This window comes from Zootoca vivipara, chromosome 16 (genome assembly GCF_963506605.1).
Source record: "Zootoca vivipara chromosome 16, rZooViv1.1, whole genome shotgun sequence".
NCBI lineage: Eukaryota > Metazoa > Chordata > Lepidosauria > Squamata > Lacertidae > Zootoca > Zootoca vivipara.
Genome location: NC_083291.1, coordinates 42,743,995 through 42,815,427, shown reverse-complemented (window position 1 = coordinate 42,815,427; position 71,433 = coordinate 42,743,995). Strand labels below are relative to the sequence as shown.

General features: G+C 48.6%; 1 protein-coding gene across 1 annotated transcript; it reads right to left on the bottom strand.

Moving 5' to 3' along the window:
* Nucleotides 1-39,779: 39,779 nt before the first annotated feature.
* On the bottom strand, nucleotides 39,780-57,827 carry LOC118077842 (intercellular adhesion molecule 5). The gene is made up of 7 exons (XM_035101571.2): nucleotides 57,425-57,827; nucleotides 49,407-49,670; nucleotides 47,293-47,613; nucleotides 46,285-46,563; nucleotides 44,021-44,296; nucleotides 42,043-42,285; nucleotides 39,780-41,081 (listed from the first exon to the last, which is right to left on the bottom strand). The coding sequence occupies exons 1-7, from the start codon at nucleotides 57,489-57,491 to the stop codon at nucleotides 40,894-40,896; spliced, it is 1,638 nt and encodes a 545-aa protein (XP_034957462.1). The 5' UTR covers nucleotides 57,492-57,827; the 3' UTR covers nucleotides 39,780-40,893.
* Between the last annotated feature and the right edge of the window lie 13,606 nt (nucleotides 57,828-71,433).

Genomic DNA, 71,433 nt, shown 5'->3' with positions numbered 1-71,433 from the left:
AGGGAGCATTGAAGGCAGCTAAAGAGGAGACTAAGAAGGTCCAGGACGACCGGCTACAACTTGCGGAACAGGTGAGAGAGCTCCAGGAAAAAGAGCAGCATTTAAGGGCGGTGGCGGTAGACCTCCAAAACAAGCTGGATGCAGAGAAAAACAAGGCGGGAGGGGCTCCCCAAGTCCAAGTGCTGCCAGGAAGGAGAGCAGGGACCCTTGTAAGCAAGTTCAATGGAGACCCGAAGGAGTTTCAGGGCTTTGAGACTGAGATCGTGTATGCTCTTGAGCTGCACCAGAATGAGTTCCCCGATGATGAGCACAGAGTAGCGTTTATTGTGGAACATCTCACCGGAGCAGCCAGGGAGTGGCTAAGACCATTAATCGCAACCAAGAATCCTTGCATGAAAAATGTCCAACAATTTCTAGAAGGTTTGAGGACGATGTATTCGTCCGATAGTCATTTGGACCAGACTAAGGAGGAACTGCATAATTTACGCCAAGGAAATATGACAGTTCGCGCATATTGGGCGAAATTCACCATGCTGGTGCACAGACTGGGGTGGGTTTTGGATTCGCCTCCCATGCAAGCTGCGTTTTTGTCACAGTGGCCGGAGTGGACTACTTCAGAGTAACGACGCTACGCAGCTCTGCATTTTATTCTTTTATTGGTGCTGCGTATTTACAGTGCTCAAGTCATTGCTATTTACACGGAGCGATGTTGTCAGTCGGTTTCAGAACCTCCTAATGGCTTTTGGCGCGTCTTTCTCCAACACAAAAGCTTTGGCAGACCCATCCTCTTGCCCCTCCTCTTCCTGCGTAATTCTGGAGTTGGAGGGATGGGTCTTCCCCCCTTGCTTGCCCCTTCCTGTCCCACCTGGGACCCTGGCTCCTCTACCTTGCCTGAGCCTCGGACACGACTTCCTGCTTCCCCACTGGAATCGGAACTCTCCCTGCTTTCCCCTTTGCTCGGGGACGGGCTTGAACTCAGGAGGGGAGGGACTTCGCGATATCCCCTGTCCCTCACATCCACCCCCCTCCCAAGCTCTCCTTCACCCCTCCCCAGGCCCCCCCCATGTGTCGGTGACGACTGGAAGCCTAAGAACTCAGTGCTCTCCGAGCCCGTTGGCGTGAATACCTCCCCCCAGTCCTGCGAGCCCCCCCCTTCCGCCTGGGCGGACGGGAATCCCAAAAGGTCCGTGGCGTCAGAGCTGGTGGGGGTAAAAACGTTCTGCCAATCTGCTCCTTCCTCTGACTGGGTGGATCTCGGTGACACCCATACCTCATCCTCTGGTTCCTCAAACTCCGCTTCCCAGCGCCATGGTGAGCTGCTCTCCCGTGCCTCCTCCTCCTCCCCCTCCCTTTCCATGTGCCAGGGCTTGGGTCTGTGGGGAAAGAGGGCGTGAAATTCTTCCACCAAGAATTCCTCCTGTATCTGAGTGGCTGGGACCCATTCATTCTGGGACGGTGGAGCATCCTCCCATGCCATGAGGTACTCCAGTCCCCCCACCCCCCACCTTGAATCCAGGATGGCCGTGGCCTCATTGAGTTGCTCCCTGCCTTCCCTCTCCCCCCCTCCCTCGGGGGTTTGTTCGCTGTCTCGGAGCCTGCTGCTTTCCCTGTACGGCGACAGCAGCGATCTATGAAACACTGGATGCACCCTCATGTCCTCTGGCAGTGCCAGCCTGTATGCCACCGGGTTTACCTGTTGCGTGACCGTGAAGGGGCCCAGCCTTTTGGGTGCCAGCTTTTTGCACCTCCCTCTGGTGGGAAGGCCCTCCGAGGACAACCACACCTTGTCCCCCACCCTGATGACCTCCCCTTGTCGCCTGTGGCGATCTGCCCCCTTTTTGTACGCTTCCTTGGCCCTCTCCAAGTGTTCTCTGAGCTGCTGGTGCACCGTCTCCAGTTCCTCAGCCCAATCCTCAGCCTGTGGGCCCTCCTCCTCCTCCTCCTCCCTCTCCCTCTCTGGGAAAGATCTGAGGTCGCGCCCGTAATTGGCCTTAAAGGGCGACACCCCTGTGGAGACGTGCACTGCATTGTTGTAGGCAAATTCTGCTAGTGGCAAGCGATCCACCCAGTCCGTTTGCCGCTGGCTGACGTAGCATCTCAGGTACTGCTGCAGAATGGCGTTGACCCTCTCCGCTTGTCCGTTGGTCTGCGGGTGTCTAGCCGTCGACAAGCTGACCTCCACCTGCAGGAGGTTCATGAGCCGCCGCCAGAACCTGGAAACAAATTGGCGGCCACGATCCGAAATAACCCTTAAAGGTAATCCATGCAGTCTGAAAATGTGATCAACAAACAGTTTGGCTGTCTCTTCTGCCGAGACTGCCCTGGCACACGGTATAAAGTGACACATTTTGGACATAAGGTCCACCACCACCAACACTGCAGTCTTACCCCTGGACGAAGGCAGATCTGTGATGAAGTCCATGGACACCACTTCCCACGGCCTGTGTGGTGTGGCTAAGGGCTCCAGCAACCCTGGTGGCGCTGCTCTGACCACCTTCGCCCGCTGGCAGGTGGTACAGCCCCTTACATAGTCTCGAACATCTTCCCGCACCCCTGGCCACCAGAAGTGTCTCATGACTAGGTGAGCGGTTTTGTCCCTTCCAAAATGCCCCGCTGTAGGGTTGTCGTGCATCTGCTTGAGGACCGTACGTCGAAGCTGGGTGGTGGGTAGGTACAGCGCACCCTTGTAGAAAAGCAGCCCTCTGCGTTCTGCAAAGTCTTTTGCCTGCTCCCTCCCCCCTCTCAGTTCTCTGAAGATGCGGTTGGCAAATTCATCCGCTGCCGTCAGTGCTGTGAGTTCTGCCTCGCTCACCACAGCTGCTCCGCAGGACCATGCCGACGGGGGGAAAATGTGCCTTGGGGCTGGTGGCGCCTCCTCCTCCATGTACTCTGGCTTGCGGGAGAGGGCATCCGCCCTGACATTCTGCTCCCCCGGGATGTAGTGGATGGAGAAGTTGAAGTTCGAGAAGAACTCTGCCCACCGTATCTGCCGCTGGTTGAGCACCCTGGCAGTTCTCCAGAACTCCAGGTTCTTGTGGTCTGTGCACACCTGGATGGGGTGCTTCGCGCCCACCAGGAAGTGTCGCCAGTGCTGGAACGCAGCGTAGATCGCAAGAAGTTCCCTATCAAACACTGTGTAGTTGCGTTCAGGCTGTGTCAGCTTCCTGGAGAAGAAGGCACAGGGTCTCCACTCCCTGTTGGCGTCCAGTTGCAACAAAATTGCGCCCACAGCTTTTTCAGAAGCATCTGTCTCAATGCGTAGGGGCGCGTCCTGCACCACATGGAACAGGTTTTGGTCTGAGGCGAACACTCTCTTGAGGCTTTCGAACGCTGCTTGCGCCTCCGGTGTCCACTTGAACTTCTGCTTGCCTCTCAGGCAGTCCGTGATGGGAGCCGTAACGCGAGAGAAGTTCTTGATGAACTTCCTGTAGAAGTTAGCGAAGCCTAGTAGGCGTTGGGCATCTTTGCGCGTCCTGGGGCTGTGCCAGTCCAGGATGGCCTGCACCTTGTCCTTGTCCATCGCCAGCCCCTTGTCTGACAGCTTGTATCCCAGGAAGTCCACCTCTTTGGTGTGAAACTTGCACTTCTCCAGCTTCACATACAGGTGGTGCTCCTTCAGGCGTTGCAACACCTCTCTGACATCTTTCACATGCTGCACTGGGTCATTCGAGTAGATAAGGATGTCATCTAGGAAGACCAAGCATTTCCTGAAGAGGAGGGACCCCAGGACGTGGTGCATGAAGGCCTGGAAGCATGCTGAGCCCCCTTGCAAACCGAAGGGCATCACCAGATATTCAAAAGAGCCCAGAGGCGTGAACATCGTGGTTTTCCATTCATCTCCTTCCCGGATCCTGATCAAGTTGTACGCCCCCCTTAGGTCCAGCTTGGTGAAAATCTTGCCCCTGCGTGCCGCTGTCAGGAGATCATCCACTCTGGGCATGGGGAAAGCCACGGGCTCTGTCACCGAATTCAGCCGTCTAAAGTCCACCACAAGACGGCGCTGTTGCGTGTCTTTCTTGTCCACCCAGAAGACCGGGCTGCCCCCTGCTGCCTTGCTTTCCCTTATGAACCCCCGCTTGAGGTTCTTGTCGATGAAAGCGCGCAGATCCTCCAGCTCCTGGTCTGACATGGCGTACAGCTTGGCTGGGGGTATCGTCGCCCCTGGCACCAGGTTGATCTGGCAGTCAAAAGGCCTGTGCGGGGGTAGGTGGTCGGACTCCGCTTCGCTGAAGACCTCCTGCAGGTCCCAGTACTGCTTGGGTATTGCCTCACCCCCTTTGATATGCATGGTGGCCACCGTGGCTATCGGAGGCCCCTCCCCTGGTTGGTGCTGCATGCAATGTTCCAGACAAAAGTCTGACCCAAACGTGATGCACCTCTGGTGCCAACTGATGGAGGGGTCGTGGCGCGCCAGCCAGCTCATGCCCAAGACGATGGGGGGGTCTGAGATGGTGGTGACGTTGAACGCCAGTGTCTCTGAGTGCCTTCCCACCGTCATTCTCATGGGGGGGGTTTGATGTGTGATGGCCCCTCCCAGCAGCTCCCTGCCGTCAATGGTTGCTACGTGCAGAGGAAAATCCAACTGCAAAAGCTGGATTTGGTGCTCTTCTGCAAAGCTTCTCGAGAAGAAGTTGGCGGACGCCCCACTGTCAATTAAGGCGAGGACCGTCAGGGGATAGCCATTTGGGAGCGTTAGCGTCACTTCTAGAACCACTCCTGCTCTGGGAGGGGTGGGCTGGCTCTGCACCTCTCTGTGCGGGTGGGCGGGCTGGGGCTGTTGTCTGCTGACTGTGCCTGGCTGCTGCCCCTTGTCTCCTGCAGCCAGGCTTTCCCGTTTCCCTGCTGTGGTGCTGCGTCAGTGGGGGAGGGCACCACCGTTCCCGCCTTTCCTTGCCACTCCCTGCGATGTGGGCAGTCTCTGACGAGATGCTGGGGTGAGTTGCAGAGAAAGCAATTCCCGCCCCTTCCCTCCTTGCGTCTTGGCGCCGCTGGGGTTTGAAAAGCCCGCGCGCGCGCGCTATCAATCTGCATGGGCTCCTGGTCCTGGCTGGCTCCAGGCGTGGCCTGAAAGGGTTGTTGAGGGAGTGGCTTCTCCTGCGACCGTGGGAACCAAGCCCGCTTTGCGCGCGTCGCTTGCTTGTCGTTCCACCGGGATTCCTGCCTCACCCCCACCGCCAGAGCTGCTTTGCTCAGCTGATCCATAGTACTGGGCTTTGGACCTCTCGAGAGTTCATCCTTCACCTCCTCGCTCAAACCCAAGTAAAACGCAGCTTGCATGGGAGGCGAATCCAAAACCCACCCCAGTCTGTGCACCAGCATGGTGAATTTCGCCCAATATGCGCGAACTGTCATATTTCCTTGGCGTAAATTATGCAGTTCCTCCTTAGTCTGGTCCAAATGACTATCGGACGAATACATCGTCCTCAAACCTTCTAGAAATTGTTGGACATTTTTCATGCAAGGATTCTTGGTTGCGATTAATGGTCTTAGCCACTCCCTGGCTGCTCCGGTGAGATGTTCCACAATAAACGCTACTCTGTGCTCATCATCGGGGAACTCATTCTGGTGCAGCTCAAGAGCATACACGATCTCAGTCTCAAAGCCCTGAAACTCCTTCGGGTCTCCATTGAACTTGCTTACAAGGGTCCCTGCTCTCCTTCCTGGCAGCACTTGGACTTGGGGAGCCCCTCCCGCCTTGTTTTTCTCTGCATCCAGCTTGTTTTGGAGGTCTACCGCCACCGCCCTTAAATGCTGCTCTTTTTCCTGGAGCTCTCTCACCTGTTCCGCAAGTTGTAGCCGGTCGTCCTGGACCTTCTTAGTCTCCTCTTTAGCTGCCTTCAATTCTCCCTGCGCCTGCAGCGACAGCTGTTGCAGTTCTAGCTGGGCTTGCTCAGCGATCTGCCGCCACTTCTCCGCCTCGGACACGCTCATCCCGGCAACTCCGAAGTAGCCCAAAAATGATTAGGAGGTTGCTGTCACAGTGGCCGGAGTGGACTACTTCAGAGTAACGACGCTACGCAGCTCTGCATTTTATTCTTTTATTGGTGCTGCGTATTTACAGTGCTCAAGTCATTGCTATTTACACGGAGCGATGTTGTCAGTCGGTTTCAGAACCTCCTAATGGCTTTTGGCGCGTCTTTCTCCAACACAAAAGCTTTGGCAGACCCATCCTCTTGCCCCTCCTCTTCCTGCGTAATTCTGGAGTTGGAGGGATGGGTCTTCCCCCCTTGCTTGCCCCTTCCTGTCCCACCTGGGACCCTGGCTCCTCTACCTTGCCTGAGCCTCGGACACGACTTCCTGCTTCCCCACTGGAATCGGAACTCTCCCTGCTTTCCCCTTTGCTCGGGGACGGGCTTGAACTCAGGAGGGGAGGGACTTCGCGATATCCCCTGTCCCTCACAGTTTTACTTGGGTTTGAGCGAGGAGGTGAAGGATGAACTCTCGAGAGGTCCAAAGCCCAGTACTATGGATCAGCTGAGCAAAGCAGCTCTGGCGGTGGGGGTGAGGCAGGAATCCCGGTGGAACGACAAGCAAGCGACGCGCGCAAAGCGGGCTTGGTTCCCACGGTCGCAGGAGAAGCCACTCCCTCAACAACCCTTTCAGGCCACGCCTGGAGCCAGCCAGGACCAGGAGCCCATGCAGATTGATAGCGCGCGCGCGCGGGCTTTTCAAAACCCAGCGGCGCCAAGACGCAAGGAGGGAAGGGGCGGGAATTGCTTTCTCTGCAACTCACCCCAGCATCTCGTCAGAGACTGCCCACATCGCAGGGAGTGGCAAGGAAAGGCGGGAACGGTGGTGCCCTCCCCCACTGACGCAGCACCACAGCAGGGAAACGGGAAAGCCTGGCTGCAGGAGACAAGGGGCAGCAGCCAGGCACAGTCAGCAGACAACAGCCCCAGCCCGCCCACCCGCACAGAGAGGTGCAGAGCCAGCCCACCCCTCCCAGAGCAGGAGTGGTTCTAGAAGTGACGCTAACGCTCCCAAATGGCTATCCCCTGACGGTCCTCGCCTTAATTGACAGTGGGGCGTCCGCCAACTTCTTCTCGAGAAGCTTTGCAGAAGAGCACCAAATCCAGCTTTTGCAGTTGGATTTTCCTCTGCACGTAGCAACCATTGACGGCAGGGAGCTGCTGGGCGGGGCCATCACACATCAAACCCCCCCCATGAGAATGACGGTGGGAAGGCACTCAGAGACACTGGCGTTCAACGTCACCACCATCTCAGACCCCCCCATCGTCTTGGGCATGAGCTGGCTGGCGCGCCACGACCCCTCCATCAGTTGGCACCAGAGGTGCATCACGTTTGGGTCAGACTTTTGTCTGGAACATTGCATGCAGCACCAACCAGGGGAGGGGCCTCCGATAGCCACGGTGGCCACCATGCATATCAAAGGGGGTGAGGCAATACCCAAGCAGTACTGGGACCTGCAGGAGGTCTTCAGCGAAGCGGAGTCCGACCACCTACCCCCGCACAGGCCTTTTGACTGCCAGATCAACCTGGTGCCAGGGGCGACGATACCCCCAGCCAAGCTGTACGCCATGTCAGACCAGGAGCTCGAGGATCTGCGCGCTTTCATCGACAAGAACCTCAAGCGGGGGTTCATAAGGGAAAGCAAGGCAGCAGGGGGCAGCCCGGTCTTCTGGGTGGACAAGAAAGACACGCAACAGCGCCGTCTTGTGGTGGACTTTAGACGGCTGAATTCGGTGACAGAGCCCGTGGCTTTCCCCATGCCCAGAGTGGATGATCTCCTGACAGCGGCACGCAGGGGCAAGATTTTCACCAAGCTGGACCTAAGGGGGGCGTACAACTTGATCAGGATCCGGGAAGGAGATGAATGGAAAACCACGATGTTCACGCCTCTGGGCTCTTTTGAATATCTGGTGATGCCCTTCGGTTTGCAAGGGGGCTCAGCATGCTTCCAGGCCTTCATGCACCACGTCCTGGGGTCCCTCCTCTTCAGGAAATGCTTGGTCTTCCTAGATGACATCCTTATCTACTCGAATGACCCAGTGCAGCATGTGAAAGATGTCAGAGAGGTGTTGCAACGCCTGAAGGAGAACCACCTGTATGTGAAGCTGGAGAAGTGCAAGTTTCACACCAAAGAGGTGGACTTCCTGGGCTACAAGCTGTCAGACAAGGGGCTGGCGATGGACAAGGACAAGGTGCAGGCCATCCTGGACTGGCACAGCCCCAGGACGCGCAAAGATGCCCAACGCCTACTAGGCTTCGCTAACTTCTACAGGAAGTTCATCAAGAACTTCTCTCGCGTTACGGCTCCCATCACGGACTGCCTGAGAGGCAAGCAGAAGTTCAAGTGGACACCAGAGGCGCAAGCAGCGTTCGAAAGCCTCAAGAGAGTGTTCGCCTCAGACCAAAACCTGTTCCATGTGGTGCAGGACGCGCCCCTACGCATTGAGACAGATGCTTCTGAAAAAGCTGTGGGCGCAATTTTGTTGCAACTGGACGCCAACAGGGAGTGGAGACCCTGTGCCTTCTTCTCCAGGAAGCTGACACAGCCTGAACGCAACTACACAGTGTTTGATAGGGAACTTCTTGCGATCTACGCTGCGTTCCAGCACTGGCGACACTTCCTGGTGGGCGCGAAGCACCCCATCCAGGTGTGCACAGACCACAAGAACCTGGAGTTCTGGAGAACTGCCAGGGTGCTCAACCAGCGGCAGATACGGTGGGCAGAGTTCTTCTCGAACTTCAACTTCTCCATCCACTACATCCCGGGGGAGCAGAATGTCAGGGCGGATGCCCTCTCCCGCAAGCCGGAGTACATGGAGGAGGAGGCGCCACCAGCCCCAAGGCACATTTTCCCCCCGTCGGCATGGTCCTGCGGAGCAGCTGTGGTGAGCGAGGCAGAACTCACAGCACTGACGGCAGCGGATGAATTTGCCAACCGCATCTTCAGAGAACTGAGAGGGGGGAGGGAGCAGGCAAAAGACTTTGCAGAACGCAGAGGGCTGCTTTTCTACAAGGGTGCGCTGTACCTACCCACCACCCAGCTTCGACGTACGGTCCTCAAGCAGATGCACGACAACCCTACAGCGGGGCATTTTGGAAGGGACAAAACCGCTCACCTAGTCATGAGACACTTCTGGTGGCCAGGGGTGCGGGAAGATGTTCGAGACTATGTAAGGGGCTGTACCACCTGCCAGCGGGCGAAGGTGGTCAGAGCAGCGCCACCAGGGTTGCTGGAGCCCTTAGCCACACCACACAGGCCGTGGGAAGTGGTGTCCATGGACTTCATCACAGATCTGCCTTCGTCCAGGGGTAAGACTGCAGTGTTGGTGGTGGTGGACCTTATGTCCAAAATGTGTCACTTTATACCGTGCGCCAGGGCAGTCTCGGCAGAAGAGACAGCCAAACTGTTTGTTGATCACATTTTCAGACTGCATGGATTACCTTTAAGGGTTGTTTCGGATCGTGGCCGCCAATTTGTTTCCAGGTTCTGGCGGCGGCTCATGAACCTCCTGCAGGTGGAGGTCAGCTTGTCGACGGCTAGACACCCGCAGACCAACGGACAAGCGGAGAGGGTCAACGCCATTCTGCAGCAGTACCTGAGATGCTACGTCAGCCAGCGGCAAACGGACTGGGTGGATCGCTTGCCACTAGCAGAATTTGCCTACAACAATGCAGTGCACGTCTCCACAGGGGTGTCGCCCTTTAAGGCCAATTACGGGCGCGACCTCAGATCTTTCCCAGAGAGGGAGAGGGAGGAGGAGGAGGAGGAGGGCCCACAGGCTGAGGATTGGGCAGAGGAACTGGAGACGGTGCACCAGCAGCTCAGAGAACACTTGGAGAGGGCCAAGGAAGCGTACAAAAAGGGGGCAGATCGCCACAGGCGACAAGGGGAGGTCATCAGGGTGGGGGACAAGGTGTGGTTGTCCTCGGAGGGCCTTCCCACCAGAGGGAGGTGCAAAAAGCTGGCACCCAAAAGGCTGGGCCCCTTCACGGTCACGCAACAGGTAAACCCGGTGGCATACAGGCTGGCACTGCCAGAGGACATGAGGGTGCATCCAGTGTTTCATAGATCGCTGCTGTCGCCGTACAGGGAAAGCAGCAGGCTCCGAGACAGCGAACAAACCCCCGAGGGAGGGGGGGAGAGGGAAGGCAGGGAGCAACTCAATGAGGCCACGGCCATCCTGGATTCAAGGTGGGGGGTGGGGGGACTGGAGTACCTCATGGCATGGGAGGATGCTCCACCGTCCCAGAATGAATGGGTCCCAGCCACTCAGATACAGGAGGAATTCTTGGTGGAAGAATTTCACGCCCTCTTTCCCCACAGACCCAAGCCCTGGCACATGGAAAGGGAGGGGGAGGAGGAGGAGGCACGGGAGAGCAGCTCACCATGGCGCTGGGAAGCGGAGTTTGAGGAACCAGAGGATGAGGTATGGGTGTCACCGAGATCCACCCAGTCAGAGGAAGGAGCAGATTGGCAGAACGTTTTTACCCCCACCAGCTCTGACGCCACGGACTTTTTGGGATTCCCGTCCGCCCAGGCGGAAGGGGGGGGCTCGCAGGACTGGGGGGAGGTATTCACACCAACGGGCTCGGAGAGCACTGAGTTCTTAGGCTTCCAGTCGTCACCGACACATGGGGGGGGCCTGGGGAGGGGTGAAGGAGAGCTTGGGAGGGGGGTGGATGTGAGGGACAGGGGATATCGCGAAGTCCCTCCCCTCCTGAGTTCAAGCCCGTCCCCGAGCAAAGGGGAAAGCAGGGAGAGTTCCGATTCCAGTGGGGAAGCAGGAAGTCGTGTCCGAGGCTCAGGCAAGGTAGAGGAGCCAGGGTCCCAGGTGGGACAGGAAGGGGCAAGCAAGGGGGGAAGACCCATCCCTCCAACTCCAGAATTACGCAGGAAGAGGAGGGGCAAGAGGATGGGTCTGCCAAAGCTTTTGTGTTGGAGAAAGACGCGCCAAAAGCCATTAGGAGGTTCTGAAACCGACTGACAACATCGCTCCGTGTAAATAGCAATGACTTGAGCACTGTAAATACGCAGCACCAATAAAAGAATAAAATGCAGAGCTGCGTAGCGTCGTTACTCTGAAGTAGTCCACTCCGGCCACTGTGACACGACCTGTCCAAATTTTCTCCAATTTTTGCTTTGTGAGAATCTATCACTCTCCGCCTCCAGCATGAAGCTTCACTCCAGGGTAACGCTGGTGCTCAAAATGGCCCCCGCGACTACCACCCTTCTCCTCTAGCGCTCTTATTGGGGCTTACCGGCGAGTAGGGGAATCGCGAAACGGGGCGCCGCTGAGCTCTTCGTTCCCAGAACGCTCTATCTGGGACTCTTACGGGGCGCCGCGTTGCTTTCACAGCCCTCCCCCCCGCCTCGAGGAGCCGGGTTGCCTCGGAGCTCAAGGCAAACCCCGCCGGACGGCACTGGCGATAGACCGGAAGTCAGAGAGTGTTAGGATTCTTGTCCCATGCTTGCAGTCATGGGATTGTTTTTCTCACATGGCAGTTATGTTTTTGTTCTACATAGTGGGAAGTGACGGAGACAGGATGTTTACTGATTCTTATCCAATCCCGCCGCCTCAGGCCTACCTCACCCCACCACCTGAGGCCTAAGCCACTCCACAGTCGCCGACCAACCCCTCCAAGCCCGCCGCCTCAGGCCTACCCCGCCCCACCGCCGCAGGCCTAACCCATTCTACAGCCTCCACCCACCCCATGGATTCCACCCCCGCTGATCCCAACCTCTCCCGGCACCCTCCACCGTCAATCCTACCACCCCCAGAGACCAGGCCACCTCCTCAACATCCCTAGGCCTCTCCACAGTCCCCGACCACCCCTCCAATCCCGCCACCTCAGTCCTACCCCGCCCCATCGCCACAGCCCTAACCCGCTCTGCAGCCTCCACCCACCCCACGGATTCCGCCCCTGCCGATTCCGAAACCCTCCGTCGCCGATCCCGCCACCCCTAGGGACCAGGCCACCTCCTTAACATCCCTAGCCCTCCCCACAGTCCCCGACCACATCTCCAATCCCTCCATCTCAGGCCTACCCCACCCCGTCGCCTCAGCCCTAACCCTCTCTGCAGCCTCCGCCCACCCCACAAAGATTCCACCATCAAGAAGGAGCAGACTAACCTGGACCACCCAAGGAACCTCACCTCTCCTCAACCCGCCACCCTCCCACCCCCCAAATACCAGGATCACCCAGGGAACCACACCTCCTCTGGGTGGGGGTTACCGGGAAGAGGGAGGTGGGGGATTCACAGGGATAAGCCGACGGGGGGGGGGCAACATAATAGATCATAGATGGGGACAGGGTGGGGGCGATCACAGGGATTAGCCACAGCAACGCGTGGCAGGGCCAGCTACCGTGTTTCTCATAAAATAAGACGTGCCTATAAAATAAGCCATGGCACGATTTTCTCAAAGCAATAAAATATAAGGCATAAGGCATCCCCCAAAATAAGACATGCTGGGGTACCGGTACCATACCGTGCTGGGAGCAGGTCCGGATGGCACTTCCGTAAGGAACAGGAAAAGGAAGGTGCCTGTCCTTGCCGGAAGCAGATGCACAACATGCGCCACGTGGAGCTCAGACGGAGCGGGAGCCGGCAGAAGCTGCAGCACGCCCCGTGCCAAGCCCCGACCCTGCGGAACACACAGTGCGCGCCGCGCCAAGTCCCAACCCAGTGGGACCCAGCAAGGGCAGCAGCGCACACTGCACACACAGGCACTGAACGGCACACGTGGGAAAAGGACTTCCGGGGGTTATTGACTTTGGAAGTCGAAACCTTCGGAAGTCGAAGCGTTCGGATGTCAAGGTATGACTGTATTCTGTTTCCTCCATCTAGTTTCCCCTTTTCCATTGTATCTTAATCTACATTATACTGTTGAATTTACAACAATCCTGCTAGCCTTTTCACTTGCTTACAATTGTTTCCCTGATACTCCACAAACACTTTCCATTCATCTTCATACACTCGTCCTTCTTGTTCTCCTGCCCTGCTGGTTAGGGCTGCTAGCTCTGCGCATTCCATCATTTTCCAGCTGCCACTCATCCTTTGGAGCCTCTCCCACCTTTAACCTTTTACAGTTGAAGATTGGCAATAATTTATTCAGTGTTGCTGAGAATATTGTATTGAAGATACCTGTGGTGGGACAGGAAACCATTCAATAAACAATCATACATATTAATTTTGTTTACTTTAAGCAGAGGCTTGACAGCCATCTGTCAGGAATGCTTTGATGGAGTTTCCTGCTTGCCAGGGGGTTGAACTGGATGGCCCTTGTGGTCTCTTCCAACTCTAGGATTCTATGATTCATAGATCTCAGGGTGGTTCACAACATAGAATTACAATATAAAATCACATTAATGGGATGTGCCAATTTTCATGATATGGCTCTGAGTATGTACACATTTGGAAATGTGCAACAAGCATCTGAGGAGGATATTTTGAAACTGCAGGTGGGGAACAGATTAAGCATCTTTATCAGAAATGGCTCTCCTGAAGTTGATTTTCACTTAAAACAAAAAGCCTCAAACAGCATTTGTGTTTCTGTTACTTGAGTTTGCAGCTAATATGTAGTTAGGCAATTACTAATATTTTAAAGTTTTCTAAAATCGAAGGAACCCAAACGCTAAGATTTTCCAAGTCAGGGAGGTCTCCAGCCTTGGATAATATTATTTTATATTATTTCTCTCTCTCTTTTCTTACCTCTAGCAAGTCTATAATCTTTCTTAGATTTGGCAACAAGAATAGCACACAGTATTCAAAACAGGGATGACCACAAATGAATAAGAGAGAGAGTTTATGATATATTTATTTCATTCTAATAATTTCATTATAATTTCTACATTTTTTCCCCTTTCCCCCCTTTTCCCTTTGTTATTTTTAATAAGCTTTGTAACCTGGCCCCAAGCATTTTGCTATTTCATTCATTTTCTCCTGTAACTGTTTAAAGCAGAAATAAAAAAAATCCTTCCAGTAGCACCATAGAGACCAACTAAGTTTGTCATAAGTATGAGCTTTCATGTCATAGGTATGAGCTTTTCGTGTGTCAGATACTAAAGAAGTGTGTATCTAAATAAGTATCCAAAGAATCTAAAGTATCTAAAGATGTGTGCATGCACACGAAAGTTGAGCAAACTCTAAGTAGCGTCTCTAAGGTGCTACTGGAAGGATTTTTAAATTTTTGTTTTGACTACCGGTACAAAGGTGCTTATTCCTGGAGTGAACATGCAGTTCTACTCAAGAGTAAGCAACTAAGCGAAATAAAGCCATGGAACGCTTATTTGCCTTCTATCTATGCATTGTGATACTCCAACAATGTGTTCTGCTTCAATTTGACTCATTTTACAAAGGTGCTTATTCCTGGAGTGAATATGCAGTTCTACTCAAGAGTAAGCAACTAAGCGAAATAAAGCCATGGAACGCTTATTTGCCTTCTATCTATGCATTCTGACACTCCAACAATGTGTTCTGCTTCAATTTGACTCATTTTACAAAGGTGCTTATTCCTGGAGTGAACATGCAGTTCTACTCAAGAGTAAGCAACTAAGCGAAATAAAGCCATGGAACGCTTATTTGCCTTCTATCTATGCATTCTGACACTCCAACAATGTGTTCTGCTTCAATTTGACTCATTTTACAAAGGTGCTTATTCCTGGAGTGAACATGCAGTTCTACTCAAGAGTAAGCAACTAAGCGAAATAAAGCCATGGAACGCTTATTTGCCTTCTATCTATGCATTCTGACACTCCAACAATGTGTTCTGCTTCAATTTGACTCATTTTACAAAGGTGCTTATTCCTGGAGTGAACATGCAGTTCTACTCAAGAGTAAGCAACTAAGCGAAATAAAGCCATGGAACGCTTATTTGCCTTCTATCTATGCATTCTGACACTCCAACAATGTGTTCTGCTTCAATTTGACTCATTTTACAAAGGTGCTTATTCCTGGAGTGAACATGCAGTTCTACTCAAGAGTAAGCAACTAAGCGAAATAAAGCCATGGAACGCTTATTTGCCTTCTATCTATTCATTGTGACACTCCAACAATGTGTTCTGCTTTAATTTGACTCATTTTACAAAGGTGCTTATTCCTAGAGTGAACATGCAGTTCTACTCAAGAGTAAGCAACTAAGCGAAATAAAGCCATGGAACGCTTATTTGCCTTCTATCTATGCATTCTGACACTCCAATGTGTTCTGCTTCAATTTGACTCATTTTACAAAGGTGCTTATTCCTGGAGTGAATATGCAGTTCTACTCAAGAGTAAGCAACTAAGCGAAATAAAGCCATGGAACGCTTATTTGCCTTCTATCTATGCATTCTGACACTCCAACAATGTGTTCTGCTTCAATTTGACTCATTTTACAAAGGTGCTTATTCCTGGAGTGAGTATGCAGTTCTACTCAAGAGTAAGCAACTAAGCGAAATAAAGCCATGGAACGCTTATTTGCCTTCTATCTATGCATTCTGACACTCCAGCAATGTGTTCTGCTTCAATTTGACTCATTTTACAAAGGTGCTTATTCCTGGAGTGAATATGCAGTTCTACTCAAGAGTAAGCAACTAAGCGAAATAAAGCCATGGAACGCTTATTTGCCTTCTATCTATGCATTCTGACACTCCAACAATGTGTTCTGCTTCAATTTGACTCATTTTACAAAGGTGCTTATTCCTAGAGTGAACATGCAGTTCTACTCAAGAGTAAGCAACTAAGCGAAATAAAGCCATGGAACGCTTATTTGCCTTCTATCTATGCATTCTGACACTCCAACAATGTGTTCTGCTTCAATGTGTTCTGCTTCACTAAATGACTAAAGAGCGACAACAATGTACAGACAAAAGCATAATGGCGTCCTTTCTCTCCAGCTCCGAGAGAACAGACAGGCACAAGTAAAAGTGAAAGTACATTAGAGAAGAAGAAATAAGACTGTCTTCCATTTCGCACACTCTTCCCAGACAGGCATGTGATTTACAACAATCTCATCTGCAGCATCGGAGGAGTGAAATTGCTAACACTGAGTAGGGGGGGAGTGGGCCCATATTTCTGACTAAAGGGACAGGACATCCCAAAGTTCTTTGCAGCCATGTGTGCATGCCATGGGGCATGCTTGCATTATGTGCACAAACTGAAGGGCATCAGCATGCCCCATAGCATGCTTGAATAATGTCAGCATGCTCGCAGCGGTGGGTGCTGACATCATGAATACATGCCATGGGGCATGTGTGCATGGTGTGCTGACATTGCATGGCCTTGAGCCTCCTTAACTGTGGGGACAATGGGGGGGGGGAGTAAGGGCTTGTCCACAGTTCCTCTTGTTCCACTGCTTTCTCCTGGGGAAAACCACTCTTTAGCACTCAATCAGAGCAAATGGCAATTCAAGTTTTCTCCAGATTCCAATTTAGTACTAAAGGACGGGTTTTCCCTGAGAAAGGAGCAGGGCAAAGGGAAAACTGCTCAGACCCGTGCCTGGAAAGCATAGGTCAAGCAGAAAACTGTAACCCATAAGAGAGGAACAGACAAAAGACAGAAAAGGGTATTCCAGGGATGGGCGAACTTGGGGAGAGTGTAGCAGGCCAGGAGATCACTAGAGGCCCAACTGTCCTTTGTGGCTAGGAGCGCCTTTTACCAGCTGTCTGGTTCGCCAAGTACAGCCATTCCTAGACAGGGGAAGTCTGTTCACTATTGCACACGTTTGTAACCCTGAGGCTAGATTGCTGACATGCACTCTATGTGGGGTTGCCCTGGACCTAGTTCAGCAGCTCCAGGTGGTGCTGAACACTGTGGCCAGATGGCTGGTGGGAGCTTCTGGTTGAGAACATGTGACACCACTGCTGCCACTGGCTGCCTATCTGATACCAAGTCATGTTCAAGGTTATTGGGTTCAGGATACCTCAGGACCATCTGCAGGAGTGTCTCTAGTCATTCCCTGCGCTGGTGAGGCTCATATGACAACAATGAGAAACCAAGCCTTTTATCTCATCCACCCGGTCCTATGGAACTCTGTACCAATCATGGCTCCAATACTTTGGCCACCTCATGAGAAGAGAAGAATCCTTGGAAAAGACCCTGATGTTGGGAAAGATTGAGGGCACTAGGAGAAGGGGACGTCAGAGGACAAGATGGTTGGACAGTGTTCTCGAAGCTACGAACATGAGTTTGACCAAACTGCGGGAGGCAGTGCAAGACAGGAGTGCCTGGCGTGCTATGGTCCATGGGGTCACAAAGAGTCGGACACGACTAAATGACTAAACAACAACCAATCATAGAGGCTGAGGGGTGGGCAAAGAATCTGCAGCAGCCTTGTGCACACGCTGCACGACATGCTGATTTTAATTGTGCAGCCTGCCAGCGTGCTCACTCCACTCACACACCCTGTAGCATGCGCATGATGTGCTGACATCACTCGTGCATGTCATGTGGCACCAGCCCCTTCAATTGTTGTGGCAAGGTGGCATCCTTGCTGCCAATAGAGATTCAACAGGTGCCTTCTGTGCCAACTTTTAAGCAGCTGTTGAAAACCAGACCTATGCAGGCAATTAAGAGTACGTCTCCCACTTTAGTCTATTAATGTTTGTTTTTAATTCCTTTTTGCTTTCAACTTATTGTTAACTGCTTTTTATATAGCCTCTCCTGGTATGCCCCACGGAGGACCTTAAGGTCCACAAACAACAATATTCTGGAGATCCCGAGCCATAAGATGGCTAGATTGGCCTCTACTAGAGCCAGGGCCTTTTCAGTACTGGCCCCAACTTGGTGGAACGCTCTTTCCCAGGAAACCAGGGCCCTGCGGGATTTGTCATCTTTCCGCAGGGCCTGCAAGACAGAGCTGTTCCGCCTGGCCTTTGGGTTAGACTCAGCTTGACCCCTGTGTTTTTCCTCCCTCATGGCTTGGATTTATGGAATACTTGAATTGAGGCTGCACTTAATTGTTTTTATGTTTTATTGTAATTCTGTTGTAATATTGTAATTATTATTATTATTACCGGTATTATTATTATTATTATTATTACGTTTAAGATTCATTGAATTGTATAGCTGAAAGGGACCCACAAGCTCCAGCCTCTGAAATATTGTTATGATGCAGTGCTATATAAATATATTTAGAAATAAATTACAATAAGTATCAAGGTTCCAAACCATATAGAACCTAAAAGTTAACAGCAGCACTTTAAATACTTCCAGATGGTCACTAAATCAAATGTCTACAGTGGTACCTCGGTTGACGAACTTAATTCGTTCCGGAAGTCCATTCTTAAACCAAAGTGTTCTTAAACCAAGGCACACTTTTCCTACTGAGGCCTCCTGCCACCGGTGCCCTTCTACTGTTCAGCTTTGTTTGGCTTCCGGGGCAAAGTTTGCCAGCCGGAACACCTACTTCCAGTTTTGCGGAGTTCATTGCCCAAATAGTTCAATAACAGGACTGTTCGTAGACCAAGGTACCTCTGTACTGGAAATTAGGTTTGTGCAATTAATAGACTTACCTACCTCTCTTTGGGTCCAGACCAAAGAGAGTCACAGAAAATTTGTTTTGGTGTTTTGGGGTGGGTGAATCAATTTTCACTTTCTGCTACTCCCCTTTCAGTGCCCACTGCTTTCACATTGCTTTTGTTTCCAGCCATGCTCATAAATATTTCTGGTGTGCTTCTGAATGGAGCATAGCCTTATAGGTTTTCTCCCTTTTGACGCCTCAGATTTGCACAAAACCAGCTAATTGCACAAATTACCATATTTTTCCATGTATATATTTTTTCAAGTTTAAAATTGGGGGTCATCTTATACATGGATAGAGCATATGGGGGATTTCTTTATTTGGAGTCCCAAAAAATAGGGGTCATGTTATACACGGAAAAATATGATACATGAAAAATGGTGTGCCAGAAATTGCCTGATTGTACACTTTTGTATATTTGCTGGGTGGGTTTTTATTTAACCCACCATGGTGCCCATGCAGCCATCTGTGTGCATGCCCCACATCTGTATTTCATAGCATAGCAGAACCAACACATTAGAAGGCAGGGACAAACACAAAAGGGAATGGCTACTGCTATGGATGGGAAAGACCTAAGCTGCTCCTCATACACTGTATGTGTGGCTGTGGACTGGGGGGGGGGAATCAACCTCTAAACAATGCCCCAAAGTGGACAAGCCCCTATAAACAACCCACAGGCATATCAGAATAAATGCTCATTGCAGTACACCTTGACTTCCCAGCAAATCAGAATGAATATCAATAACCACTAAATAAGCTTTGTGCAAGCAAATCATTGCAAATGCTGAATAAAAGCTCCTCTGGAGGAGCCTTTTGAAATGGGATTGAGCTGAGTGTACAGTCCCAGTTTTGGAGCACCAACCTGGAAATGGTGTGAGGATCACGGCACACCACAGAAAGTCTATGCAGAGCTTCCAGGGTCTCATTACTGTTAAGAAAGAGAGAAAAGCAGAGTTTTAGCATCCAAAAGAATTCTTTTAAAAAACCTTCTCTCCAACCAACCATTAAAAGGAATCCAAGGTTTTTCCCCTTGGCTTACTTCTTCTGGTTTAGAACCATTGCCCAATGCCCCATTGATGAGTTTGTAAAGTTGTCATCAACACCTACCCAAATGCTTACATGAAATAATGTCAAGAAATATCAATATATAACCAGCAATTTTCTCATCAGGGGCATATGCAGCGGCATTGGGTCCATTGTGTCGAGTACTGTCAATTCTGTTTTCAAACATCCTCTCAGTGGACATCTGTCAGTATCTAGTTTTTCTAGTTTTTTTGCACTCCAAGTTGATTTCTTTTTCTTTTTCAGCAGGCTTGTAATGTTTAAAGTTTTGTTGCTGCTGCTTTCTGTTTTCCTTGAGTGCTCACTGGAAGGACAGATCCTGAAGCTGAGGCTCCAATACTTTGGCCACCTCATGAGAAGAGAAGGCTCCTTGGAAAAGACCCTGATGTTGGGTAAGATTGAGGGCACAAGGAGAAGGGGACAACAGAGGTTGAGATGGTTGGACAGTGTTCTCGAAGCTACCAACATGACTCTGACCAAACTGCGGGAGGCAGTGGAAGACAGGAGTGCCTGGCGTGCTATGGTCCATGGAGTCGGACATGACTGAATGACTAAACAACAACAAAAGGTAAAGGGATCCCTGGCCCAGCCGTGACCGACTCTGGGGTTGGGGCGCTCATCTCACTCTATTGGCCGAGGGAGCCGGCGTTTGTCCATAGACAGTTTCCAGGTCATGTGGCCAGCATGACAAAGCTGCTTCTGGCGAACCAGAGCAGCACACGGAATCACCGTTTACCTTCCTGCCGGAGCAGTACTTATTTATCTACTTGCACTTTGACATGCTTTTGAACTGCTAGGTTGGCAGGAGCTGGGACCGAGCAATGGGAGCTCACCCCGTCGCAGGGATTCAAACCACAGACCTTCTGATCGACAAGCCCTAGGCTCTGTGGTTTAACCCACAGCACCACCCGCGTCCCCTTCTTTTATATTACTGCAGGCAAAGAGCATATTTAAACTTCCTTTAGATTACTGCAGTTTAAATATGCTCTTTTGCCTCTTTGACACCTATTTTTCCCTTTGCATTTTCATGGTGTAAAGCTACCCTGAATACCCTTTGAGCAGCAGAGCAGGGCATTACTTACTTACTTACTTACTTACTTACGGTACTTGCAATGCCAGCGTGGGCATGTTTAATCATAGAAGTAGGTCCCACTAAGTTAAAAGGGACCTTCTCCTTCGTGTGATTGCAGCCATACTTACTCTTAACTTAATTCATTTCTTTCATTTTGACTTATTGCTGTCTTTTTAATTGATTTTAATTTTTTAATCAGTTTTGTAACCTTTTTCAATGAGGTAGCATTTAAACATAGCAGATAAACAATTGAATTTACTCTGCCTTTCTATTAAGTAGCAACGCAAATCTGAAGAAGTGTGCATGCACACGAAAGCTCATACCTATGACAAACTTAGTTGGTCTCTAAGGTGCTGCTGGAAGGATTTTTTTATTTTTGTTTTGACTGCATCAGACCAACACAGCTACCTACCTGTAACCCATAGATTTACTTCTTTTCCTTCACCATGTTCCTCTCCTCCCCTTGCTCTGTGAAACTCAGGGATATACATGAGGTTGTTCCATTTTATTCTCAACAACTGCCATGTCAGGTTGGCCAGGCTGAAAGAATGATGGGCCAAACAAGATCCCCCAAGCAGCTTCTGTCAAAGGCAGCAGTTTGGCTTCCATTATCCACCCCCACCTCTGGCTAGCTAGAAGAGGAAATCCCAGGGTTTGTGCACTTTCCCCAGTTCCCAAGAAGTGACACGGAGGAGGCTGGCTCACTTACCTGCAGGGATAGTGACAAAAGTGGCTGGAAGAGTAAAGAGCACCCAAGCAAGACAAATGGCACGCCGGGCAGTTGGTGTTCTCTCCTTGCTGTGAGACTGCAGGATGAGCTATATGAAGATAAAGAGAGCAAGCTACATGCAGGAAAGATAAGAAGGCTTCCGCTGGGGGTGGGCTAAGGGCACTGCCATATATCCTTTCTGCTAGAGGAAGATAAGCCAGCAAAACTCAAGAGTGCCTAGAAAGAACATTCTGGAGGAGCAGGTGGTGGATTTCTGCTTTGCATCACCAACAGATCACCTTGGGCACAGCCTAGCCAAAGCTAAGTCGCTTTTAGTAAGAGGAAGAGTTGGGGGAGGAGGCGAATCTACCAATTTTGTTTTATCTCAGTTTCTCATTTCCCCCGCCTTCTGTTCAATTCTCCACATTTTGCATTTGTGATTATGTTTTTAAAAAGGATTCCTTATTAACAATTGTGACCATTTTAATGAAAATTTATTGTAATACTGTATACGCATTTTTGTATTCAAATTTGACTAATGTTTTCACTTTCCTCTAATGCTTTTCAACCAGTGCACCGTGGCACCCTGAATGATGGTCAGGGGTGCAGTGGGCAGCACCGGCCTCCGTGCCTCCTGCCTTCCCTCCCTCCTCTGATGCCCTCTCATGTCTCTGCCTCCAGAGATTTGTGCAGCTGTTTGTTGTAGCAGCCCTGGCCTTGGAGAAAGTAAGCATGCGAGTGAGGATTTCCAAGGAGAGAGGAGAGGAGGCTGATGGAACCCTCCACAAGGGAGGGTGTCCAAAAGAGGGGTGAGGGGCTGACAGCTCAGCAGGCAAGGGGCAACATCATTGAGCCCATGAGACTCAGAGCATGTTTCCCTACAGGGGAGCTGGAGATAGAATGCAGTTGGTCAAGGTTAACTCATAAAAGTTGCTCTAGTACATGCAAAAGTTCCTCTAGTACATGCAATTTGCATACATTATTTGGCTAGAACGGCACCACAAGAGTCAGAGAAGTGTGAATTTTCTAAGGCTAGCTGTGTTTCAGTTTGCATCTTTTTCCAGAAAGTGTAAATTGCGTAGGTTTGCATTAACATCCAAACCAAATCACTTTTCTCCCCATCCCTAACAGTTCAGCATGTGCTGAAGACAGAAGTTCTGGATGAACACAGTGGGATTTACTTCTGAATAAACAGGCACAGGATTGTGCCTTGTATAGAATCACTGAATTGTAGAACTGGAAGGGGCCCCAATATTCATTCATTCATTCATTCATTGCATTTATACCCCACCTTTCTTCCTCCAATGAGCTCAAGGTGGCGTACATGATTCTCACACTGCTCACTGAATCCCCACAATAACCCTGTGAGGTAGATTAGGCTGAGAGGCAGTGACTGGGCTGAGGTCACACCAAATGAGCTTCATGAGAAAACCTGACAGAAATTAGATAATGAATGTTTAAATATTAATCAGGTTTTGGTTTATATCACCAGTGAATGTATATATCCTAAAACTTTAAGGGAGAATTTTCTGAAGAAAGAAATTTAACGTTGTAGCTTAAGCCAAGACGAGATGTAACGTATGAATTGTAAGTATTGTTTTTTTGTACTTGTCTGTTTATATATCAATTAGAAATTCTGTTCAAATATTAAAAAGGTTTGGTTTATATCACCAGTGCATGTGTACAAATATATCAAAACCCTGAGAGAGAATTTACTGAAGAAGCCCGAAACTCTTCATGGGCGAAACAAGTGTCTAACTCTTGTGTGCAATACCATTGACACTTTACCTTCCTTGATATCTACAGGAGCCTGGCTTAAGGAATTCTAAAGACTGAAATTTCCTCTTGGACAAAATTTGTACGTGTTGCCTGTTTGTGGCTTCTGTAACAGTTTTTGTACATCTTTCTCTCTATTTTTGGATCATTAACACTATATTTAGAACGTGGACTAGTGTGGTAGTTTTGTGCTGCTTATTTCATATCGGTTTAAAACTGCAGAAGGCAGTGAAGGCACTTCGGGAGACGCCCTTTGCTGCTCGCCAGCAGGTGCCGCCCATTCACAGACCTTCAGGCTAAAAGAAGGCGGTTTTGAAATGCCCCCGTTTATTTCCAAGGAGAGAAAATCCAGCTGCTCCGGCTTGAAGTTTGAGCCTCCAAAGGGCTTGACTGTGACTGAATGCAGCCTCTTCCTAACGCGATCGTGACATTCTTTGCAGGGGAAAGAGCAAAAAAAAAAGTAGCGTTGGGAGATAAATGGGGTGGCCATGACCGCTACTGGGGAGCGGACAAGGATTTTACTGCACACCTGAAAAGCACAAACATTGTGACTGAGATTGGGGACCTCAAGCAGGGGAGGGGGCTCTCTGGAGGGACCCTGCTGCCCCCTGGAGACCCCCCCCCGGGTCCCAGGGCCACATTTTATAAATCTGTCGCCTGGGACTACACACCATTCTGGGGGTCCCATCAGCTTCCCAGAGCACAGGTTGGGGAGGCGTAGGGGGCAGGCCTTGCACTGGCTTCCAGGAGTGGAAGTGTTTTCCAAATGTGTGATTCGGGGGGGGGGAATAGCCTTGGGTGCAAATGGGGGGGCGGGGGTGGAAGCATAATGGAAGAAGAGAATAAATGTTTGAAAAACCCATTCAGAGATGTTGTGTAATGGCGCTTGGTGGCAGGCCAGGTGTGGTTGCAGGACGGCAGCAAGGCCTCCCCTGGACCTGGAGGGGTTTCCCCTGGCTTGGGTGATAGCTAATTGTGGTGATTTAAGAATGCTGCTGACAGAAATAGAGCCAAACATGAATAGCAGTGTTGTGACGTGAGGTTCGTGGTTTCAGCTCTCTTGACATAACATGCTGGAGACAGTTCTCTAGTAACACTTCTTTATTAAAGTAAACAAGACTGAGCTCTGAGGGCAGGAAGGCTACATTTATAGGGACAGGGGACTAGCTAGAAAGGGATACATTTTGGAGGGAACAATATCAGGCAATCACAGTGCTGCCTTTTGGAGGGAACCAATAAGACAGAGGATCCAAATACAGCAGCTTAAATGAACCAATGGTAGCTGTACCCTCTGGAACCAAAAGGCAGTTACTTTATCCTAATGCAAATACAGGCAATTGTACAGAGATAAAATCCTTTGACTCAATACACAACAGCAGTGCACTAGGTTAATCCTTCTCATTAGGATTATTTTTAATGTGATTCATAATTTTTATTTTAATGTTATCCTTCATTATCTTAATTTTCTGTGTGTAATGTGAATGTTACTATGGTTGATTTTAATTTTTTTTTAAATTATAATTTCAAGCTTCAAGGTGTCTTACAACATCTTTCTTTACTATGTTGTAGGGCATAGGTAGGTATAGAAACACATAAAAGAATGCAAATTTGTCACTGCCTTTTTCTGTTTGTTCACTTAAAGAAGGTAGATTTCCAGGGGGATAGTGAGTATAATTTATTTTTTCCTGAAAAGGGGGCAGTAGGCTAAATAGGATTGGGAACCTCTGGGGTGGTTGAATATGGCCCACATATTTGATCTTGCCTTATTCTCTTGTTTGTAACCTGCGTTAACTGTTTCAAATATTTTACCTTTGATTGGCTGAAACTCACCATGGGTCCTCCTGGTGAAGGATGGGTAAGAAATAGTAGTAGTAATAATTGATAATAATGGCTGCCTGGGGGCAGGTAGGTAGGGAGGGTGAGGTGAGCGGTGGCACGTCTGGCTTGCATCTTTTGAGCTGGCGGGGGCCTTTAGCAGGAAGTGCCCAGCCAGACGGATTGGCCTCTGAGGGAACTTGGAAGGGAGCTCCTCTCACTCATCTGAAATGCATGCCCAGAATGCCTGTTATGGACTGCATGGTTTGCACTTGGCTGCCTGCCTGAGGAAGTGGCTTTTGCCACGTTCTCTTTCCCATGCACAACACGCCTGTCTTAATCAACCACATTTCTACTTAGGTTAACTTTCACAGAGATGCAAAATGAAGCGGATATTGCATATTAAAAATGTCACAGTGGCCGGAGTGGACTACTTCAGAGTAACGACGCTACGCAGCTCTGCATTTTATTCTTTTATTGGTGCTGCGTATTTACAGTGCTCAAGTCATTGCTATTTACACGGAGCGATGTTGTCAGTCGGTTTCAGAACCTCCTAATGGCTTTTGGCGCGTCTTTCTCCAACACAAAAGCTTTGGCAGACCCATCCTCTTGCCCCTCCTCTTCCTGCGTAATTCTGGAGTTGGGGGGATGGGTCTTCCCCCCTTACTTGCCCCTTCCTGTCCCACCTGGGACCCTGGCTCCTCTACCTTGCCTGAGCCTCGGACACGACTTCCTGCTTCCCCACTGGAATCGGAACTCTCCCTGCTTTCCCCTTTGCTCGGGGACGGGCTTGAACTCAGGAGGGGAGGGACTTCGCGATATCCCCTGTCCCTCACATCCACCCCCCTCCCAAGCTCTCCTTCACCCCTCCCCAGGCCCCCCCCCATGTGTCGGTGACGACTGGAAGCCTAAAAACTCGGTGCTCTCCGAGCCCGTTGGTGTGAACACCTCCCCCCAGTCCTGCGAGCCCCCCCCTTCCGCCTGGGAGGACGGGAATCCCAAAAAGTCCGTGGCGTCAGAGCTGGTGGGGGTAAAAATGTTTTGCCAATCTGCTCCTTCCTCTGACTGGGTGGATCTTGGCGACACCCATACCTCATCCTCTGGTTCCTCAAACTCCGCTTCCCAGCGCCATGGTGAGCTGTTCTCCCGTGCCTCCTCCTCCTCCCCCTCCCTTTCCATGTGCCAGGGCTTGGGTCTGTGGGGAAAGAGGGCGTGAAATTCTTCCACCAAGAATTCCTCCTGTATCTGAGTGGCGGGAACCCATTCATTCTGGGACGGTGGAGCATCCTCCCATGCCATGAGGTACTCCAGGCCCCCCACCCCCCACCTTGAATCCAGGATGGCCGTGGCCTCATTGAGTTGCTCCCTGCTTTCCCTCTCCCCCCCTCCCTCGGGGGTTTGTTCGCTGTCTCGGAGCCTGCTGCTTTCCCTGTACGGCGACAGCAGCGATCTATGAAACACTGGATGCACCCTCATGTCCTCTGGCAGTGCCAGCCTGTATGCCACCGGGTTGACCTGTTGCGTGACCGTGAAGGGGCCCAGCCATTTGGGTGCCAGCTTTTTGCACCTCCCTCTGGTGGGAAGGCCCTCCGAGGACAACCACACCTTGTCCCCCACCCTGATGACCTCCCCTTGTCGCCTGTGGCGATCTGCCCCCTTTTTGTACGCTTCCTTGGCCCTCTCCAAGTGTTCTCTGAGCTGCTGGTGCACCGTCTCCAGTTCCTCTGCCCAATCCTCAGCCTGTGGGCCCTCCTCCTCCTCCTCCCTCTCCCTCTCTGGGAAAGATCTGAGGTCGCGCCCGTAATTGGCCTTAAAGGGCGACACCCCTGTGGAGACGTGCACTGCATTGTTGTAGGCAAATTCTGCTAGTGGCAAGCGATCCACCCAGTCCGTTTGCCGCTGGCTGACGTAGCATCTCAGGTACTGCTGCAGAATGGCGTTGACCCTCTCCGCTTGTCCGTTGGTCTGCGGGTGTCTAGCCGTCGACAAGCTGACCTCCACCTGCAGGAGGTTCATGAGCCGCCGCCAGAACCTGGAAACAAATTGGCGGCCACGATCCGAAATAACCCTTAAAGGTAATCCATGCAGTCTGAAAATGTGATCCACAAACAGTTTGGCTGTCTCTTCTGCCGAGACTGCCCTGGCACACGGTATAAAGTGACACATTTTGGACATGAGGTCCACCACCACCAACACTGCAGTCTTACCCCTGGACGAAGGCAGATCTGTGATGAAGTCCATGGACACCACTTCCCACGGTCTGTGTGGTGTGGCTAAGGGCTCCAGCAACCCTGGTGGCGCTGCTCTGACCACCTTCGCCCGCTGGCAGGTGGTACAGCCCCTTACATAGTCTCGAACATCTTCCCTCACCCCTGGCCACCAGAAGTGTCTCATGACTAGGTGAGTGGTCTTGTCCCTTCCAAAATGCCCCGCTGTAGGGTTGTCGTGCATCTGCTTGAGGACCGTACGTCGAAGCTGGGTGGTGGGTAGGTACAGCGCGCCCTTGTAGAAAAGCAGCCCTCTGCGTTCTGCAAAGTCTTTTGCCTGCTCCCTCCCCCCTCTCAGTTCTCTGAAGATGCGGTTGGCAAATTCATCCGCTGCCGTCAGTGCTGTGAGTTCTGCCTCGCTCACCACTGCTGCTCCGCAGGACCACGCCGACGGGGGGAAAATGTGCCTTGGGGCTGGTGGCGCCTCCTCCTCCATGTACTCTGGCTTGCGGGAGAGGGCATCCGCCCTGACATTCTGCTCTCCTGGGATGTAGTGTATGGAGAAGTTGAAGTTCGAGAAGAACTCCGCCCACCGTATCTGCCGCTGGTTGAGCACCCTGGCAGTTCTCCAGAACTCCAGGTTCTTGTGGTCTGTGCACACCTGGATGGGGTGCTTGGCGCCCACCAGGAAGTGTCTCCAGTGCTGGAACGCCGCGTGGATCGCAAGAAGTTCCCGATCAAAAACTGTGTAGTTTCGCTCGGGCTGGGTCAACTTCCTGGAGAAGAAGGCACAGGGTCTCCACTCTCTGTTGGCGTCCAGTTGCAACAAAATGGCGCCCACAGCCTTATCAGAAGCATCTGTTTCAATGCGTAGGGGCGCGTCCTGAACCACGTGGAACAGGTTCTGGTCTGAGGCGAACACCCTCTTGAGGCTTTCGAACGCTGCTTGCGCCTCTGGTGTCCACCTGAACTTCTGCTTGCCTCTCAGGCAGTCAGTGATGGGAGCCGTAACTCGAGAGAAGTTCTTGATGAACTTCCTGTAGAAGTTGGCAAAGCCTAGTAGGCGTTGGGCATCTTTGCGCGTCCTGGGGCTGTGCCAGTCCAGGATGGTCTGCACCTTGTCCTTGTCCATTGCCAGCCCCTTGTCTGACAGCTTGTAGCCCAGGAAGTCCACCTCCTTGGTGTGAAACTTGCACTTCTCCAGCTTCACATACAGGTGGTTCTCCTTCAGGCGCTGTAACACCTCCCTGACGTCCTTCACGTGTTGCACTGGGTCGTTGGAGTAAATAAGGATGTCATCCAGAAAGACCAAGCATTTCCGGAAGAGTAGGGACCCCAGGACGTGGTGCATGAAGGCCTGGAAGCATGCTGAGCCCCCTTGCAACCCGAAGGGCATCACCAGATATTCAAAAGAGCCCAGAGGCGTGAACATCGTGGTTTTCCACTCATCGCCTTCCCGGATCCTGATCAAGTTGTATGCCCCCCTCAGGTCTAGCTTGGTGAAAATCTTGCCCCTGCGTGCCGCTGTCAGGAGATCATCCACTCTGGGCATGGGGAAAGCCACTGGCTCTGTCACCGAATTCAGCCGTCTAAAATCCACCACAAGACGGCGCTGTTGCGTGTCTTTCTTGTCCACCCAGAAGACCGGGCTGCCCCCTGCTGCCTTGCTTTCTCTGATGAACCCCCGCTTGAGGTTCTTGTCGATAAAAGCGCGCAGATCCTCCAGTTCCTGGTCTGACATGGCGTACAGCTTGGCTGGGGGTATAGTTGCCCCAGGCACCAGGTTGATCTGGCAGTCAAAAGGCCTGTGTGGGGGCAGGTGGTCGGACTCCGCTTCACTGAAGACCTCCTGCAGGTCCCAGTATGGTTTGGGTATCGCCTCACCCCCTTTGACGTGCATGGTGGCCACCGTGGCTATCGGAGGCCCCTCCCCTGGTTGGTGCTGCATGCAATGTTCCAGGCAAAAGTCCGATCCAAAAGTGATGCATCTCTGATGCCAACTTATGGAGGGGTCGTGGCGCGCCAGCCAGCTCATGCCCAAAACGATTGGGGGGTCTGAGATGGTGGTGACGTTGAATGCCAGTGTCTCTGAGTGCCTTCCAACCGTCATTCTCATGGGGGGGGGTTTGATGAGTGATGGCCCCTCCCAGCAGCTCTCTGCCGTCAATGGTTGCCACGTGCAGAGGAAAATCCAGCTGCAGAAGCTGGATCTGGTGCTCTTCTGCAAAGTTCCTCGAGAAGAAGTTCGCTGACGCCCCACTGTCAATTAAGGCGAGGACTGTCAGGGGATAGCCATTAGGGAGCGTGAGCGTCACTTCTAGAACCACTCCTGCTCTGGGAGGGGTGGGCTGGCTCTGCTCCTCTCTGTGCGGGTGGGTGGGCTGGGGCTGTTGTCTGCTGACTGTGCCTGGCTGCCGCCCCTTGTCTCCTGCAGCCAGGCTTTCCCGTTTCCCTGCTGTGGTGCTGCGTCCGTGGGGGAGGGCACAACCGTTCCCGCCTTTCCTTGCCACTCCCTGCGATGTGGGCAGTCTCTGACGAGATGCTGGGGGGAGTTGCAGAGAAAGCAATTCCCACCCCTTCCCTCCTTGCGTCTTGGCGCCGCTGGGGTTTGAAAAGCCCGCGCGCGCGCGCTATCAATCTGCATGGGTTCCTGGTCCTGACTGGCCCCAGGCGTGGCTTGAAAGGGTTGTTGAGGGAGTGGCTTCTCCTGCGACCGTGGGAACCAAGCCCGCTTTGCGCGCGTTGCTTGCTTGTCGCTCCATCTGGATTCCTGCCTCACCCCCACCGCCAGAGCCGCTTTGCTCAGTTGATCCATATTACTGGGCTTTGGACCTCTCGAGAGCTCATCCTTCACCTCCTCATGCAACCCCCAGTAAAACGCCGCTTGCATTGGGGCAGACTCCAGATCCCACCCCAATCTGTGCACCAGCATGGTGAATTTCGCCCAATACGCGCGAACTGTCATATTTCCTTGGCGTAAATTATGAAGTTCCTCCTTAGTCTGGTCCATATGACTATCGGACGAATACATCGTTTTCAAACCTTCTAGAAAGAGTTTGACATTCTTCATGCAAGGATTCCTTGTTGCAATTAACGGTCTTAGCCACTCCCTGGCCGCCCCTGTAAGGTGCTCCACAATAAACGCTACTCTGTGCTCATCATCAGGGAACTCATCGTGGTGCAGCTCAAGAGCATACACAATCTCAGTCTCAAAGCCCTGAAACTCCTTCGGGTCTCCATTGAACTTGCTTACTAGGGTCCCAGCTCTCCTTCCTGGCAGCACTTGGACTTGGGGTGCCCCTCCCGCCTTGTTTTTCTCTGCATCCAGCTTGTTTTGGAGGTCTACCGCCACCGCCCTTAAATGCTGCTCTTTTTCCTGGAGCTCTCTCACCTGTTCCGCAAGTTGTAGCCGGTCGTCCTGGACCTTCTTAGTCTCCTCTTTAGCTGCCTTCAATTCTCCCTGCGCCTGCAGCGACAGCTGTTGCAGTTCTAGCTGGGCTTGCTCAGCGATCTGCCGCCACTTCTCCGCCTCTGACACGCTCATCCCGGCAACTCCAAAGTAGCCCAAAAATGATTAGGAGGTTGCTGTCACAGTGGCCGGAGTGGACTACTTCAGAGTAACGACGCTACGCAGCTCTGCATTTTATTCTTTTATTGGTGCTGCGTATTTACAGTGCTCAAGTCATTGCTATTTACACGGAGCGATGTTGTCAGTCGGTTTCAGAACCTCCTAATGGCTTTTGGCGCGTCTTTCTCCAACACAAAAGCTTTGGCAGACCCATCCTCTTGCCCCTCCTCTTCCTGCGTAATTCTGGAGTTGGGGGGATGGGTCTTCCCCCCTTACTTGCCCCTTCCTGTCCCACCTGGGACCCTGGCTCCTCTACCTTGCCTGAGCCTCGGACACGACTTCCTGCTTCCCCACTGGAATCGGAACTCTCCCTGCTTTCCCCTTTGCTCGGGGACGGGCTTGAACTCAGGAGGGGAGGGACTTCGCGATATCCCCTGTCCCTCACAAAAAACATTACACTTTTGTATATTGTACTCATTGTTGTAAAGGTAAAGGGTGCAGGTGGCGCTGTGGTCTAAACCACTGAGTCTCTTAGGCTTGCTGATCGGAAGGTTGGCGGTTCGAATCCCCGTGATGGGGTGAGCTCCCGTTGCTCTGTCCCAACTCCTGCCAACCTAGCAGTTCAAAAGCACGTCAAAGTGCAAGTGTCAGCATAGGGTCAACAAGTGAACACTCACAGCTGACTGATTTGGACGGTGGCCCAGAATTGGGGAATGCAGAGGGGGAGCAGAGTGAACAGTTTAGAGTGATATCAGGAAACAGCTCTCCCGAAGCTCTTAATAATCCACTCGACGTGAAGCAGAGACGGAGGGCTGGATTACAAGAAAGGGGGAGTAAATAAAACTTCTCTTCAACGTTGAAACGTGTGGGCGTCTTGAGGTCGAGACTTAACAGCATGACTCATCTCTTCATTATCTACTGCTGCTGAAACAAGCCAACTGATTAAAGGAAAGAATGGAGGATGAGATGCAGAGGCAGGCGGCACTGCAACAGCCGGTTGTGGAGCAAGGAGCAGCAGCACCCCCACCAATTATGGACCCTACACAGATTCTTTGGGCAGAGAATCAAGTACTGAAAATGAGATTAGCACGACTGGAAGGAAGGACGGAAGAACAGGCAAAACAGCTCTCTGATTTATCCGGTAGGCAAATGACAAGAAATTTGATACCCCTTCCTCCACGATTCAGTGGGGACAGTGCAGAGTATGATTCCTTTCGGGCTGCCTGTTTGTATTACTTAAGACTTAAAGGGGAAGAATACAGAGATGATGAGGCCAGAATTGCTACAGTGCTGGGGCTTTTAGAAGGGGTGGCAAGGCAATGGATTACCCCTTATATGATGGCCGCTGATCCAGTCCTTAAGAGCTTACCGGCATTTTTGAAACTCATGGACAGTACATTTAAGAACCCAGCCCAACAGGATGAGTTGGAGCAAGAATTTTTGAGTCTCAGACAAGGGAAAGGAAGTGTAGCTCAGTACTGGTCTAGTTTTGTGATGTATGCCAGACAATTGGGCTGGGAAGGAAAGGCCTTGGTAGGCTTGTTCAAGGCGGGGCTATCTGAGGAAATTCGTGATGAGTTGGCGAAGATGCCCAGATTCAACACCTTAGAAGAGCTGGGACAAGCCGCATTGCAACTAGGCCTGAGGTTCCAGTCGCGGAACAAGATGCGAAGAGGCTTAGGGAGATCAGAGAGTCCCAGAAGCTTTGTGCCATTGGAGACTAAGGGTTCACTGGCTCAGGATGAAGAAGAGCCCATGCAATTGGGTGCTCTCAGAGGGGGCAGAGTAACTGGCATTACACAGGCTGAGAGGGAGAGAAGGCGAAGAGAGAGATTGTGTTTCAATTGTGGCGCAGCTAATCACATGGCCCGGCAGTGTACTGTGGGAAGGCCACGAGGCACAATATCTGGGACGGATATAACAGCACCAGAAGAATGTAGAGAGCTGCTGTCGGGAAAAGAGAAGCCCCAACCCGTTCTGGAGGCCTCAGGTTGGGACGAGAGGAAGCAGCAGGGCCTCCACCAGGACCGGTCATACCAGTAATCACTGTGCGTGCGATGCTGCGACTCCCAGATGGAAAGAGTGAGCGTGTGGAGATTCTTATAGATTCTGGAGCCTCCACAGATTTTATTGATGTAGACTTGGTGAGTAGGCTGGGAATAGAAACACAGTCATTGGAAGAGCCTTTAGAAGTTCGAACTATTGATGGCAGATCGCTGCTATCTGGTTGTGTATCGGAGGCCACTATGCCCATCGGGTTAGAGTTGCCAGGCCATCGGGAAGTTATTGCGTTTCATATCACAAGATTGTCATCCTATCCCATAGTTCTGGGGATGAGCTGGCTGGCGTGACATGATCCATTGATCTCCTGGGGTCAGAGATCCATGACCTTCTCATCCGTATACTGCAGATTAAACTGCTTGGGAGTCAGGTCGGAGAGTAGTAGTGAGGCCAATGAAACAATGGTCTCAGGGCCTCTGACGGGGAAGGAGACGCAGATACCGCCTCAGTATAAGTCCTTCAGAGATGTCTTCTGTGAGAAGGAAGCGGATCGGCTGCCACCACACCGACCATACGATTGTAAGATAGATCTACTGCCAGGAGCAGAAATACCAACCAGCCATTTGTATTCAATGTCCGAGGTAGAGTTAGCTGACTTACGGGAGTTCCTGAGGAAAAACTTGGAGAGGGGGTTTATAAGACCAACAAAAGCTCCAGGAGGAGCTCCTGTCTTCTTTGTAAGCAAAAAGGGGACTTCTGAGAGGAGGCTAGTCGTGGATTACCGACGGACCAACCAGAGCATGATTCCTTCCATTGCCAAGAATTGGGGATCTGCTGGAGAGGTTGAGAACGGCAAAGATTTTTACAAAACTAGACTTGAGAGGGGCTTATAATTTGATAAGAGTCAGAGAGGGAGATGAATGGAAGACGGCCTTCAACACCAGGTATGGAACATTTGAGTATCTTGTGATGCCGTTTGGATTGCAGTCAGGCACGGCCACCTTTCAGGCATTTATCAACTATGTGCTATCAGATATTATTGACAACTCGGTAGTATCCTACTTGGATGACCTCTTGATTTATTCGGAGAGTCCAGAAGAGCATATACAACATGTGAGGGAGGTGTTACAGAGACTGAGGGAACATCGACTGTACGCCAAATTAGAAAAATGCCAATTTCATGTGACGGAGGTAGAGTTCTTGGGTTATAGGATCACCCCAGAGGGGGTGCACATGGATCCAGAGAATGTGCAGATGGTGTTGTCATGGCAGAGCCCTAAGTCTCGAAAGGACGTGCAGAGATTCTTGGGATTTGCTAATTATTACAGGCGATTTATACATCAGTATTCAGGAATCACGGTGCCAATAACAGAGTGTCTGAAGGGTAAAAAGGAATTCCGATGGACCGAAGAAGCCCAGAAAGCCTTCGAGAGGTTGAAGAGCATGTTTGTAGAGGAAAGGTATCTGGCTCACCCGGATCCTTACAAGCCGATGGTGGTGGAGACAGATGCGTCGGATAAGGCGCTTGGGGCAGTGTTACTACAAGCAGATGAAAAGGGGGAACTGAGACCGTGCGCTTTTCATTCAAGGAAACTAAACTCGTCTGAACAAAATTACACCATATGGGAAAGAGAGCCATTAAAGAGGCCTTGCAGGTATGGCGACATTTTCTAGAAGGAGCTCAACATCAGGTGGAGGTGCGTACTGATCATAAGAACTTACAGTACTGGCAAACGGCACGTCATTTGAACCAACGTCAAATCAGGTGGGCACAGTTTTTTGCCAGGTTCAACTTCAGGATAAAGTACGTGACAAGTGCGCAGAATCAGGGAGCGGATGCCTTGTCCCGTAAGCCAGAATATTTTGGAGCTGAGACAGGAGGGGAGCAAAGATTAATTCTTAAACCTGAGCAACTGCAGCTTGCAGCGGGGACGGTAGTGGAACGGTCTGAGTTTCAGCAGCAGACGCGGAAAGATGTGTTCGCTCGAGAAAAGAGAAAAGCCATACAGAAGGGGGAGGCCCAGGCAGAAGGTTTTTCAGAGCGAGGAGGGTTGTTGTACAAGGGGGAAGCTCTCTATGTGCCAGAAGGTGAGCTTCGGGCAAAGGTGCTAAGACAATGCCATGACTGCCCAACGGCAGGCCACTTTGGGCAATGGAAGACAGAACGCTTAGTGTCCAGAGAATTCTGGTGGCCGCGTATGCAGGAGGAAGTCAAAGAATACATCAGAGCCTGTGAGGTTTGCCAACGGGCAAAGAGGCCGCGTGAGACCCCAGCGGGTCTGCTTCAACCATTACCTACACCACAGGGGCCATGGGAAGTTATTTCCATGGACTTCATTACGGACTTACCTGCTTCACAGAGACAGACAGTAATTTGGGTGGTGGTAGACTTGTTTTCTAAGATGGCGCATTTTGTGCCTTGCAAGAAGCTGCCGTTGGCTCAGGAAACAGCTCAACTCTTTGTGGAGCATGTGTTCAAGTTGCACGGATTACCGCGGAAGGTGGTGTCAGATCGGGGAACGCAGTTCACCTCCCAGTTTTGGAGGCGGTTGATGCAACTATTGAAGGTGGAGGTGTGTCTTTCGTCGGCCCGCCACCCGCAGACAAATGGTGAGTCTGAGCGGACGAACGCCACCTTACAGCAATATTTACGATGTTATGTTAATTATCAACAAGATGACTGGGTCGAGAAATTAGCGTTGGCCGAGTTTGCATATAATAACGCGGTGCATACATCAACAAGACAGACGCCGTTTTTCGCATGTCAAGGGAGAAACCCAAGGGGATTTCCGGGGCAGGGTGATAGTTTGGCTGTGCCCGTAGCTGAACAGTTTGCGGAAGAGATGGAAGCATTGCACAGTATTCTGCGGGACCAGCTAGAAAAGGTGAAGGCCTAATACAAGGCAGAAGCAGATAAACATCGACAACTGGGCAAGCAGATACGGGTGGGCGATCTAGTCTGGTTGTCCACAAAAGACTGGCCAAGTAAGGGACGTTGTCGAAAACTACAACCTCAGCGGGTAGGACCGTTTGAAGTGCTGGAGCAAATCAACCCTGTGTCCTACAAGTTGCGACTACCAGCATCAATGAAGATGTATCCTGTTTTCCACCGGTCGTTACTATCGCCGGTAACGCCTAAACATCGGTATCAGGAGAGACGAGAGCCACCACCGTTACCAATCTGGGTGGAAGGTGAACCAGAGTACGAGGTGGCCGAGCTCCTAGACTCTCGCAGAAGGGGTAGAGGGTTGCAGTATCTAGTGGCTTGGAAAGGATATGGTCAGGAGGAGAACTCGTGGGAAAACGCGAGTAATATACATGCGTCCAGGCTGCAGAGGGAGTTTCACCGCAGATATCCCAATAAACCCAAACCCCTAGATTGGGTGGAAGAGCAAGCAGAGGGGGTACTAGAAACGAATGATGAACTTGATTGGGAGGAAGAGGTGGAGGAGCCACAACCGGGTTGTAGTTATTGGGAAGATGAGGATGAGGAATGGTGGGAAGTAACCCAGAGAGTGCCAACGACGAGAGTGGGGGAACCTGAAGGACGGGAGGAGGACCCTAGAGAGGGGGATGATGTCAGCATAGGGTCCACAAGTGAACACTCATAGCTGACTGATTTGGACGGTGGCCCAGAATTGGGGAATGCAGAGGGGGAGCAGAGTGAACAGTTTAGAGAGATATCAGGAAACAGCTCTCCCGAAGCTCTTAATAATCCACTCGGCGTGAAGCAGAGACGGAGGGCTGGATTACAAGAAAGGGGGAGGCTGACGTCACTTAATAGAAGGAAGAAGGTGTGGTTCCCACAGAGGGATAAAGGGAGGTGGAACAACGCCGAAGACTCAGATGAGTCATCAGACTAGTCGTAAGTCAGTGAGAGCCGTGGCTTGAGACTGTAGCTTGTATTTTGTTATTGTAAATAAAACTTCTCTTCAACGTTGAAACGTGTGGGCGTCTTGAGGTCGAGACTTAACAGCAAGTAGATAAATAGGTACCACTCCAAGTGGGAAGGTAAACGGTGTTTCCATGTGCTCTGCCTTCCATCACGGTGTTCTGTTGCACCAGAAGCAGTTTAATCCTTCTGGCCACATGACCCAGAAACGTGGTCAAATGCTGGCTCCCTCGGCCTGAAGCGAGATGAGCGCCGCACCCCATAGTTGCCTTTGACTGGACTTAACCGTCCAGTATTGCCTAGCTACTCTGTTCTCAGCAATCTCAGACATTGGTCCAGTTCATAGAATCCAGCTATGCACTTAGGGAAATGTGATGCAGAGACATAGCATGTATTTCAATTTGTACAGTCTCTTGTCTCCCAAGCTTGTTCCATTTGTGAGGGGTGGTGGTGGTGGAAATCACTTCAATAATAATTTTAAAAAAGAAAAAATTATATTTGCCCATCTGGCTGGGTTTCCTCAGCCACTCTTGGCAGCTTACAGCACATTAAAAAATCGTAAAACATTAGGCATAAAAAATTTCCCAATACAGGGTTGCCTTCAGATGTTTTCTAAAAGTCAGATAGATGTTTATTTACTCGAATAATAATAATAATAATTTTAATACAGCCAGAAGATGGAATGCTCACATCTGAAGGCAATCTGGTTTCAGGATTTTTCAACTCCTTTTCAGGGGCAGCAGGAGCAAGTGTAAGACCTTGGGCAGGATTCAAGTGATGAGTCCCATCAGCAAAAGTCCTAGGCAAGGCCTTCCACACGCATAACAGGGCTTCTAAATCTAAATGACCTGTAGAAAAGACTACGAACTGAAAACAGAGACACTGTATGTACTTAACGTAACCCAAGAAAAGGTTTAATAAAACAAATTTTAAAATAACAACAGGGCTTCCCCCTCCCTTTCCATGTCTCCCCATTTATTAATTTTATTTACTTATTTCATAAAATGTATATACTGCTTGACTGTAGGAAACCTGAAAGCGGTTTACAAAAAAAGATAGAACAATAAAATTATCTCTAAAAAATTTTTACAACCATAATTTAAAACATACAGAAGGTTAAAACCACAGTAAAATAGACTAAAACAAATTTAAACTCCTACAAGCTTTTAGAACATCTGGGTAGGCTTGTCTAAATAAGAACATCTTCAGCAGGTGCTGAAAGGAATACAGTGAAGGAGCCTGAGAGCAAGTGGCTGAGAGTTCCAGTGTTGGTGCTGCCAAACTAAAAAATCAAGTGTTTACAGATGTGGGTCGTGTGCAGCCTCTGTTCTTCTGCCAGTAGAATTGGTCAAGGGGTCATATGTAGGGCAAGGTGATTTCAGATGTAAACTGATCCCAAGTTGTTAAGGACTTAATATGCTAATAGTAACACCTTGAACTTGGCCTGGTAGTGAGTAGGCAACCAGTGCAGATCTCTGAGCAGAGGTGTTCCATGCTGACGAGGCGTCTCTTCTGTCAGCAATTGTGCTGCAGCATCCTGCACTATCTTGCAGCTTCCAGACCAAGGGCCAGCGAAGCCCCACATGCAGCATTGCAGCAATCCAGCCTTGAAATACACATGAAGCTGCTTTAGACTTCTAAGACACAATGAAAGTTGGCATGTCAGTGCCTCCCAGGTTTTCTTTTAATGACAGGTGGTTGGACTAGATGATGCTCAGGGTTCCTTCCAACTCTTCAATTACATGATTCTACGATTTATTTGCAGTGATAAACCTCTAAAAATTTTAAAAAAATAAAAAAATTCCTTCAGTAGCACCTTAAAGACCAACTAAGTTTTTATTTTGGTATGAGCTTTCGTGTGCATGCACACTTCTTCAGATACCAACACAGCTACCTACCTGTAACTAGCTCTAAAAATTTGTTATTGTGCTTTTAATTCTGTTGGGAGCCGTCCAGAGTGGAGTAATTATTATTATTAAAAATCTCTAATGTCTAAGGTATTTTTAAATATCTCTAATTTAATTTTAAATATCTCTAAATTAATTAAATATCTCTAATTTAAAAAATCTCTAATGTCTAAGGTATGGAAAGTCTACAGAATAATAATAGTGAAATATCCTTGAATTTTAAATTCAGAGCATTCCCATTTTTATATAGGGTTGCATGATAACACTGACAGAGCAGCTAAGGAAGCAGAATCACAGCATCTGCCGCCTGCCTCTCAGAAGACACCTTGTCCCACATACTGCTAGCAGCCTGCAGTTCTTCCTGGTAACAGAGACTCACCGTGCTGCAGTGAAAGTTTCATTCATTCAGGAGATGGCATGAACAGAATTTAGCAAACAATTTTATTCTCTAGGCAATAAGAGAAGAACATAAAAATAAATTCCATGAGAAGGTTTTGATGCAAGAAAATTAACCTGCAGTCCCTTCAATTCAGTTGCTGTTTGGGTGCTCAGCCTCCAGAATAGCTGCTCAAAGATTTTTGAAACAGTGGGGGAATTCTCCTGTACAGTCATACCTCGGGTTACAGACGCTTCAGGTTGTGCGTTTTCGGGTTGCTCACCGCACCGAACCCGGAAGTACCAGAAGGGGTTACTTCCAGGTTTCTGCGCTCACGCATGCGCAAAAGCACTGAATTGTGACCCGTGCGTGCGCAGACATGGCGCTGTGGGTTGCGAACGCTGCAGGTTGCAAACATGCCTCCTGCACGGATCACGTTCACAACCCTAGTGTCCACTGTACAAGGTTAGATTTAAAACAAGGAGTCATTTTAAAAAATCTAGATGACAAGTTCAAGGTTCTGCAAGAGTGCTTTCCTCCTATTCTAATGTATGTAGACCATTTCATACATTTTAGGCATACACCCATAAAGCATAATTCACGAAGCAGATTTTGTGGGTGTTTTTACATATAAAACATGTGCCACATGTGCCAAAATGACGCTTTAAACCAGGGGTCCCCAGACTTTCTGCGCGGCGGGCCGGTGCCCGCCGCGCCGACCGCGCGGTGGGCCGGAGGGCAGGGGAGTGCGCGCGCAGCGGGCCGGAGGGCGGGGGAGTGCGCGCCCGTGCGCATGCGCACACGCACACGGGCGGGAAAAAATCGCCAAAAGTCGCTTGTGCGCATGCGTATGGGCCTCCCCCGACCCGGAAGTGCACCAGAAATGACCGCTTCCGGGTCGGGAGAGGCCCATACGCATGCGCACAAAGGATTTTCGGCGATTTTTTGCCGATTTTTTAGATCGTCGCTGCGCCGCGCGCCGTGAGAGCGGGCGGCGGCAGCGGGCGGCGGGAGTCGTCGCGGGCCGGATTGGAAGGCCGATTGGGCCGCATCCGGCCCGGGGGCCGTAGTTTGGGGACCCCTGCTTTAAACTCACGGAAGTGTGGAAAAACTGAGCATGTGGAAACACATTACCCAACATCTTTCAGTAGTCATTTAAAAGCATACATTATTTTTAAACCATTCTCATATTCTTCACATTAAAGACTTCAGCCTGGCCTGACATTGAAAAAGACAAGTTGTCTTAGAGTTATGGCATGCAGCATATTTAAAGAAGAGAGTCCTGAGTTCATGGATCATGATAAAAAAACATTTTATGTTGACTTTGTCACCACATAGGAATTGGCTTTCCTTTAAGACCCAACTGGTGCCAGATTGCGCCCTGGAAGAGCTTGGATGGTCCAAGAAAGAGACAATTGTTTCCACAATGCAAAATGCAATCATTATCTTGCCAGCTTACAGTCCCAGTGGGGTGAGGTGTAGGATCCAGGCAGACACTTCATTTCATACTGCAGGAATGAAAATCTAAGTTCTGAAAGCATCCACTGCTGGGGAAACCGTCCATGCTTAATGTGGCTCGCCTTTTCCATCCTTCTGCCTTCAACACACCTGCCTGAACTCTTCGTTTTGCTTCTTACTGAGTAACTGAATGCTGTCAACTATCTCTCAAAGCATCTGCTCTGGCAGCTCTTATCCCCTCCTGACCTGTAAGCATTCCAGTTCTCAAAACTTCAAGATTCCAAGGCTTGGATGAAAGAGAAGATTTTAAGAAAAACATAAAAGGGACAAGTTTCTGATCACAAGTCTTTTGTAATAAATTCCACCAGTCAGTGTCTGAAAGTGCAGAAACCACCCAAGCTCCTTAAGACAAAGTCCAGTTGGAGCACTGCCCATCAGTTGTTCAGCATCTCAGGAATGCTTTCCCATTTTCTCCCCCTGACTCCTGGGCTAGGTGGGGTTGGTGGACCTGAATAACAACTACAACTTGCTGGCATGGGCTCAAGTTCCTCTTCAGTTTATAGCAGTGTTAGACATTCACAGACTATGCGTTGCCATTCAGGCACTTTTGCTCCATGGGGCTTCCCGTTACTTGCAGCTGCCGCCGTCTTAGGTGGTACTTCCTGATCTTTTCCTTTCTGTAGTACATGTAATAAGCCACCCCTACTGCAGAAGAAATAACCGCTGCACAGAGAATCCCAAGTATGATTCCAAGGGTGTCGAGCTGGTAAGCTGTGAAAGGCAAAGACAAGTGGGTTAAGGTTATGGGCCTAAGAATTCTGCAGGGTGCAAATCTGTAGAACACATACTGCTTTGCCCTCGTGATTGAAAGGACATGTAGGTTGCTAAACACCAAAAGCTCAAGTAAAAGAGCCTGGACCAGTGGACCACAGAGATTCTTACCTCTTTTGCTAGTTTTAAGGTCTCTGGTGATTCCTACACTTGTGTTGCTATTGAATGCTAGGCGTGACTAATTCTCCAAAACTAGCTGCTTTCTGGAAGTTCCTGGTATTTTAAGGGTTGGAAGTATGGTTGCAAATTGAAATGCTAAGACAATTGAGCTAATCTTCACATTTCCGAAAGTGGAATTTTGTGTAGGCTTTGTACAAATTGAAGGTTATGAAGCACTAAGGCCTATCAAAGGGAACACAGGAGCAAAATCAGAAGAGTCAAGTCCACTGATTTGGGAACCTGAAGGCATCACTATTACCTGTGGTAAGTGCACACTTTTATGTTGGTCCACTGTCGTCTCTGATTTTTGAGGCTGAGAATATGCGACTTCCAGAGGCTGGCACCTGACAAAAGCTGTTCAGTGAGCCAACAAGTGTGTGCAAGATTTCAACAGCACTCACATCAAAACCCAAAAGAGTCTTTCCATTGGAACTGCACAATTCATGCCTGCAGGTTGTTAGGAAACCTGGCCAGTGGCCTGGCTCGGCTTAGCATCCCATATCCAGCTGTGTACTATCTCCAATCCAGAAAGATTGAGGAAGATTCTCTCTGCTGGCCTCCTTGAGATGAATTTAGAACCTACATTCTGGTCCTGCTTTTTAGCAGAGTAATTTTAAATAATTCCACATTCTTGGCGGTCTGCTGCAAATCCAAACTGTATGAGTTCCCCCCCCCCTCTCTCTCTCGTGTTTGTGTGTTTGTGTTTCGTTGGGAGGCGGGTTAGACAAGGAGGTTAACTTACATTCAACGTGTATGATCACATCTCTTACATCAAATCCGTAGGCGTTGGTGGCATTGCAATGATAGATGCCACCATGCTCTTTTGTGACTTGCTGCTGTATCCCAATGTTGTATGACACCGCATCTTTCCTGCATTCGACAGTTGGCGGTGGGTTTCCTGAGGCTGAACAGATAAAGGTCTCTTCATTGCCGTCCTTCCAGGTCAACTTATCAGGGCAGCTAGAATCACTCATTTGGGGCGCATCTGGAATGGAGAAGACAAATATGGTTGTTTTGCCATAAGGGATGCATCTTATTTCATCACTGGAAAGCCGCATAAGATTTGGTGGCAATCTTGTGCCCTTTAGGCAGCGTGCACAGGGTGCTCATGAATCCTAGAAGCCACCTGGATGCTCCAGTCTAGCAGCTTGCACAGAAACTTGAGAATCCCAAGGCTGATCCATCCATCCATGCAGCCTGCAGACTGTCTCGCCAGAGTGGTGCATGCTCTAGTTATCTCTCGCTTGGACTACTGCAATGTGCTCTACGTGGAGCTACCTTTGAAGGTGACCCGGAAACTACAACTAATCCAGAATGCAGCAGCTAGACTGGTGACTGGGAGTGAAAGATCTACATTGGCTCCCAGCACGCTTCCAAGCACAATTCAAAGTGTTGGTGCTGACCTTTAAAGCCCTAAACGGCCTCGGTCCAGTATACCTGAAGGAGCGTCTCCACCTCCATCGTTCTGCCCAGACACTGAGATCCAGCACCGAGGGCCTTCTGGCGGTTCCCTCGTTGCGAGAAGCCAAGTTGTAGGAAACTAGGTAGAGGGCCTTCTCGGTGGTGGCGCCTGCCCTGTGGAACGCCCTCCCAACAGATGTCAAAAAGAAAACAACTACCAGACTTTTAGAAGACATCTGAAGGCAGCCCTGTTCAGGGAGGCTTTTAATGTTTAATAGATTATTGTGTTTTATTCTTCTGTTAGAAGCCGCCCAGAGGGGCTGGGGAGACCCGGCCAGATGGGTGGGGTATAAATAATATATTATTATTATTATTATTATTATTATTATTATTATTATTATTATTATTATTATATCTGCAACTGAGCGACCTTTCGGCTTTGGCCCAGCCGCTTCATCAGCTCTGAATCTACTTGTACTTGTCCTCCGCTCTTCCTCAGTAGCATGTTGGATTCCTTCCGACCTGAGGGGCTCATCTTCCAGCGTCTTAACTTTTATATGCCTGTTGTCTTTGTCCATGGAGTTTTCTCGGCAGGGATACTGGAGTAGCTTGCCAGTTCCTTCTCCAGGTGGATCACATTTGGTCAATTAATTAATTAATTAATTACTGTGTAATTAACCTTACACAATAATTAACCCCACAAATTGTATATATATCCCACTGATCCCAATGATGAGATAAATCTATATTTGGTCTGAACCACTTCAGAGGCAATAGTGGGGCCTGACATGACTCAGTGCTACTTGATACAAACAAAAGATCCCCACACATTAAAAACTAGCATATAAGGGAGAAGGTCAGGCCTGTTTTTGATGTGCAAGGATTGATTGAGTGTTGTGCTGTTTTTGTTGTAATTATTTGTATGTTTTAATTGTGTGTGTGCGGTTTTAATTCTACCAATGTTTAATTGTTTTTTAATGATTGGGGTTTTTTTTTCTATGTTTTTAGTGGTTCTTATTTCTATCTATTAGCTGCCTTGAGTTCTGTCAGGAAAAAATCGGGATATAAATAAATCAACAACCACCATGTATAAAATAGCTCTCAGTCATGTGAGCCCCTATCTATCTACAGTCTGAAGTGGTATAGTCCAAGCACAGCCTGCCTCATGCAGAACTAGGCCTATATATATATGGACAACAAGCTGCACAGTTTGGATAATTCATTCCCACTGCATAATTTATTTATTCTTTGTTGCATAATGTGAAGAGTTCTGAATCTCTAGAAATAAAATATTGTTCAGAAGAGCATTTCCTACTCACAGAAGACAGTGAGATTTGCAGATGTCTCTTTCACAACCGAGCGCCCATCAACTTTCAGCTCCACTTTGCACATGAACTGCCTCCCATTATCCTCTTTATGGGCTGTCAGTGAATACTGCAGAGAAGGACCAACTCCAGATAGTAAGATCTCCTTGATGTCACTGATCCGCATGACGACACCAGGGGACTTGGAGCCATCAGACCTGCACATAACTGTCACGTTTGTGTTGACAGGGATTTGGGGGTGGTCAATGTGCAGGGTGGGTTTGGGCAAACCTGCAAGAGAATGTAGCAGAACAGCCATTACATATCTAGATTGCTTTACTGACTATAATTATTACACCATGAGCTAAACCAGGCATCCCCAAACTTCGGCCCTCCAGATGTTTTGGACTACAATTCCCATCTTCCCCGACCACTGGTCCTCTTAGCTAGGGATCATGGGAGTTGTAGGCCAAAACATCTGGAGAGCCACAGTTTGGGGATGCCTGAGCTAAACCCTATCAAGTTAATTTTTTTGGTGAATTTTTAAAATAGGCCTGTGGTAAATTGGCAGGTTTTAGCCATGATGGTGAAATAGCTTAGAGCTCTCCATGCTTAGAGGCAGTGTAAAAAAGTTTAAAAATTTCTTCAGTAGCACCTTAAAGACCAACTAGGTTTTTATTTTGGTATGAGCTTTTGTGTGCATGCACACTTCTTCAGATATCTGGTATCTGAAGAATACCATGGTATCTGAAGAAGTGTGCATGCACACGAAAGCTCATACCAAAATAAAAACTCAGTTGGTCTTTAAGGTACTACTGAAGGAATTTTTTTATTTTGCTTTGACTCAGACCAACACGGCTACCTACCTGTAAGTGTAAAAAAGGTAACAGATAAAGGACCCCTGGACGCTTAAGTCCAATCAAAGGCGACTATGGGGCGCGGCAATCATTTCGCTTCAGGCTGAGGGAGCCGGTGTTTGTCCACAGACAGTTTTCCGGGTCATATGGAAAGAGCTGTTCGGCAGTGGAATTTGCTACCAAGGAGTGTGATGGAGTCTCCTTCTTTGGAGGTCTTTAAGCAGAGGCTTGACAGCCATATGTCAAGAATGCTTTGATGGTGTTTCCTGCTTGGCAGGGGGTTGGACTGGATGGCCCTTGTGGTCTCTTCCAACTCTATGATTCTATGATTCTATGATTCTATATGGCCAGCATGACTAAACCACTTCTAGCACAACGGAACACCATGAGCATGTAGAAACACCATTTACGTTCCCACTGCAGCAGTATCTATTTATCTACTTGCTTTATATGCTTTTGAACTGCTAGGTTGGCAGGAGTTGGGACAGAGCAACGGGAGCTCACTCTGTCATGCGGATTTGACCTTCCGATTGGCAAGCCCAAGAGGCTCAGTGGTTTAGACCACAGCGCCACCCACTCCCTGTAGAGGCAGTGTACCTGTGACAGGCAGGGTACCAGATGCTAGGGACAAACAGGAGGGGCAGGGGAAGCTATTTCTTTTCCCTACTGTTTGTGGGCTTCCTGGAAGCATCCAGCTGGGCCAGACAAACTGATCTAGATGCTTTTTTGAACAAGCAGGAAAGTCCCAGTCTGTTGCTCAACCCATTCATCATCCCCCTCTTGGTGTGGAGATGTTGGCCAGATTCTGCTCCCTAGAATTGCAAGTTGAAAGGCTGTTAACTAATGGGAGACAAATGCTTGTCATTGCCAAATGCCTGGCAGCTCCACTGCAAAGGGCTGTGCTTTGTAGGTGTTGGGCCAACAAATGCTGGTGAAGAGGAGACAGAGGAAATATGATAGCCATCTTCAAATATCTAAAGGACTGTTACATGGAAGATAGAGCAAGCTTGTTTTCTCCTGCTCCCGAGGCTAGGACCTGAACCATAGGAGATTCCAACTAAACATCAGGAATAAGTTTCTGATAGTAGGAGCTGTTTGACAGTGGAACATGAGAGGTAGTGGACTTTCCTTCCTTGGAGGGTTTTAAGCAGAGGTTGGGTGGCCACCTGTCATGGATGCTTTAGTTGAGATTCCTGCATTACAGGGGGATGAACTAGATCAGGCATCCCCAAACTTCGGCCCTCCAGATGTTTTGGACTACAACTCCCATGATCCCTAGCTAGGACCAGTGGTCAGGGATGATGGGGATTGTAGTCCAAAACATCTGGAGGGCCGAAGTTTGGAGCTGCCTGAACTAGATGATCCTCAGTTCATTTCCAACTCTATAATTTTGATTCTATGAAATCCATATATGATACTCACTGTAGACATTCACAGTAATCTCTGCAGTTTTGGTCAGTGGCCCCAGAGAGACTGTGCAGATCAACTGATGTTCTCCTGCTGATGTTGAGGACACTTGAGCCTGGGCACTCACTTTGTGCCCTGATATGTGGTTGCTGGAGTTCAATCTCTCCCCTGCAAAGAACAGCTGAATCGCTGCTTTTTGAACCGGAAAAAGTCCAGACACCTCACATTCCACAGGCATGCTAGTATTGATCTCCACAGGGCCCAAAGTTTGAATATATGGTTCCATGGGGAAAACTGTGAAAAGCATGAAAGAAATCATATCAGTTATGAAAAGAGCTATCACTCCCATAGAGAGGCAGGGACCACTGATGCCAACAGAAATGAAAACAAATCTACTGGAGAAATAAGCTAGAGGCTTGCAGAAGTTAAAACAAGTGAGCGTTCCCAAAAAACAAAGGAAGGCAGTAAAGATATCCAAACCAGCCCAAAGAGCATCAAGCCTGCTAAGTTGTCTTAGGTGTTAGTTGCATAGCTGCCAAGTTATCCCTTTTTTACAGGGATTTTCCCTTATGCTGAATAGGCTTCCTCGCGAGAAAAGGGAAAACTTGGCAGCTATGGTTAGTTGGCTTCCATGGACTTACTGCCCTCCCTGGTTTGCAGCATATGGAAATAAATTATAAGCAAAATCACAGAAAGCCACATATGCCAAAAAGATTACAACCAGTTGCAGTTTCATTCAATACCCCCAGCTTTGCAGATACAATAGCCCTGTCTGCACCCCGATGCCATTTCATAAATAAAAACGAAATAGATCCATCATGGATGGAAAACAGAAGCAAGAAAGAGTGTCCTTTCTGACATCCAAGGGGATCTGTATGGGGGAGGGACAGTGCAGGCTGAGGGACTCCATTACCTCCAGAGTTTCTGCTTGGATTTATGCCCATTAGCAGTCAATGAATCTGCTTCTTTTGTCATTGTTGCCCATTTCTTTTAGAGAAAGTGGGGCCTCTGATGTGAACTCACCAACAGTCTGCAGCAATTTGCTGGGGGAAGCCTTTTCCAAGAAGGGCCCTTCCGGCCTCAGGTCCAGAGCTGCGTGGCAGGTGACTTCCTTTCCGTGGTCATTCTGCTGAGCGGTGATGCTGTTGCTTGTCACCACAACATTGTCGGCTTCAGGATTCCTGTGGTCCTCAAAGGTCTCCACATGCAGCCTTTCCCCCCCTTTAAACAAGGTCACGGTGAGGTTCCGGATGGGGGCAACGTCGAAAACTCGACAAGTCACATTATACTCCTTACCCACCTCCACCTCTGGCAGAGGATCCAACACTATGCGCTCCGGAGCTCCTGGAACAGAATAAAAAGTGATAAATCCTATTGATTTGACTTTCTTCAATAATGCTTTATTCTGGATTGTTGTTGTTTTTTAAATGTTGTAAACCAGTTTGAGATTTTTTTTCTTTAAAAGATAAAGCAGTATAGAAATGAAATGAGTAATGATAATAATTTATTTCATTTACAGATCACTTCCTATGAAACATGTCAAAGCAATTTAACAATAAAAAAACATGCATAAACAATTGAGTATCAAATACCACCCAATGTTCATTGGTTAATAAAATTTATAAGTACCGGTAATGGAAAAAGAAAGGATACATATTCTGTCTTTCTTTCTATGCCAGTCTTGGAAGTGATCCCGCTTGGGCATCTCAGGAACAAGGGGCAGCAGGTCCAGACCTTAAGGAGGAGACCCAGGAGGTCTCTGCTGCAAGTAGGCAGCCCCTCCCTCCCTCCTGCCTTTGCAAAGATAATTTGGCTTGGGAACCAAGTGGGGCTGACAGAGAGGGCTGACTTGGGCAAAACCATTAAGAGCTAAGAAAGGACAAAACTTCCAGGCATGCCGCAGCAGGTTGAATTATGCAAAATATTAAAAGTGGCAGGAAGCATGCCCATTTGATTAATTTACATAATATTTACAGCTTGCATCTCTTCAAGGCACAGACATTTCCGCTGTCGACTGAAACGTCATCAAGGATGAGGCAATGAAGGGAACTCTATAACTGGGGGGCTACCACAACAAGGCCCTGCCCCTTGTTCTCAGCAAGTGAACCTCTTTCGATGGGAGGTAGACCCTCCAGGCTTCTCTATGTGGTTCTCACAACTCTCCTCAAGCCCCAGCCCCATTCCCCAGACCATGCCCCTCACCAGCCCAGCTCTGCAGCCTCACTGAATGAGTTATGTCCTTGAACTTGGATGTCTCTTCCTTGTCTGGATGAAGGATAGAGAAGAGCGCATGAGTGTAAATTAATTTCTCCACCCACTTTTGCATCTGGCCCTGTCCACCACTGGTAGTCCCCCTGGGATGTCCAGAAAAGAATGCAGCCCTTGGGCTGGAAAAAGATTCCCCACCTCTGAGGTGGGGCAAGCAACTAGGCCTTGGAAGGGAAGGAACCTCAACCTCTGGGCAAATGGCTCTAAGCTGCTCAGGGTTTTTGAGGTTGGCACCTGCCTTTCACTTTACAAGGAAACAAAAACAAAAACAAAACTCTTTTAATAAAAGCACTCTATAGCTGCATTGCATTTAAAAATTTTCTTTCTTTCTTTCTTTCTTTCTGCTGTTAAACTGCTTTGAGATGCTTTATAGGAAGTAATTCATAAATAGAATCGAACAAATAGTAACAGGAGGAATTGCAATGCTGCAACATAGAAGTAAACATCAACAGCATTCAAAGGAGATTTAAATGAGGAAATAAAAGAAAAACCAAAGGCCTGGGCAAATACAGAAGTATCCTGCTGGTGCTGAAAATGAAAAAGGGTCAGCACCACAGTGAACTATGTACTCTCGGGAGACAGTCCTGAAGACAGGGCTCCCATTCCAGGATCACAAATGACTGTGCAGGAGAAGATCGCTACCTGGTCCCCTGGACAGCCACTCCAAGTTAGATTACTTGGTTATGTGGATTCAGAAAGCAGCTTTGCATGCTCAGGGTAGCAGCCAGCCACTTTCTTTCCTGGCGTCTTGCTGAATTTGAATCCATGTCCCTCCTGTTTTCCACTGAATAACCTTCAAGGCAAGCAGCACTCCAAATCCTCTGCCCTTTGTGAATGATTATCCCAGCACTGCCCAATATATTACTTACGGTAAACGGTGGGGGTTATCCTCTGATATTTCGGCTCTGTCCCCCCACAGTTAGCAAAACACAATGGTTTTGGTTCCCACGCAGTAACACTGGTCAAATTGAAGGCTTTCCAAGTAGGCCCAGTCCCTGCAGCAACAGCCTGTAAGCTGGTCTCCAAGCCAATGTTCTCACAATTGGAACTGCAGTTTAATACCAGGGAATCTCCATACTTCACTACAGACTTTTCTGGCCAAATCCTCAAGACGTTTTCCTCTTGTTGAGCCCCTGAAAAAGCAATAGATACAACATGTACAAAAATGCAATACTAAATAGTTCTTAATTTTTTTAAAAAAACCAATAAGAAGCAATAAAATGGTGAGATTACAGTGGGAAAAAGAAGAGAAAGAAAGAAAGTAGAAATACCGAATAAGGTGAACTCTGCAGTTCCGCAGATTGTTTCCCATCAGTCCAGAATACACCTGTTTTTAGCCAAATCTTATTAATTTTTAAGAAACAGGTGTCCCTGCTCAAGAGAATGACTCCAGAGAGTGCCCAGTTTCTGTGCCAGGCTTGGCACCCAAAGTCTTTTGCCCCCACATCTTGTTGCGGGGGCCAGATAACTGACTCCACGGGTGAGACAGCCCTCTCCTACCCTGGAGAGGCCGGCAGCACTAATTACCCTCATATTAGCCCTGAATTTCTGGCACGACTGGGGGTCCGATCTCACGGGAGGCAGCCATTTCCCTCGGCAGGAAACATAACTCAGCTGGTAAAGCATCAGACTCTTAATCTCAGGGTTGTGTGTTTGAGCCCCACATTGGGCAAAATATTCCTGGATTGCAGGGGGTTGGACTAGAATTATCCTCATAATCCAACTCTACAATTCTGTGCTCCTTCTGGGGTTGTTTGTCCACCTTTGATCCCCACCCTGCACCCAGCTCTCACCTGTGGCTCCTTGAAGCTGTCAGCATGTGACAGCGGCCACAATCCCAGAAATGGCTTTGACTGGCCATCTTAACCAGATGAGGGTCGCCAATGGGACTTCCCCTCCATGTGAAAACAGGCTCTGGCAGATTAAGTGGAGGAAACCAATAGTGGGCACAATGGTCAAGAATGTGTTTTCTGCACGTGCTGTAGAGGGAAATGAGGGGCAGATGGGGGATCATCAACCTGGAAAGGGAGCCCATCTAGGAGAAGGAAACTCTGATCCTAAACCTCCGCTTCCTTCTCATTCATGAGAAAGGCTTTGGGCATAAACCCTGACATGAAATCCAGACCTGCTGCCTCACAGGACATCTTCAGGAGAAGAAAAGGCTAAGGAGGAAACCCGACACAAATTCAGAGTACAGTAGAGTCCAAAAGATTTTGGCCTTGTCTGCCTCTTTCCAGCAACTCTTGCAGCCAGCTGGTGCCAAGAGTATCGCTCTGCTTTCCTTTGGACCACATCAGTGTGTCATGTAATCTGGGCAGCCCAGGACCTTCATACACACTATCCAAGCTTGTGCCCTACAGAGGTCACTTTGGTGCTGCTAACACAGCAAATACAACGCAGGAGTCAGCAGGTACCAGTTACCCGTCTCTGCAGGCACAGCAGGCGCTATGATTCTCTCGCAGTTTGACTTCCCCCCAGAGGCGTACTTCATTGTGTCCATTGAGACAGACGGATGCCAGCAAAAACAAATGATATTTTATATCAGGCAGAGGCAAACTCTGGCCCTCCAGATATTTGGGACTACAACCTACAACTCCCATCATCCCTAGCTAACAGGACCAGTGGTCAGGGATGATGGGAATTGTAGTCCCAAACACCTGGAGGGCCAGAGTTTGCCTATGCCTGTTTTAAGTCCATTAATGGTACTGATTAGCCATTGAAATACTGGAGTCTTTTTGTTTCTATTTCTAAAGAGAGGCTTCTGTTCGTGGAACCCGTGCCTTCTCCTCCCTTCCCCTTGATTCTTGAGAATTAAGAACAGAGGCCTGTAATGACATGCTTTAGGTGTGACTTTCAATCTCCTTTGAGGAGACTTTTAGGCTTCCTTTATCCTTTGTTTAATGACTCACTTTTTGACTTGCTCTTTAGACTGCTGCCAGTAGATCAAGAAGAGGAATTCCCTGCCACTCCATATTCTGATTAGTTCTGAAAGAAAATCAGACCCTGGCTTTCCAGGAATTGCTCAACTCACCAAGTGAATTACCAGAAGGAATTCTGGGGCAGGAAGGAGGAATACATCCAACCCTTGGAATGCAAGGCTACACAAACACACTTACTAGGGACCTAACTCTGCCAACATGCATAGAGGAGTGCACTAAAAGTTATATAGACAATCCATGTTCGGAACATGATGTTCCTATCTCCCCAGAAGAAAGATTCCTTATCTACATCTAACCCTTCCATCCCAATAATCTCACTGTGCAAAGAAAATGAAATAATAGTACTGGGACCTTCAATCTGAATACGTACCTCCATTCACTTGGTTTCATAACTCAGAGAGAAATGCTAATTTCTCAGGACCTCATTTAAGCATATGCTTATTTTGGAGAAACACTTTGAAGGACTTTGGGGGATCTGTGATTAGATGTCTCTATAAAACAAAACAAAGCAGCTGGTGGCAGTGGGGGGGTGCTAAAGAAGGGCTTTAGACTGCCTCCCTCCCAAAGTAGTATTTGTCCCATAAGGGAAAACAAGTATCATACGGTTGGCATCTGTCTGTCTCAGGAGACAATGGAGCAGTGCACCTCAGGAGTGAAGTAAAAAATGAACTAGGATTTTTATTTTGTGACATGGTGGGTTCCACTTAAAGGCTGACAGCTTAATTTAGAATAGGAAGATATCTGCTTTTAAAAACCCAGTAACAGTGCAGCCACAAGAGGGGTAATATCATACTTCAAACCTTGCCCACCTTACCCCCCAACTCTGAACACCTAAGATTCCTCATGACTCAAGGGAATATTCAACATGAACCCTATCATCACACTCGCTGTGATTCGGAGTAGAGAGTGATGGGGGGAAATCCCCTTTTAGTTACGAACTGTGAACATGGCAGGGTGCTTAAAGCAACTTTGTAAGAGTGCAACCCTATATGTCTATCATAAGTCTATTCAAGAAGTTATGGTAAGTCACATTGAGAAAGTTAAGTTTTCAACAATTCACAGACATTAAAATATACCCCCCCCAAAAAAAAACACCTGAGTGTGGCAAAAGGGATATAAAAGTTTGTGTTGGCTATATAACAATGCCACTCAGAAAAGCATTTTGGCGCAGTGGAGAGGTAACAAACATGAGCAGCCTTCATGGCTAAGGTGGGGAGGCAGAGTTGAATCTGGATTTCCACATGCAAACTCAATACTGTAGCCCAAGCCTCCCAACCTGACGTCCTTTAGATATTCCAACGACTACAACTCCCACCATTCCTGACTATAGTGGTACCTCTGGTTAAGAACTTAATTTGTTCCAGAGGTCCGTTCTTAACCTGAAACTGTTCTTAACCTGAGGGTACCACTTTAGTTAATGGGGCCTCCTGCTGCCGCTGCGCTGCCAGGGCATGATTTCTGTTCTCATCCTGAAGTGAAGTTCTTAACCTGAGGTACTACTTCCAGGTTAGCGGAGTCTGTAACCCAAGGTGTTTGTAACCTGAGGTACCACTATTTGCCATTGGGAGTTGAAATCTCCCTCAAGAGGTGGTGAACTCTCCTTCATTGGAGGCTTTTAAGCGGAGATTGGATGGTCGTCTGTCATGGCTGCTTTAACTGAGATTCCTGCATTGCAGGGGGTTGGACAAGATGCCCCTTGGGGCCCCTTCCAACTCTACAATTCTATGATTCAGATGGTGACAGCAGTCACGAAATTAAAAGACGCCTGCTTCTTGGGAGAAAAGCAATGACAAACCTAGACAGCATCTTAAAAAGCAGAGGCATCACCTTGCCGACAAAGGTCCGTATAGTTAAAGCTATGGTTTTCCCAGTAGTGATGTATGGAAGTGAGAGCTGGACCATAAAGAAGGCTGGTCGCCAAAGAATTGATGCTTTTGAATTATGGTGCTGGAGGAGACTCTCGAGAGTCCCATGGACTGCAAGAAGATCAAACCTATCCATTCTGAAGGAAATCAGCCCTGAGTGCTCCCTGGAAGGACAGATTGTGAAGCTGAGGCTCCAATACTTTGGCCACCTCATGAGAAGAGAAGACTCCCTGGAAAAGACCCTGATGTTGGGAAAGATTGAGGGCACTAGGAGAAGGGGACGACAGAGGACGAGATAGTTGGACAGTGTTCTCGAAGCTACGAACATGAGTCTGACCAAACTGAGGGAGACAGTGGAAGACAGGAGTGCCTGGCGTGCTCTGGTCCATGGGGTCACGAAGAGTCGGACACGACTAAACAACAAAACAACAACAATGATTCTTTTGGTCTAATATCTGAAAGGTACCAGTTTTTGGAAGCCTGTCATCATACACTGCCTGATTGTTTTGTCTGGCAAAGGGATGCACCTATACGTGATGCAGAAAATCCATCATTAGGGTTGCAATCCTATGCACACACAACTGGGAGTTGTTGGTGGCATCCATTTGTCTCGAGAGACAAGGCATCACCAGGGGTGAAGTCAAAGTGCTGGAGTATCATAGTGTCTGCTGTGGCTGTAGAAACTGGAAACTTGTAACTCCTGCCTTCTGCATTTTTTAAATGTGTTAGTAGCACCAAAATGACCTCCCTGGAGCGTTTGTACGGAGGTCCTGGGCTGGCCAGACGGCAAGACTGATATGGTCTGCATCATGTCTGTATCAGAGTGAAAAAGGTTTTGAAAGCCACATGGCAGCAACTTGTATTTGCCACTGAGTGTAGCTCAGGGTTGGGCAATCTCAGGTCACATGCAGCATTCCAGGCTTCCTCTTTGGGGAGTTTCCCCAGGCCACCCCCTCTAACTGGCCCTGTTCTGCACCCTCCCTCCTCCCGTGCGCCTGGATGGGGAGGACAGGGATGTGGAAACCCCCGATTCTTGTGCGGCTGGAATGTGTTCTGTGCAAAGAGTAGAGCCACACCCATTGCTCTGCTCACCTTTTGCGCCTGGCCTTGCCATACAGCCCCCCTCGGGCTGAAAAAGTCTCCCCACCCCTGGTGCACAACTAATCTTGCCTTTCTGATGAGCATATGATGTCTGTGTTTCTCTCAATCATAGGTTCAGGCAATCTAGCTCCTCTCAACTCCCACACATCAGTACATATGGGGGAGAGTGGTCATTTGAATTGAGGGAAAACATGCATTTGGAATTCCACAAGGAAGACTAAAGTACAAAATGGCTTTAATGCTGAGTATTTTCATTATATAAATTTGTGGATTGATTTGTTAGCTATTCCCCCCTCATTCTCTGTTCCGCATAACTCCAGAGATAGTACCCTTGCACCCGCTTCCAAAGGCTGTGTTCTCTGAACCAGTGAAGCAAACTGTGTCTCCTCTGGGCCCATGGACATGAACATATGAAGCTGTCAGACAACTGGCCCATCTAGAGCGTGACCAAGAGTAGGCAAACTTCAAGCTTGTCAGAAATACCTTGTTTTTAATAAGGACCCCAAGATCTACAAACCAGAGGCAGGGCCCAGTCTTGTTCAACATCTTTATCAATGACTTGGATGATGGGCTTGAGGGCATCCTGAGCAAGTTTGCAGATGACACCAAATTGGGAGGGGTGGCTAACACCCCAGAGGACAGGATCACACTTCAGAATGACCTTAACAGATTAGACAACTGGGCCAAAGCAAACAAGATGAATTTTAACAAGGAGAAATGTAAAGTACTACACTTGGGCAAAAAAAATGAAAGGCACAAATATAGGATGGGAGACACCTGGCTTGAGAGCAGTACATGTGAAAAGGATCTAGGAGTCTTGGTAGACCACAAACTTGACATGAGTCAGCAGTGTGATGCAGCAGCTAAAAAAGCCAATGCAATTCTGGGCTGCATCAATAGGAGTATAGCATCTAGATCAAGGGAAGTAATAGTACCACTGTATTCTGCTCTGGTCAGACCTCACCTGGAGTACTGTGTCCAGTTCTGGGCACCACAGTTCAAGAAGGATATTGACAAGCTGGAACGTGTCCAGAAGAGGGCAACCAAAATGGTCAAAGGCCTGGAAACGATGCCTTATGAGGAACGGCTTAGGGAGCTGGGTATGTTTAGCCTGGAGAAGAGAAGGTTAAGGGGTGATATGATAGCCATGTTCAAATATATAAAAGGATGGATGTCATATAGAGGAGGGAGAAAGATTGTTTTTTGCTGCTCCAGAGAAGCGGACACGGAGCAATGGATTCAAACTACAAGAAAGAAGATTCCACCTAAACATTAGGAAGAACTTCCTGACAGTAAGAGCTGTTCGGCAGTGGAATTTGCTGCCAAGGAGTGTGGTGGAGTCTCCTTCTTTGGAGGTCTTTAAGCAGAGGCTTGACAGCCATCTGTCAGGAATGCTTTGATGGTGTTTCCTGCTTGGCAGGGGGTTGGACTGGATGGCCCTTGTGGTCTCTTCCAACTCTATGATTCTATGATTCTATGATTCTAGGTGCAAAAGACATACAGTTAGAATTAAAGATCAGGGCACATCTGAGCATGTCTCATTCTAGGGATTTTTTTTTTAGTACCAGAACTGAACTGAGTTCTGATCATGTCCTTTTACACACACAAAATGGTCTACATCTTGTTTAGCTTTCTTCATCTCACCATTCTAATTTTAGATAGAAAAAAGAAATGTTGCTTTAAAAACAGCTGGGAGTCAGAAAGCTGCAAACCCAGAGACCCATAAGATCTTCTGCCCTCTACCTAGCAGTTCTCTCCAAGGTCTCGAACAGTGACTCTCCAGCATTGGTACCTGGGATCCTTCTAGCTAGTGATATTACCAGGAATTGGACCTGGGTTGTTCTGCATTCAAAGCATGTGCTTGAACACTGGGCTTTTGCCCTCCGGGACATTTTACCTACATTGAGCTGAGCTTGAGGTGGCTGCCCAACAGGATCCAAACAATCACAGAACCATAGACTGTTTCCACCAGAGATTGGAATGGTGTGTGTGTTGTTGTTGTGATTTGTGTGAGAGAGAGACCCTTTGCTCTTAGTGAATGTGAACTCATACTTTGGCACCATAGCCATTTTTTTTTTAAGTTTCACAACCGTGTCTGTTTCATCTGCTGTGACTGAAATTTTAATTGAAGCCAGCTGCATTTACATCTTTCTTGTTTTCGTCCTGTAATTTTGCACTACTAGAGTTTATGAACCATAGAATGAATTCATTTTCATTCACTTCTCACACTCCTGAGTTCTTCCACAGAAATACTAATCAGTTCACTCACAGAATCAGGCAGAAGGTACCTTCTTTATGAGTAAAACTATTATGTACACTCAGCTGTTGTTTGAAAGTACTGTAGCTAGAAATGAATTGCTGCTGCTTTTCTCATTCCAGGAAGCATAACCCCAAGGCCAAGCAAACCCAGGGTTTCCCCCAGCTAAGAAAGCAACAGGCACCTCGCCTAAAGAGGTGGGGAGTGTTCTGAGAAGGGGAGGTTGGGGGATTCACTGCAATCCCTTCCACTTCTCAAACCCTTGAGGGTCCAGCAAGCAGTGAAAGGCAGAGAGCCCAGCAGTCACCACCAAACACGCCTACTCTGGGTACATAATTAAACGAAATAAAATAAGCCCTCTTTTTCAATGCCGTAGCTCAACCCTGTGCAGTGTGACTCAGAGAAAGTGCCTCTGAGCATATGCAGAGTGCATTTCTAACCATTTTTGGGGGGATCTTCCACATTCGCCCCTTTTTCTAAAACGGCGAGCACTTGGCTTTAGCCTTTGAGAGTCGCCCTCGCCCCCCGCCTCGCATAGCTGCCAAGTTATCCCTTTTTTAAGGGATTTTCCCTTATGCTGAATAGGCTTCCTCGCGAGAAAAGGGAAAACTTGGCAGCTATGCCGCTTCGCCGCCACCCCCAGCACCTACGGCCGGGACCGACGGACAGAACACAAGGCAGGGGCGACCTGGAAAGGCGGACTCCCTTCCTTCACCCGCTCTTACCTTCTGCGGCAGTGCAAGCAGCCCAGGCGAGCAGCAGGAGGAGGACGGAGAGGAAGCGCGGCATCATGCTGACCGGGGCTGAGGCAGGCGGAGCGGAGCGGAGCGGAGCGGAGGGGAGCTGCGGTCCGGAGAGAGAGACCCCTTCAGGTGCGCAGGCAGGCGACTCGGAATCAGTCCAAGGGCCGAGCAGTCCAGCCAAGCTGCCGCCAGCGCATCCGCTTGGGGCGGCCGCAGCCTCTCGCCGGAGGTTTATACGCCCCGAGGCGGTTCCGGGAAAGGCTTCGCTCTCTTCTGCCTCGTCGCTGCTCTCACGAGGGTCAGTGGAAACTCCCGCCTCGCCCGTTGGAGGGGGAAATTCCCACCCCACGGCGACTCTCCGGGAGCGGCAGGGGGCGGGGGGCGGCTCTGCTCTTCACGGAGCCAGTCAGACCAGGGGCTGTCTGAACGCCCCTTCGCCTCCTTCGGAGAGCCTTTTGGGGAGCTCTTTCCGATCCGTTTTTCCTTCTACTACCCCGAATAATTTGGTGCCCCCACGGGCACATTCGCCATCTCAGTGCTCAGCCCTAACTCAAGATCATTTAGGAAAGAAGATTCCACCTCAACATTAGGAAGAACTTCCTGACAGTAAGAGCTGTTCGACAGTGGAATTTGCTGCCAAGGAGTGTGGTGGAGTCTCCTCCTTTGGAGGTCATTAAGCAGAGGCTTGACAGGCATATGTCAAGAATGCTTTGATGGTGTTTCCTGCTTGGCAGGGGGTTGGACTAGATGACCCTTGTGGTCTCTTCCAACTCTATGAGTCTATGATTCTAGGAAAGCAAATCCTCAGGGGAACTCCCGTCTCAGTCGTGAGAGCGGGAAACTGATTCCTCCGCTGCTGCCTGTTCTCTAGCCAGTTTCCAGTCCGAGAGGGGACAGGAACTGCTCAGTTTTTCGGCGGCCTTTGGTGAAGAATTCTGTCAAAAAGCTTTGTGAAAGTCAAACTATTCGGTGTCAATATTTGTGGACAAGGAGTCGAGCCCTCCCAATATTGAGGGCGCCCCAAAGAGATCGGCCTCCCGTCCCGCCTGCCAACGCGTCCTCTGCGCTTCCTATCCCCAGTGTGCACGGGCGGCAGTCTGGGGATCTCTGCAGGGGGCGCCTGGTTTGCCCCCCCCCCCAATTGTGCATGACGTGTATATGATGTCACGCAACACTCCCCCCCCCTCAATGTGGCCCCTGTTTGCAGGACACACGTTGATGTATCGACCACATATGGATTGCACACCCCTCATTCAGTGGCCTTGATGGAGTTTTTGTTAATTTGTGGGGAGGGGGAGCCATGAAGGAGCGTCACTGCTGGGCACTTCCCCCACATCTGCACCCAGAGGGTCTGTGGAGCCAACTGACTTCTACTCAAAAGGAAACTCACAGAAATAAATGGACCTAATTTAGCCATGTTCATTAATGTCAATGGGTTTATGCTGAGTATGACTAACACTGAATACAACCCCCCCCCCCCCATTTTGAGAGCCTGAGGTGGCAGGGAGAGGAATTGGCACTCAAGGCGTGGGCACTCATCCTGCTGTCATTTCTGATTAGTTTTGCAGGTTTTTGTCAGCACTTAAAAAACCTGTCCAACCAGTGACGTAGCATGGGTGGCACACAGGGGTGCTTGTCCTGGGTGCAAAATTATTAGGGGTGCAAATTTTCTGCTCCTCACTCCTCCAAGCACTTCAAGCCACTGAGCTGTGGGTGCACCTCAGCAATGCAGCCGAGACCACAGAGCAATGACTCTGCCCACCAAAGATACCTCAGCCCCCTAGGTGTGGTGCACCTGCCCAGGGATGAAGTCAAGCCACATTTCTTTGCTGCGTAAGTGACCTCTGAAGCGGCAGAGTTTTAGGGTAAGAGTTTTCCTTTTCCTAGATGGGCTACCTTCCCAGGTTGATGTGCCTCGTCTGCCCCTCACTGTCCTCAACAGCATGTGCAAAAGCCACCATTGGTATTGGTCTCATCCACTGGAGCCAGACTCGGGAATTTAGTGCGTGAGAAAACTTCAGACAGCAGGCTTGGACAACAGCCTGGATTGAAGATAAGAGTAAACCAGGAAAAGCTGGGCTGGCAAACCGACAAGGGAAATATATATATATACACACACAAATTAAACTGTACCTGACAAATTAAACTGTACCCGACAGATGAAAGGATATATTATTGTTTAATATGACTGAGAATTTATTTTTTAATTGAATTGTGATTTGATTTGTTATAAATTGGATGTTCTTAATGGAAAATTATTTCTAAAAATTTAAAAAGAAAGAAACTTTGTTGTCATTTCACAATCAAAAAGTCTGCAGGCGACTGCAAGTGAGAGAAGAAGGGTGGAGCAGTTCTCTGTCCCTGTTCGGTGCTTAGCAGAGAAGTCAGAGGAGAGAAGCCCATACCACTGCGCCCAGCATTGAAATGCAGGGAGATGTTGCCAGAAGGATGTTCTGCATGACTCTTCTGACAGTTCCTAGGAGACAAGTGGTCACATCTGCACCATAAAGCACATGGCTCCCATCAAAGTATCCTGGAAACTGTTTACCCACCACCCACCCCAGCTACATTCCCAGTACCGTTAACAAATGATATTTCTCAAAATTATTTGAGAAAGGTCATGTGCTTTAAATGCACAATGCAGATATGGTGGTGGTGGTGGTGATGATGATTTTGCACACAGGTAAGTTTTGTGAGCTTGATTTCAAATTTGTCATAAGCAATGTATCCAGGAACACTTGATTCTTCAGGATGGTGGCCCATTACTCTCTTAGAGGAGATACAAAACCATTGAGCATAATTGTTACTCTGCAACAGTCATTTTTCTCCTGATTAAATAACAATTCTATATTGACTATTTTTGACAGACTTGATTTCACTATGTTCCGTAATGGCCTGCCAAATGGGCAGTGATGTGCCAAAATTGCACATCAACAAATACAATAATTTTCAAGGACAGCCAAGTGAAAGTGGTGTTCCTTGTTTGTTAGTGTTTTATAAAGCTAAAGGAATAACAGGAAAACCTTGAACAGACAATTTCTAGGAAGGATTGCTTCCTTTTGATGAGTTATTAAAAACAAACTATCAACAGAAACCTCTAAGTGTTGCTTTCTGTCTCTTCCTTGGGGATAGGCAGAAGATAGATTGTGGGGCATAAACCACTGGACCACCTAAGATGTGCAATTAATTAAAAAATAATGATGAGCAATTAGTTTCACCACAGAGAGAAAGTCATAAATTGAAGCCATCATGCACTTTTGCAGGGAGCAGGGACTGAGTAATTAAGATCCGGGTCTCAACTGCCATAAATCTGCTGGTGAACAGGAAGCAACTTATGAAGGAGGAAGAAAAAGCCAAGATAGGCGAAAGAATAGGTTTTGCTTTGAAAGAATAGGTCAAGGAGGAAGCCAGCTGCAAGGGAAAATGGACCTTGCTAAATGGGAATTCTGATCAAACAAATTAGTCTATAAAAGCAAATGTATCTGGGAGTATGTCTCATTTAATCCAATAGGACATTTAGGACTCTTTAGGGTTTTGTTTTTTGTTTTGTTAGATTATAAATTCCACTTGCCTATTAAAATAATCAAAGAGACTTAGAATAAAAAAAAATCATGGTAGAACAAAACAATAAATAATCTACTGAAACAATGATCCACAACAGTTAAAGCATCCAAAGGTCTAAAACTTCAAATAGTGATAAAAAGAGCAGGTCACTAATTAATGTTAATAAAAAACCTCAGAAGCTGAATGCCTTTGAACTTGAACATTTCGGCTCCTAAACAATCGAAACCCGGAAGTGATTGTTCCAGTTTTTGAACGATTTTCAGAAGCCGAACATCCAGCGCAGCTTCCGTGGCTTCCTGCAGCCAATCAGGAGCCATGCTTGGGTTTTCGAACTGTTCTGGGAATCGAACGGACTCCTGGAATGCATTAAATTCGAAAACCAGGGTATGACTGTATTAGGAAAGAAAACGTCTTTATAATCTGTTGAAATGCAGAAAGAGGGAGGCCAGTTAATCTCTAGCAGAAGGGAGTTTCACAGTTGTTGGCCCACCATCCCGAAGTTCCACGTGTCTCTTGTGCTCATGCACCTGTTCGGACAGGTAAAGGTAAAGGGGCCCCTGACCATCAGGTCCAGTCGTGTCCGACTCTGGGGTTGCGGCGCTCATCTTGCTCTATAGGCCGAGGGAGCCGACGTTTGTCCGCAGACAGCTTTCGGGTGATGTGGCCAGCATGACAAAGCTGCTTCTGGCGAACCAGAGCAGCACACGGAAACGCCGTTTACCTTCCCGCCGGAGCGGTCCCTATTTATCTACTTGCACTTTGATGTGCTTTCGAACTGCTAGGTGGGCAGGAGCTGGGACCAAGCAACGGGAGCTCACCCCGTTGCAGGGATTCGAACCGCCGACCTTCTGATCAGCAAGCCCTAGGCTCTGTGGTTTAACCCACAGTGCCACCTGGGTCAGAGCAGGGGCTTTATCCAGGCACTTCATCTGAAAAGTAACTGGATTCTAAATTATTTAATTTAATCCTAAAGTGACAGGGACTGAAGGTGGACAAATTATCAAGTGACCTGACGGGTTCTTGCTGACCCAGTGAATGTAAGGGCAGAGCAGAGCTCTTGCAATCCTCCATCCTTTTCTGGTTCCCACCCTACCCACTTTAAATTACCAACCTCCCCTTGGGAAACCTTTAAAGTGTGCAAAATCTTTGGCCCTCCAGATGTTGCTGAACTGTAACTCCCAGCAAACATGGCCAATGACCAGGGATGGTTGGAGTTGTAGTTCAGCAGCATCTGAAGGGCCAAACATTCCTCACACCTAATTTAAAGTATGCCAGCTCCATGGCTGACATTTCCTTCTGGGGTTGGTGGCATCCCAGGAAACTGGTGGTGGGATGGGGGCACCTGATATTAGATCTCCCTCTCTGAGGTCAGAGTTCTTTTTTTTCCTTTTGACAAGGGAGATCCTATGACCCCTTGGAAGCCCTCGCAGGGATTACAGGGCCTTGGCTAAGGGACAATTCCAGTATGAATATATATAATTTTTATAAAATTATCTGTTTTACAATTTAAAATATTCATTTAAACAACCTTAAAATATCAATGACTTCCCTTCTTCTCTTTCCATGATTCATTTTGCATAACATAGATCCCTGCATATTTTATATAAACTAAACCATTCAGTATCCCATTATTACATCCATCAAAACTTCTTTACACAGTTTAATTTATCTTAATGCTGCCAACTTTTTCAAATGTACACAATTTCCCCCCATATATTCAATAAACGTTTTCCAATCTTTAAACATATGTTCTTCTTGTTCTCTTATTCTATAAATTAGGTCCGCAAGCTGAGCATATTCCATCAGTTTAATTTGCCATTCTTGTTTGGTTGGGACCTCACTCGTTTTCCATTTTTGGAGCTAACAATGCACAGGCCGCAGTTATGGCATACATGAACAACCTTTTTTGACACCTGGGAATTTCCATCTGAATTATCCCCAACAGAAAGAACTCTGGTTTGTTGGTTTGTTTTTAAAAAAAGTGCTTTAAAACATTTTTTTCAGTTCATTATAAATTATTTTCCAATACCCATTAACCCTTTTACAGGTCAAGCACATATGAAAGAAAGTACCTTCGACCTCATTGCATCTACAGCACTTATCTGATTCAGTCTTATATATCTTATCAAGCCTACTCAGAGTTAGGTACCATCTGTAAATCATTTTCAAGTAGTTCTCCTTCAAGGAATAATATGCTGTAAACTTCAGATCGCTCTTCCAAAGTTTTCCCCAGAGATTAAAATCTATGTTATCTCCTATATCTATTGCCCAGTGTGTCATACAGGCTTTTGTTTCCCATTCTAATAGCATATTGTACATTTTAGATAAAGGTTTTTCTTTGTTTTGTATAAGTTCTTTTTCAAATTGTGATCTTTGGTCCAAAAAAATCATTTTTCCTATCTATTTTAAACATTTCATGTAACTGATGATATTGTGGCCAGTCTGTAACATGGCTCCTTACATTGTCCATTGATTTCAGTTTAGGTTCTCCCTCTGTGAAATACAGCAATTCCCTGTAAATTGTCTATGCATATTAACTCTCTTTATTGTAATAACCTCAATAAGAAAGAGATAGTCATAAAGGTGTTTTCCTTTCAAGCAGATTTTTATATTTCTCCCAAACGTTATACAAATTCTTCCTTTATGGTTCATATTTTTTTAAATAGATTTTCACCTTCTCATACCAGAGACATGCGTGCCAGCCAAACTTTAAATCATGGCCACCTAAGTCCAGGATGTCCACATATCCAGTGTAATCCATTCTTTTAACCAGCACAAGCAAGCTGCCTCATAATACATTTACAGGTCTAGCAGAGCAAAAACTCCTTGTTGGGGTTACAGGTAGGTAGCCGTGTTGGTCTGGATGGAAGTAAAATAAAAAAATTCCTTCAGTAGCACCTTAAAGACCAACTAAGTTTTTATTTTGGTATGAGCTTTCGTGTGCATGCACACTTCTTCAGATACAGTGAAATGGAAGTTTCCAGGCACTTATGTAGAGAAGGGGTGGGGAGGGGTGGGGATGGGGAGGGGGGATCACCCAGAAGGGTGGTGGAAATGGGTGATTGACTGACTGATAGCTGTTGATGACCGCAAACGACTGCAAATGGTTTTGCATGAAAAAGCAAGGGTTGAGATGGCTGAAGATCGCTTATCATGTATAATGAGATAAGAACCCGATATCTCTGTTCAAACCAGGTCCCTCCATGGTTTTGAGCTTGGTGATAAGTTGCAATTCAGCAACTTCTCTTTCCAGTCTATTTCTGAAATTCTTTTGTAGTAAGACAGCTACTTTGAGATCTTGTATAGAATGTCCTGGGAGATTGAAGTGTTCTCCTACTGGTTTTTCTGTCTTCTGGTTCCTGATGTCAGATTTATGTCCATTTATCCTTTGGCGTAGGGTTTGGCCTGTTTGTCCAATATAGAGAGCTGAAGGGCACTGTTGGCATTTGATGGCATACACAATGTTAGAGGATGAGCAATTAAATAGTCCTGAGATGGTATGTTGGATGTTGTTGGGGCCAGTAATGGTGTTGTCTGGGTGTATGTGGCAGCAAAGTTGGCATCTGGGTTTATTGCAGGCTCTGGTACCAGTGTCCATGTTAAGTCTGGTGGTTGTATTATTGTGGGTGAGGAGTTGTTTAAGATTGGGTGGCTGTCTGTAGGCAATGAAAGGTCTTCCTCCCAGAGCTTGAGAAAGGGAGCTGTCATTGTCCAGGAGAGGCTGTAGATCTCTGATGATGCGTTGTACTGTTTTAGCTTGGGAGCTGTATGTGATGACTAGTGGTGTTCTGTTATTTTCTTTTTTGGGTCTGTCTTGCAGCAGGTTCTCTCTAGGTATCTGTCTGGCTCTGTTGATCTGTTGTTTAACTTCATCAGGTGGATATTTTAGTTCTAAAAAGGTTTGCTGTAGATCTCTTAGGTGAGATTCTCTGTCTGTAGAGTTGGAACAGATGCGGTTGTAACGTAAGGCCTGGCTGTATACGATGGATTGTTTGGTATGTTTGGTATGTTTGGGATGGTCCTTGTTGGGGCTCTTAGTTAATGATGCTATATTTCAGTGACTAGCAAAAGAGAAATTTGAAGTTCTTATAGCAAAACATTTTGGCCCCTATCTTCATCAGTTGCTGTGATAGAAATGATGCTGTTTCCAAGGTGGCAGCCATAGAGTGCTGAAGATGGGAAGCTCAGAAGGCTTCATTCTCTGAAGCAAAGTGATGCTACTTCTGTCCTCTGAGGCCATGCAGTTTTAATATACTCAGTGTTTAGCAACAGATTTCTCCACATTTTTGTCAAAATTGTCAGTTTGCAGTTTCTAAAACATGTGCGTAGGTTGGTTATGGTTTTTAACTGTGTAAAACTATATGGCATCCCATTTTTTTGCATTCAGTGATATAAATTACATCAGGTTTGATGTAAAATATTCTGCCCATTCTAGTGCTTTGCAATATAGCTGTCTCCATGAGATACTTGGGATATACAGTACAGTGTTTGAATGAGATAGATTGCTTAAGTACAGCTGTCACCAACAGCTTATGCAGGAAGCTGTCAAAATGCTCTAACTGGAGGCTTGTTGATAACAATGGGTAGCATTCTCTGATTGCCAGGATATAGTTAGGAGATGGAATAATGGAAGTTGGAAGGGACCTTAAAGGTCATCTAGTCCAACCCACTGCAATGGAGGAATTGCAGCTAAATAATCCCCGAGAGATGGCTATCCAGCCTGTTTAAAAACCTCCAAGGAAGGGGAGTCCACAGCCTCCCAAGGGATACCGTTCCACTGTCAAACAGCTCTTACTGTCAGAAAGTTCTTCCTGATGTTTAGTCAGAATCTCCTTTCTTTAACTTGAAGCCACTGGTTCGAGTTCTACGCTCCAGAGCAGGAGTAAACATGCTAGCTCCATCTTCCATGTGACAGCCCTTTAGATATTGGAAGATGGCTATCATATCTCCTGGCACTGGAAAGAAACATGCTTGCATAAAAAAAGATAATCCAGGAATTTAATCAAAAATGCTTCCAGTTCTGCTCTGTGTTCCCCTTTTCAATTCAAAGAACTCAAAGGCTGAGTCATATAATTCTTTAGTGACATATAACTCTCCCCCTGGAAATCCTGCACTCATCTAGTTATTTATTTATAGACTGAGGACGAGATGGTTGAACAGTTTTCTCGAAGCTACTAACATGAGTTTGACCAAACTGTGGGAGGCAGTGGAAGACAAAGAGTGCCTGTCGTGCTCTGGTCCATGGGGTCACGAAGAGTCAGACACGACTAAACGACTGAACAACAAATGTTGCTATACTTCAGACAGGGCTCTGCAAATAGCCCAAGCTCTGATAAAGCTAGCCCCAGCCCAAGCTCCGGCAACTGACTGAAAGAAATGTGGTTCAAGAACACTTGTTTGTTGGGTTCATGATACTATGAGCCATAGCCCTAATCTACCCCTTGCAGTTTGAAAGCACACTAGTGTGAGTAGATAAATAAACGGCATTTCCCTGGGCTCTGGCTTCCATCACAGTATTCCGTTGCGCCAGAAGTGGTTTAGTCCTGCTGGCCACATGACTCAGAAAGCTGTCTATGGACAAACGCCTGCTACCTCGGCCTGAAGCGAGATGAGTGCCGCACCCCATAGTTGCCTTTGACTGGACTTAACCGTCCAGGGGTCCTTTACCTTTACCTTTACCAGCCTTTACATTTTAATTTTGAAAAATGTTAAGGAAGAACACTGGGGCCTGCAACAAAACATTGCCAGTCAGCCATGGATCCACCTCCAGGGGTTGGGGAACCCGTGGCATGTAGTGAAACCTTTCATAGGGCCAGAGGCGCAATGGGGGGGTCTGTCATGTGCATGATGTCATGGCATCCAGATATCGCATGTGTGAGCATCATACCTCCCTCCCTAAGCCAGGCAGAAGGCTTTGGGAAGGAGGCACTGGGGCTCTGACAGGGTGCCCTCATGGTAAATGCAGTCATTGCTACCAGGGATCTGATCACATTCCCTTCCGAAACAGGATATCAGAGGTTAGTTGGTGATGAAACATAGGGTCCTGGTCAGCTTCCTGTCTTCTGACTTTCTGTCCTGCGCGCTGTGTCCTTCTGGCATCAGAACCTCCCTGCCTTGTTTTGGGCAGGGCAGAGGGACCTAATCAGGCCCCTGCCTGAGGTTTCCTAGTCTTGCTTCAGGGCACTGTTTATGAAAACATGGCTCCTGTCATGGCATAATGAACTGGCAGGACAGTTTTGTATTAGGAGAGAAGGAGAAAACAGCCCCCCCCCCCTCGTTAAGAGATGAACACTGACCATTAGGAAAGCCACCACTAAGCACATCCCATATGACTGATGCACTCTGACCTTCGGGTCTGCTCCACAAAGAAGCTTCAGGTCTGTTGTTGCAACACATGCCTAGTATTTCAGGGGAATTCACAATGAGATCAGCACTAATCTGGTCAAGGTTTGAAAGACTGTTTATGGTATTGAAGAGTCAGGCTTCATTTGATAATCAGTGCCAAGAGCGAAGGAGTCACTTCCATGTGATTTAGGATCATCTCTGGGGGCCTGAGTGACAGATATGACTCAGTTGCAGCAGCCTTTGCCAACCTGGTGCCCTCCAGGAGTTTAGGTGTTTTGGAGCATAGCTACTATCAGACCCCAGCCGCACTGGAAGGCAAAGGATGCTGTAAATAAAGTTTTCTTGCATGATCAGCAGTGGACAAACCAAATAATATTTTTGTCCTTTGAGATCCATGATGTAGGTCATGAGGCAGTTCTCAGGTACTGAGCAGCATCCAAGAGCGAAGGGTCCCACATTCCAGGGAAGCAGCCTCAGAGGCAGGGAGGGGCCTCCAGTTCCACCCTAGTGCCCGATGGGAAGGACGGGAAGTCCCACCCAGTAGTGTAGGAAGATGGGGGTGGTGAGAGCGCGGGCAGTGTGATCCCAGGGGCGCCATCGTGGCTGCCCCCTGCCCATGATGGGCGAGCCGCCCTCTCAGGCGGCGCCCCCCCCAAATGTGTGCCCCGCCCCCACGTCCCTGAGGGCAGCGCACCTGCTCTCCGCCCCTGGTGGCGGAGCATGTAGCTCCGCCCCTGGTGGCGGAGCATGTAGCTCCACCACTGGTCCCACCTGCCACTCCACAAACAAATTCCTGCTCAGCAGTTGAGTCCTACCTCCCACTGCACCACACTACCTGCATGGAGCACTTTTTCAAGCCACTCTGATGGTGGTGCCCAAGGAGCAACTAATGAGCATTTTGTACAGCTGATGGCAGGGCTGCCCCCCCCCCCCATGAGGAAAGGCTGCCTTGGGGAGCAGGATCCACAGGGACAGCAGAACTGGTCTGCAAGGAATGGGTTGCTCCTTGGTGGTTAGATCTGCTTCTTCTTCAGCAGAACCCCCTCATGCCCCCTCTACAGGGGCCTCTCGAGGAATAGATGATGTTGCTGGTCTCCTGCCACCCCATGGAGTAAACAGTGGGGGCTGGCCTTTGAGATCTCCTGGGCTCTGCACCTGCCATAGGTGCCAGCTCCAAGGGGCTAAAGCTCTTTGGGCCCCCTCAATCTTTCTCTTGAAGGGACCACCGCGCCCCCATTGTTGAGGCCAAACACAGAGCTGGGCACAGAGCAATGCTAGAACATCACATAATGTCGCACAAGTGACGTCAGGACAGTGTGTGACATTGCTTTGGGCCTGCTTGATGTACTTTAGAAGATGATGCCTCTGCCACTCATCAGAGTGGGCATCTCCCCCTCCCCCATTGCCCCTACTGTTGGACCTCGAATCCCACTTCAGCCATTGGGTGAGATGGATTTGATTCCCTCCCCTTGTTCCTGACTCTCCTCTTCTTCCCTGGCTTGGGAGGGGGTGCCAAAATGAGGTGAACCAAAATGTCTTGGGTTGGTCCTGGCTGGTGGGAGGGAGGGCAGTGGCTTCATGGCTGCCAGAAGGGACACTCAGCCAGAATTTTACACAGCTGGCTTCTGCTAGAAACAACTCAAATATATATTCACTTCAGAGCAATGGTCATTAACGTTTTTAGGTCCATGGGCTCATTTGGAATTTTGAGCGAGGGTCATGAGCGCCACCCCCTCTGGTCACCTCTCTATCCCTTCCTCTTAATTAGCCTCCCTCCTACAAGATAGAAGGGAAAGCTGCAGCCACACATTTCAGAACCAGTAAGTTGCTCTGAGTCATTTCCATGAGCTCAGCAACTAAATCATCATCACCATCTGGATCTTGAAAAGCACATACAGGTGAAAAAGGAAGTACAGTAGGACATCCAACCTTCTTTTTCAGCTTTATGTACTGTTACAAAAGTTGGGAGCCGTTCCCACTCTCTGCCAGGGGGTTCCAGGCACTCACCCAGGGTCTGTGCTCCTTTGAGAATCAGAGGCTATCATAGCTTTAAGAAATATGGTTTATTCACATATTTTGTTTGTTTGTTTAGTCATTTAGTCGTGTCTGACTCTTCGTGACCCCATGGACCAGAGCACATGTTATCCTAGGTGGCCTGCAATCTTCTATGACTCAGCAGGCAAAGTCCAGATGACCAAGAATGAACTGTATTTGCCTCAAGGTAGCCTTTCTGCTGTAGCAGTTGCCCAGTCATATCACACAGGCCTTCCCCCTCTCCCCTTCCTATAAAGGTAAAGGGACCCCTAACCATTAGGTCCAGTTGTGACCGACTCTGGGGTTGCGGCGCTCATCTTGCGTTATTGGCCAAGGGTACAGCTTCCAGGTCATGTGGCCAGCACGACTAAGCCGCTTCTGGCGAACCAGAGCAGTGCACAGAAATGCCGTTTACCTTCCCACTTGGAGCGGTACCTATTTATCTACCGTACTTGCACTTTGACGTGCTTTCAAACTGCTAGGTTGGCAGGAGCTGGGACCGAGCAATAGGATTCGAACCGCTGACCTTCTGATCGACAAGCCCTAGGCTCTGTGGTTTAACCCACAGTGCCACCTGCGTCCCTTCCCCTTCCTATAAATCCTTATAAATTATTGATGCAAAATACCTTTCACTTACACATCTTTTCACATCTGTAAAAACTAATAATTTTGGTATATGCATTTGACAAAACTTTAATATATTTTGAAACGTGTTTATTGTTGTTTTATTTTTATTTTGTATTTCATGTAATTGTTGCATGTAATATATGCCACCGTGTTAAATAGTTTAAGGATGAAAACGAATAAAAACTAGGTTACAACGCCCCCCCCAAAATGCACAGCTTTCAAGCCCCTGCAGGCCTGATGCAAGACTTCCTCTTTGTCAGCTGTTCAACACGTGGGAACCCAGCAGGCAGGCGCCCCGTCCACCTCCTCCTCGCAGGAAGCCAGCCATCATGTGGGCGCTCAAGAGACTCCTGCAGCCCAGGCTTTTCCCCTCCTACCTCCGCCTGGCTGTCTGCAAAGAGGGGGCCATCTACAGTACTCACTACTTCTCCTTCCTGTTCCTCTCACACAGTCCCAGCCACAGTTTTTTGGGGGGGGGGAGAGCAGCTGAAGTAAAGTTCACTGAGGAAAGGTGCCCCTGAGCAACTGCAGAGTGCCTTCACCTCAATTACTTAGTTACCCACAAACATGAAATTAAGGCAGGGCTGCAGGGACTCTCACAGAGCCTTAAGAACATATGGACACATTTCCTTTGGAAATAATTCACTACTAGCATCTACATCCTGACCAGCATCTTGTACAACCAAAACCAGGTCCCTTTTCCTTGTCATGACCACTCAACCTTTTCTTTACCTGTTTGCTTTCATCACTAATGGGAGAGAGTGCCCTTGGGCACACCACTGGGTATCCTGCGCCTAGGGCAGGCATTGGCAACCTCCGGCCCATGGACCGGATGCGGCCCACGGAGACCTTTTATCCAGCCCACGAGCTGCCCAGTTACAGAGCCGCCTGCTCAGCAAGTCCCCGCGCCGTGCCGCGCTAAATGGCACAAACAGCATCTGGGCATGCCCAGACGTCAGAAATCGCTTCTGTGCATGTCCAGGCATGCGCAGAAGCGATTTTCGATGCCGCGCCACCCATACCCAGAAACTGGAAATCGCTTCTGCGCATGTCCAGGCCACAGGCCAGCATCCGTGGCAGTGATCCGGCCCATGGTCGGAAAACGTTGCTGAGACCTGGCCTAGGGGATCTTTTCTGACCTCATATGCAGGGCCCCTCCAGACCAGTGGGTTATTTTATTTCGCGAGGTGTATCCTGCTACATGCCACTGATGCAAGAATGGTGCATTAGTGGGAGTTTCATTCTGCGTTGTTAGTTCTGAGGTGCTGCCCCAATGCTACTGTATTACTGCCATCTGGAGGGGCACTCTTGAGGTGTAGCGCACGACATAAAAAGCATCCACCTCTGAACATTTGTGGTATAAAAGGCTACAGGATTTCAGCAGGAAGTTATGGGGGGAATACGGTGGTACCTCGGGTTAC

Bases quoted from the DNA above. Each gene is read 5' to 3' on its own strand.
- LOC118077842 (XM_035101571.2), bottom strand. From the start codon at position 57,491: ATGATGCCGCGCTTCCTCTCCGTCCTCCTCCTGCTGCTCGCCTGGGCT. The intron at 49,671-57,424 runs GTAAGAGCGGGT...TTGCTTTTTCAG, and splicing joins TGCTTGCACTGCCGCAGAAG to GGGCTCAACAAGAGGAAAAC. The intron at 44,297-46,284 runs GTGAGTATCATA...ATTCTCTTGCAG, and splicing joins GATTACTGTGAATGTCTACA to GTTTGCCCAAACCCACCCTG.